General features: G+C 42.0%; 1 protein-coding gene across 1 annotated transcript; it reads left to right on the top strand.

Annotated features, from left to right (window-relative positions):
* The first annotated feature begins 23,454 nt into the window (after positions 1-23,454).
* Positions 23,455-65,066, top strand: kcnk17 (potassium channel, subfamily K, member 17). The gene is made up of 5 exons (XM_046348284.1): positions 23,455-23,670; positions 30,066-30,180; positions 30,682-30,848; positions 47,627-47,795; positions 64,855-65,066. The coding sequence occupies exons 1-5, from the start codon at positions 23,455-23,457 to the stop codon at positions 65,064-65,066; spliced, it is 879 nt and encodes a 292-aa protein (XP_046204240.1).
* Positions 65,067-72,089: the final 7,023 nt, after the last annotated feature.

The raw sequence follows: 72,089 nt of genomic DNA, 5'->3' as shown, positions 1-72,089 counted from the left end.
CATGGTGGCAAAGTAAATACAATATAGCAAGTAAAACACAGCAAGAGCGACATCATTGATGTATACAGAGAAGAGAGTCGGTCCAAGAATTGAACCCTGTGGCACCCCCATAGAGACTGCCAGAGGTCCGGACAGCAGACCCTCCATTTTGACCCACTGAACTCTATCAGAGAAGTAGTTGGTGAACCAGGTGAGGCAATCATTTGAGAAACCAAGGCTGTCGAGTCTGCCGATGAGGATGTGATGATTGACAGAGTCGAAAGCCTTGGCCAGATTAATGAATACGACTGCACAGTAATGTTTCTTATCGATGGTGGTTAAGATATCGTTTAGGACCTTGAGCGTGGCTGAGGTGCACCCATGACCAGCTCTGAAACCAGATTGCATAGCAGAGAAGGTATGGTGAGATTCGAAATGGTCGGTAATCTGTTTGTTGACTTGTCTTTCGAAGACCTTAGAAAGGCAGGGTAGGATAGATATAGGTCTGTAGCAGTTTGGGTCAAGAGTGTTCCCCCCTTTGAAGAGGGGATTTACTGCAGCTGCTTTGCAATCTTTGTGAATCTCAGACGACACAAAAGAGAGGTTGAACAGGCTAGTAAATAGGGGTGGCAACAATTTCGTTAGATCATTTTAGAAAGAAAGGGTCCAGATTGTCTAGCCTGGCTGATTTGTAGGGGTCCTGTGTTAGGGATGGCTGTTTAACTGTCTGAGACCTTGAGATAGATGCTGTTTTTCAGTCTCTTGGTCCCAGCTTTGATGCACCTGTACTGACCTCGCCTTCTGGATGGTAGCGGGGTGAACATGCAGTGGCTCAGGTGGTTGTTGTCCTTGATTATCTTTTTGGCCATCCTGTGACATCGGGTGCTGTATGTGTCCTGGAGGGCAGGTAGTTTGTCCCCGGTGATGCGTTGTGCAGACCGCACCACCCTCTGGAGATCCTTGTGGTTGTGGGCGGTTCAGTTGCCATACCAGGCTGTTATACAGCCCGACAGGATGCTCTCAATTGTGTACCTGTAAAAGTTTGTGAGGGTTTTAGGTGACAAGCCAAATTTCTTCAGCATCCTGAGTTGAAGAGGCTCTGTTGCACCTTCTTCACCACACTGTCTGTGTGGGTGAACCATTTTAGTTTTTCCATGATGTGTACGCAGAAGAACATAAAACTTTACACCTTCTCCACTGCTGTCCCATCTATGTGGATAGGGGGGGTGCTCCCTCTGCTGTTTCCTGTAGTCCACGATCATCTCCTTTGTTTTGTTGACATTGAGTAGAGGTTGTTTCCTAACACCACACTCCGAGTGCCCTCACCTCTTCCCAGTGTGCTGCCTTGTTGTTGTTGGTAATCAGGCCCACTACTGTTGTGTCGTCTACAAACTTGATGATTGAGTTGGAGGCGTGCATGGCCACACAGTCATGGGTGAACAGGGAGTACAGGAGGGGGCTGAGCACGCACCCTTGTGGGGCTCCAGTGTTGAGGATCAGTGAAGTGGAGATGTTGTTTCCTACCTTCACCACCTGGGGGCGGCCCACAGACACATGGCATGTGATGATGCCTAACCACCCTAAACACCTTTCAGCTGTCCTCAAAGTAGGGTTGCAAAGGGAGGGTATATATTACTGGAAATGTACCAGTAAACTACCAGAATGTTGGTATCGTTTAAAAATTTTATGTAATCTATGACAAGACATATTTTGGGTACTTCAGATTATCACTATTGTCTGTAATGATCTCTGGTCCTCTGTGCTGAACAGTGAATGCTCACCTCAAACTGGAAGAAGCTTTTTCATTTAATGAGTCCAATGCGAATGATATACTGCTTCCTTGGGAACAGACCCAAATCCCCATTATTTGCATGAAGAAAAAGATAGAGAAAAAGGTGGCAGAGGTTGGGTTGCCTTCTGAGGATTTGTGGGCGAGCCAGTAAATCTCCACTGCCATCCGTTCTATTGGCCAAAGTGCAATAGTTGGAAAATAAAATCCATGACCTACGATAAAGATTATCCTACCAACGGGACATTAAAAACTGTAATATCTTATGATTCACCAAATCGTGGTTGACAACATCATCCCCACATTGATCGTACGAACATATCCCAACCAGAAGCTGTGGATTACAGGCAACGTCCGCATCGAGCTAAAAGCTAGAGCTGCCACTTTCAAGGAGAAACATCAAACAAGCAAAGTGTCAATACAGGACTAAGATTGAATCATACTACACCGGCGCTCGTCGGATGTTGCAGGGCTTGAAAATTATTATGGACTACAAAGAGAAACCCAGACGTGAGCTGCCCAGTACAGGAAAAGACGGCCCGAACAGGCTCTCATTAACATCGACAGGGTTGTAGTGGAGCGGGGCGAGAGTTTCAAATTCCTTAGGTTGTTGGTGATGTGGACACCATCATGGTCCAAACACACCAAGACAGTTGTGAAGAGGGTACAACAACACCTTTTCCCCCTCAGGAGACTGAAAAGTTTTGGCATGGGTCCCCAGATCCTCAAAAAGTTATATAGCTGCACCATCAAGAACATCCTGACCGGTTGCATCACTGCCTGGCATGGCAACTGCTCGGCATCTGACCGTAAGGCATTACTGAGGGCAGTGTGTATGGCCCAGTACAGTTCAAGCTTCCTGCCATCCAGAACCTATATACTAGGCGGTGTCAGAGGAACGACCAAAAAATTGTCAAAGACTCCAGTCACCCAGGTCATAGACTGTTTTCTCTACTACCACACGGCAAGCGGTATCAAAGTGCCAAGTCTAGGACCATAAGGCTCCTTAACAGCTACTACCCCCAAGCTACTACCCCCCCCACCATTTGTTTTGTACACTGCTGCTACTCACTGTTTATTATCTATGCATAGTCACTTCACCCCTACCTACATGTACAAATTACCTACATGTACAAATTACCTCGACTAACCTGTACTAACCTGCACATTGACTCGATACCGGTACCCCCTGTATATAGCCTCGTTATTGTTATTTTATTGTTTTACTTTTGATATTTTCTTACTTTTGTTTATTTCCTAAACATTTTTTAAACTCTTTCTTGAACTGCACTGTTGGTTATGTGTTTATAAGTAAGCATTTCACAGTAACGCTTACACTTATTGTATTCGGCGCATGTGACAAATAAAGTTTGATTTGATTTATACTCTAAGAGTTTTATACTCTTAGTCTTTCAAAATACTTTTCACAAACTCCAGGTGTCCTGTCATGTGCCTTTTTATCAGGAGTTGCTTCCGCCTGGCCACTCTCCCATAAAGCCCAGATTGGTGAAGTGCTGTAGAGACTGTTGTCCTTCTGGCAGGTTCTCCCATCTCAGCCAAGGAACTCTGTAGTTCTGCCAGAGGGGTCATTGGATTCTTGGTCGCCTCCCTGACCAAGGTCCTTCTTGCCCATTGCTCAGTTTGGTTGGACAGTGAGCACTATTCAGAGTCTGGATAATTCCATATTTTTTCAATATCCAAATGATGGAGAACACTGTGCTCTTTGAAACTTTTAACACTTTCAATCATTTTATACCCTTCCCCAGATATATTCCTCATCTCAATTATCTTGATCTACGGACAGTTCCTTGGACTTCATGGTATAGTTTCTGCCCTGACATGCACTGTCAGCTGTGGAATGTTAAATATACAGGTGCGTTTCTTTCTAAATCCGAAAACATTTTGACACCTACTCATTCATGGTGTTTTCTTTATTTTTACTATTTTCTATACGGTAGAATAATATTGAAGACATCAAAACTATGAAATAACACATATGGATTCATGTAGTAACCAAAAAAGTGTATATTTTAGATTCTTCAAAGTAGCTACCCTTTGCAATGATGACAGCTTTGCACACTCTTGGCATTCTCTCAACTAGCTTCATGAGGTAGTCACCTGGAAGGATTTTCCAACAGTCTTGAAGGAGTTCCCATATGCTTAGCACTTGTTGACTGCTTTTCTTTCACTCTGCGGTCCAATTCATCCCAAACCATCTCAATTAGGTTTGATGTTGGGTTATTGTGGAGGGCAGGTCATCTGAATTCAGGCTGTAACACAACAAAATGTGGAATAAGTCAAGGGGTATGAACACTATCTGAAGGCACGGTATATGCATACATGTTTTAAAAGTTATTCAAGTATAAATGACCAAAGTTACGATAGATTGCCTTAGATTTTTCCATTAGTTACCAAAATTACTGAATATTCCAGTAACTTTTGTAAATTACCGGTAGCTTTGCAACTCTACCTCAGACATCTCGTTGGTGGCAAAGCAGCCTTTTTGCATGGCTCCGTGCAGATTTGTTTGAAAGATTACTCTGAGGACTGAGATTTACATTCTGTCTTGGAGAAAGAATGAACTTTGCCCATGTCACCATCTCTCCCTGTCACATCTTCCCTTGCATAGTCATACCGATTGAATTACCACCTCCATTGTGAGTGCCCCTGAATTCTGACCTGTACTGCTATGCTTATTTATCTACAGAGTGTCTTCTATAAGCGACAATCAGCAGTAGAAACAATAAAAAAGAAGCCTCCCCATCCCTGGTTCAGTAAAAAGCTGAGGGATGGGGCTGGATAAATGTAATCACACTCAAATTCATAGACCACGCTATAGATGCAAGGATTGACCATCAAAATTATAGTTTTAACCATTTTGAGGCATGTGTGTTTATATTTTCCTAGTTAACAAACATTGGAGAAAAACAAGCTTACGTTTTGGGTTCTGATAGGATATGACAGTTTAAGCTCATGAGGCATTTATAAGATCTAACAATCAATAGGTACGTATCATTAATTTATGAGTCCAAAAATAGACGTAGCAACTTCTAATTGCCCCTTTCAATCTCATAATAATAATTATTTTACCTGAATTAATGGGTAAGCTTATTGTACTAAATGTCGAAGACTATGGAAAACGCTGACATGATGAAAAGTGCTTAAAGAACGACTGCCCCTTTAAACCAACTAATCCCTTTGAAAACGACCTATGAGTCAGAAACATTTATTCTAGTGTTAAAATTGACTACAAAGTGGAAATAGGTACATTTTGCTCATAAAGTCCGTCTCGTCTAAAAGGAAGTGTGGGACCTGATTGCGTCACAACGAGTAAATGATGGTTGAGTTTGGATTGCAATTATGTCAATAATTCATGCTGATCTGAATTCTAATCAAGCCTGCCTTTCTGCGAACGATTGGAATCATGATTCAGGTATGCTCGTTATGTTTGCCTGCTCACCCCGGATTTGCCTTGTTTGCAGCGCATTCATTTGCACTCTGTCCAACGGCAAACTCCGGACACGGCACAGGCGGAGACGTGAAACGAACTTCCTCAGCCGAGAGGAACACTGTCAAGTGGCAGAGAAATGCCGCTGACAGTGGCCTTGCGAGATGAAGGACATAAGACAGTCCTTCGACTCCTGCTAATCTTAGCCTAAAAACAGACTTTCAGAGAATGACTCTATAACTGGTAAATCAATAGTCGCTGATATTTCAGTCAGATGGCTATCTGGGGCTCTGGCTGCCGCCAGATAGCCATTACACATTTCAATAAAAACATTTCCACATCCTGTGTTACTTTTTTAGTGACTAGTCCAAATGAACTATTTTAGGAGGGTGACCGGATATGCATTTTATAAAATGTTGACCTACACAAAATTAATAGGCTTTCTCTATAGACATGCATGAAAATGCAATCAAACAATACATTATAATAATGTAATACGTTTGGTTTATATCGGTGGTTGTTTGTGTTATCTCGATCACCCACTGGAGTTATAGTTTACCCACTTTTCTTATCACTACATCACTGCCCCCAACACGTTCAAAGGATTACGGTCATTTGAGACTGAATTCCCTATATGGATTGACCATGCTTCTGGCTCTGGTTCAACAATGCATGCTTCCAGCAGGATGCACGCTTCCAGCAGGATGCACAGCCAACTATGGTTTGCATGTCCTGCTGAAGGACCGTACCTAGCAGAATAGGTGGTTGGAGTTCATTGGTTCCCAATGGGGGTGAGGTTACCGGTACCTAGTAAAGAACAAGAAGGTCCGCACACTGTTAAAGCTCCAAATTCACCGTTTTATTGAAAACGCTTGGATCCGAAACTGATCTTCGTCAGGTCAGACAAACAAGGTCACTAATGTATATGAGCAGTAGATGAGAATGTTGTATCAGTAGACAAAACATGAACCTGAACTAATAAGTTACTGTTCTCTCTTTTCAGCTATGTGACAGCCTCAAAAATTATACTCCTGTGTAAGGTTCTGCAGCGAATCACAGCCAGCCACCAGAGAGAAGCAGATGTAACCACAGGACATGTGACAGAGTTGATGGACACCCTACGTTCATCATTGTACAGAAAGTTCCACAGAATGGAATATAATTACGTGCTAACAGAAACCGCTGCACTCGACCCCAGGTTTAAGAAGTTAGCCTTCAGTGATGCCAGAGCGATGGATGAGGCTCTTCATGAAGGAATCGAAGGAATCCCTCAGCAGATGCCATAATGGAGGTCTGATCCAATTTGGAGGAGCCCCTCCATAAATCTGCAGATCCTCTGAGCTAGTGGAAGAACAGGGCCTCTGTCTACCCACGGCTTAAAGTCATGACAAGGAGACTCTGCATAGTGGCCACATCCGTGCCATCTGAGAGGGTCTTCTCGAAAATGAGACAAATAATTTCTGAGAGAAGAAACCACATCAGCCTCTCGAAAGTGAGTCAGCTTGCATTTCTGAATGCAAATCTCTCATAAAGGCAAAAGATGGTCAGTATTGCTGTGTGCTGCTGGTTATAACATGGCAATAAAGGAGAGAGAAAAGAGTGACCAATTGTAATGTGTTAAGTGGGATGCTGCAGTTCTGCACATTGTTATTTATTTTTCTTTGATATAGTGCAATATTCTATTATGTTGTTCAGATTGTATTCATTTTGAATTGTTACATTTATATGGACTTTGTTTATATACAGTCTTCGCCAAAAGTTTTGAGAATGACACAAATATAATTTTTCACAATGTCTGCTGCCTCAAGTTTGTATGATGGCAATTTGCATATACTCCAGAATGTTATGAAGAGTGATATGATGAATTGCAATTAATTGCAAAGTCCCTCTTTGCCATGCAGATGAACAGAATCCCCCCAAAAAACATGTCCACTGCATTTCAGCCCTGCTACAAAAGCACCAGCTGACATCATGTCAGTGATTCTCACGTTAACAAAGGTGTGTTAGAGTGTTGACGAGGACAAGGCTGGAGATCACTCTGTCATGCTGATTGAGTTCGAATAACAGACTGGAAGTTTCAAAATGAGGGTGGTGCTTGAAATCATGGTTCTTCCTCTGTCAGCCATGGTTACCTGCAAGGAAACATGTGCCTTCATCATTGCTTTGCACAAAAAGGGTTTCACAGGCAAGGATATTGCTGCCAGTAAGATTGCGCCTAAATGAACCATTTATCGGATCATCAAGAACTTCAAGGAGAGCGGTTCAATTGTTGTGAAGAAGGCTTCAGGGCGCCCAAGAAAGCCCAGCAAGCGCCAGGACCGTCTCCTAAAGTTGATTCAGCTGCGGGATCGGGGCACCAACACTACAGAGCTTGCTTAGGAATGGCAGCAGGCAAGTGTGAGTACATCTGCACGCACAGTGAGGTGCAGCCTTTTGGAGGATGACCTGGTGTCAAGAAGGGCAGCAAAGAAGCCACTTCTCTCCAGGAAAAACCTCAGGGACAGACTGATATTCTGAAAAAGGTACTGGGGTAAAGTCATTTTCTCTGATGAATCTCCTTTCCGATTATTTGGGTGATCCGGAAAAAAGCTTGTCCAGAGAAGACAAGGTGAGTGCTACCATCAGTCCTGTGTCATGCCAACAGTAAAGCATCCTGAGACCATTCATGTGTGGGGTTGCTTCTCAGCCAAGGGAGTGGGCTCACCCACAATTTTGCCTAAGAACACAGCCATGAATAAAGAATGGTACCAACATATCCTCCGAGAGCAACTTCTCCCAACCATCCGGCAACAGTTTGGTGACGAACAATGCCTTTTCCAGCATGATGGAGCACCTTGCCATAAGGCAAAAGTGAATAACTAATTGGCTCGGGATCAAAACATCAATATTTTGGGTCCATGACCTGGAAACTCCCCAGACTTTAATCCCATTGATAATTTGTGGTCAATCCTCAAGGGTGGACAAACAAAAACTCACAAATTCTGACAAAGTCTTTGACATTTATGAAATGTTTTAAATACTTCAATATTTCATAGTAACATCTGACAAACATATCGAAAGACACTGAAGCAGCAAACTTTACAATCCTTTTTTACATTTATTTCAATTTGTGGGATGCTGCAGTTTTGCAATTATATTTATTTTATTTTATGGTGCAATATTCCAATATTATATTATGCTGTTGAGATTGTATTTGTTTTGAATGGTTCGATTTATATGCACTTTGTTTATATACATTCAAAAGTTATACTTTAAATGCAAATGTTTAATAGCATTCTTTTTTTTATAACAAACCAATGCATTTTTTAATACATTGTGGTTAAGGTAGAGTATTATTTCATGTAATAGTTTAATTAGAATTGTTTTAACACCAATCAGTCAAATTATCGCAAATTGTTTCACTTTAAAAAACAACGTATTTTTAAAGGATTTCCTCCTCTTCTTCCGAAGAGGAGAGGCGAAAAGGATCAGAGGATCAATATGCGGCGTGGTAAGTGTCCATGGTTCTTTTAATGCGAAAATGGACACATGAACAACTGAATACAAAAACAATAAACGTGGAATGAACGAAACCCAAAACAGTACCGTGTGGTGAAAAACACAGACACGGAAACAAACACCCACAGACACACAGTGAAACCCAGGCTACCTAAGTATGATTCTCAATCAGAGACAACTAATGACACCTGCCTCTGATTGAGAACCATTCTAGGCCGAAACATAGAAATACCCAAATCATAGAAAAACAAACATAGACTGCCCAGCCCAACTCACGCCCTGACCATACTAAATAATGACAAAACAAAGGAAATAAAGGTCAGAAAGTGACAGTATTGGTAGCCAAAAGAGCCTGCTCTTTTTGGTGAGCTGAGCCTGAATGCCCATCACTAGTATGTAATGTGTTGTCATAAAGAGTTTAATTTTAAAGATATATTCACTTGGACATTCACTTGATGAAGACAACAGGACTGATAGCCATTGAATACAAAACCATGTTTCTGTTGCTAACAAATACAATAATTGGTGGTACAACTACAATTCACTAGAAAGGCCCAATAGGAAATATGCAAATAAGGAATAATAAATTCTCAAATTGAATTATATGTTCCCTCAACCTAAAATTCAAAGTTGAGTGAACATACAATTCAACTAGGTAATGTATGTTGGGTCAGTTATATGCCTCTTTTGGTTCCAAAACCCTCCTTTGGACCAATACCCATTATCCCCAACTCAAACTCCCTATCCAGTGACATGAGGCTACCAGATGAGCTAAATAACTTCTATGCTCACTTCGAGGCAAGTAACACTGAAACATGCATGAGAGCATCAACTATTCCGGACGACAGTGTGATCACGCTCTCTGCAGCCAATGTGAGCAAGACCTTTAAACAGGTCTACATTCACAAGGCCGCAGGGCAAACGGATTACCAGGACGTGTACTTTGAGCATACGCTGACCAACTGGCAAGTCATCAAGTCTTCCAACTGTCTTCACTCACATTTTCAACCTCTCCCTGTCTGAGTCTGTAATAACAACATGTTTCAAACAGACCACCATATTACCTGTGTCCAAGAACACTAAGGTAACCTGCCTAAATGACTACCGACTCATGGCTACAGCACTCACATCTGTAGCCATGAAATGCTTTGAAAAGCTGGTCATGGCTCACATCAACCCCATTATCTCAGAAACACAAGACCGACTCAAATTTGCATATTGCACCATCAGATCCACAGATGATGCAAGGTCTATTGCACTTCATACTTCCCTTTCACACCTGGACAAAAGGAACACCTAATGTTGAAGTCGGAAGTTTACATACACCTTAGCCAAATACATTTATCCCAGGAAAGATTACCTGTTTTAGGTCAGTTAGGATCACCACTTTATTTTAAGAATGTGATATGTCAGAATAACAGTAGAGAGAATTATTTATTTCAGCTTTTATTTCTGTCATCACATTTACAGTGGGTCAGAAGTTTACATACACTCAATTAGTATTTGATAGCATTGCCTTTGAATTGTTTAACCTGGGTCAAACGTTTCAGGTAGCCTTCCACAAGCATCCCACAATAAGTTGGGTGAATTTTGGCCCATTCCTCCTGACAGAGCTGATGTTTGTAGGTTTGTAGGCCTCCTTGCTCGCACATGCTTTTTCAGTTCTGCCCACATATTTTCTATAAGATTAAGGTCAGTGCTTTGTGATGGCCACTCCATTACCTTGACTTTGTTGTCCTTAAGCCATTTTGCCACAACTTTAGTCGTATGCTTGGGGTCATTGTCCATTTGGAAGACCCATTTGCGACCAAGCTTTAACTTCCTGACTGATGTCTTGAGATGTTGCTTCAATATATCCATATAGTTTTCTTTCCTCATGATGCCATCTATTTTGTGAAGTGCACCAGTCTCTCCTGCTGCAAAGCACCCCCCACAACATGATGCTGACACCCCCGTGCTTCACGGTTGGGATGGTGTTCTTCGGATTGCAAGCCTCCCTCTTTTTCCTCCAAACATAACAATGGTCATTATGGCCAAACAGTTATATTTTTGTTTCAGCAGACCAGTGGACATTTCTCCAAAAAGTACAATCTTTGTCCCCATGTGCAGTTGCAAACTGTAGTCTGGCTTTTTATGGCGGTTTTGGAGCAGTGGCTTCCTCCTAGCTGAGCGGCCTTTCAGGTTATGTCGATATAGGACTCATTTTTACTGTGGATATTGTCACGCCCTGGCCTTAGTATTCTGTGTTTTCGGTATTATTTTGGTTAGGTCAGGGTATGACATGGGGATTTATGTGGTTTGTTTTGTCTGGGGTTGTTTGTTATGGGATTGTGGTTAGAGTAGTACTCTAGGTATGGTTGCCTAGAGTGGTTCTCAATCAGAGGCAGGTGTTTATCGTTGTCTCTGATTGGGAACCATATTTAGGCAGCCATATTCTTTAGGTCTCTTGTGGGTGATTGTTCCTGTCTTTGTGGCACCAGATAGGACTGTTTCGGTTTTTCACGTTTCTTGTTTTGTAGATTGTTGTATTTTCATCTTTGTACAAAACTAACCACGCTGCATTTTGGTCCGCTTCTCTTTCATCAGAAGAAAACCGTTACAGATATGGATACCTTTGTACCTGTTTCCTCCAGCATCTCCACAAGTTCCTTTGCTGTTGTTCTGGGATTGATTTGCACTTTTCGCACCACGGTATGTTCATCTCTAGGAGACAACGTGTCTCCTTCCTGAGCAGTATGACGGCTACGTGGTCCCATGGTGTTTATACTTGCGTACTATTGTTTGTACAAATGAACGTGGTACCTTCAGGTGTTTTGAAATTGCTCCCAAGGATGAACCAGACTTGTGGAGGTCTACAATATTTTTCTGAGGTCATGGCTGATTTAAAAAAAATCCCATGATGTCAAGCAAAGAGGCATTGAATTTGAAGGTAGACCTTGAAATACATCCACAGGTACACCTCCAACTGACTGAAATTATGTCAATTAGCCTATCAGAACCTGCAAAAACCATGACAGCATTTTCTGGAATTTACAAATGGTCTAAAGACACAGTCAATTTAGTGTATGTTAACTTCTGACCCACTGGAATTGTGATACAGTGAGTTATATGTGAAATAATCTGTCTGTAAAGAATTGTTGGAAAAATGACTTGTGTCATGCACAAAGCAGATGTCCTAACTGACTTGCCAAAACTATAGTTTTTTAATAAGAAAATTGTGGAGTGATTGAAAAACAAGTTTTAATGACTCCAACCGTAGTGTGTGTAAACTTCTGACTTCAACTATGTGAGAAGGCTGTTCATTCACTACAGCTCAGCTTTCAACACCATTGTGCCCTCAAAGCTCATCACTAAGCTACTGACCCTGGGACGGACTAAACACCTCCCTCTGCAGCTGGATCCTGGACTTCCTGACGGGACGCCCCCAGGTGGTAAGGGTAGGTAACAACACATCCGCCATGCTTATCCTCAACACGGGGACCCCTCAGGGGTGTGAGCTCAGTCCCCTCCTGTACTCCCTGTTCACTCATGACTGGACGGCCAGGCACGTCTCCAATACCATAATGATACAACAGTGTCTGATCACTGACAACGATGATAAAGACTATAAGGAGGAGGTCAGAGACCTGTCCGTGTGGTGCAAGGACAACAACCTCTCCCTCAATGTGATCAAGACAAAGGAGATGATTGTGGACTACAGGGAAAAAAAGACAGAGCACCCCCCCATTCTCATTGACAGGGCGGTAGTGTAGCAGGTTGAGAGCTTCAAGTTCCTTGGTGTCCACATCACCAACAAACTAACATGGTCCAAGCACACCAAGACAGTTGTGAAGAGGCCACGACGAATCCTGTTCCCCCTCAGGATACTGAAAAGATTTGGCATGGGTCCTCAGATCCTCAAAAGGTTTTACAACTGCACCATTGAGAGCATCCTGTCTGGTATGGCAACTGCTCGGCCTCTGACCGCAAGGCACTACAAAGGGTAGTGCATACAGCCCAATACATCACTGTGGCCAAGCTTCCTGCCATCAAGGACCTCTGTACCAGGCGGTGTCAAAGGAAATCCCTAATATTTGTCAAAGACTCCAGTTTACCTAGTCATAGCCTGTTCTCTTTGCTACCACACGGCAAGCGGTACCGGAGCATTAAGTCTAGGTCCAAGAGGCTTCTAAACAGTTTCTACCCCCAAGCAATAACACTCCTGAACAGCTATTCAAATGACTACCCAGACTACTTGCATTGCCCCTCCCCTTCTACACTGCCTCCACTCTCTGTTATTATCTATAGATAGACACTTTAATCTCTACCTACATGTACATATTACTTCCATTACCTCGACACCGATGCCCCCCGCACGTAGCCCCGCTATTCATATTTACTGCTGCTCTTTAATTATTTGTTATTCTTATCTCTTACTGTTTTTGTATTTTCTTAAAACTGCATTGTTTAATGGCTTGTAAGTAAGTTCACTGTAACACTGTACGTGTTGTATTCGGTGCATGTGACAGATAAAACTTGATATCTGTCCAGCCAACCTTGGGTGTTCATGGTGAGGTTCCAGGTGACCCGGGTGAAGGTGAGTTGGGTGGCACTCCTGGTTCTGGCCCACTTCATATACCAGATGGTGGGAGCCACCATTTTCCAGATGATGGAGAAAGAAGCAGATGGCTTCAACCACAACCACTTCCAGCTAGAGAAGCTGCACTTCCTGGAAAACTGCACCTGTTTGGATGGACTGCACATGGAGAGATTTGTGCAGGTCTCAATCAGATGAAAACATTTATAATTGTGTTCTCCTTGACTATCTCCACTCTGACCTAACATAATCATATGCTGTGCTTTCTCTGTAAATCATTTTTGAAATCAGACACCATGGATAGATTACCAAGATGTTTATCTTTCATTTTCTGTATTGGACTTGTTAATGTGTGAAAATAACATATTTCTAAAAAATATTTTTGAATTTCGCACGCTGCCTTTTCAGCGGAATGTTGAGTTGGGGTTCCGCTAGCAGAACGCTTGGCCTAGACAGGTTAACCACTGATTCCTCGTCTGGTCTCTTCTCTGCACCTGGGTCCAACTTTACCACGTCACAGCAAGCTTCTGTCTCAATATGGACCCAGCAGAGATCACCCAGATCCAGAATGCTATAACCCAACAAGGAGCACTGCTGGGCTGCAGCAAGAAACACCCTCCCAAATATCAGAGACCCTCCAGGTACTTACAGATTCCCTCCAACCATGGCCCAACCCTAAACGCAGGAGGAGCCAATGCCAAAGTCTTGTCACCCAGTGATACAGGCATCGCCATAGTTCCTCCAGGGAACCTGCACCGGCAACCCAAGATCCCAGCCCCCGTAAGACAGCCACCCTGCAGGATGCAAGGGGTTCCTCACTCAGTGCTCTCTGGTGTTTGAGCTACAATCCTCCTTGTTCCATGCGATTGGGCCATGATTGCTTACATCATCTCTCTACTCTTGGGGAAGGCCCTGGCGTAGGCTACGGCGGTGTGGGAACAGCCACCACCATCCGCACCCTCGCCACCAAGAATGGGTGGAATACTGAGGCACTGGTCACCACTTTCCACCAGGGTCTACCTCCATCAAGGATGAACTGACCACTCGGAAACTGGGAGAGGACCTTGAGTCCCTGATAACGCTGGCCATCAGGATTGACAACCACATCCAGTCGAATGGGCAAACGGAGCGGGACAACCAGTCCCTTCTCTCCCCCCACACCTGCCTGTCCTCCCCCTCGAATTGTTGATGGTTGCCCAGCCTACGCCATCCGGCGTCTGTTGGAGGCTCGTCGGGTCCGAGGCACCCTGCAGTACCTAGTGGACTGGGTGGGTTATGGCCTCGAGGAGCGGGCATGGGTACCTGCCCGGGACATCCTGGATCCGGGACCTGTTCGGGACTTCAACCAACTACGTGGTGGTCGCCCTGGCTCCGTGGCTGAGGCCGCTCCAAGAAGGATGGGGTACTGCCATGATTCCACCTGTCACTAGAGGGCAGTAGAGACTGTCCTAGAGACATGAATGGCACTCGGGTGTGTCCTATTTACTCATTTTGATTTCCCTGTTAAGAGGTGTGTTTTTTGTTGTCCTTTGCAGTAGCTTACATTGTTTACTGTGTGCGTTCATTTCCTGAGTGAGTTGTTGAGATTTAGTGTGTAAGGACAGATGCTGAAAGACGAGAAGCAAGTATAGGGAGTAAATATTTAATAAATAACCTGTAACGGGAGTCGTCGTCTGAAGAAGAGGAATCGGACCAAAGCACAGCGTGGTAAGTGTTCATGACTTTTTATTGTAACTGAACACCATAACAAAATAACAAAGAGAAATAAAAGAAACCCGAAACAGTCCTGTCAGGTGTAAAACACTAAACAGAAAACAACTACCCACAAAAACCATGTTGGAAAAGCTACCTAAGTATGGTCCCTGACAGCTGTCCCTGACCAAACCAAAATAGAAACATAAAAAGCTCTAAGGTCAGGGTGTGACATAACCATCATGAAACAAAAGAAGGACAGCGTCTGGACAGGGGAAACAAAACATTAATAGACAGAGGGGAAGCGGGAGTAGGCGTGACATAGTGTTTCTTGTTTTTTCAAGTGCTACCGTTTCTCAGTAAAGCATTATGTTTATCCTTAACCACTGATTCCTCGTCTGGTCTCTTCTCTGCACCTGGGTCCAATCTTACCACGTCACACGTAGAAAAAAAGGTGCTAAGTAGAAGCATACGGGGTTCTTTGGTTTGTCCCCATAGGTGCACCCTTTTTGGTGCTGTGTAGAACCCTTTGCAGAGTGTTCGATCTAGAACCATCTATGTAGGGTTTTCCAAAGAACCTCCTGTATATGGTTTTACCAATAACCATTTTTTCATCTAAAGGTTCTTCATAGAACGATCTGTGAAGAGTTCTACCAAGAACCCTTTTATCTTTGGAACCCTCTATAAACAATTCCACCAGCTTTATTAGCCTTTAAAATAAATGGTATTATTCATTACAATACAAATCATAAGGTCTTTATTTGAGGGCCTTATACCATTATACCATAACACAGTGGTGTTAGGAATTTCCTGGTTTACAAGCCACATCAGGCCTACAAGTCACATTATGCTGGCTTGCAAAGTGATGGGTAATTTCTATTGGAACTCAACCAGAGTTAGGATATCCAACAAGTGGAATTGTTTATCGCCTGCAACCTGCATTCAGAATAAATGCCAGTGTAGGAAAGATTGAATACTAGACTACCTCAAGCATATAAACTGGAACAACCGTCTCAGTAGCGGTTGCAATAAATCCAATTACTAACAGATTGGATTAGTTTAGAAGACGTATCAACCAAGCAATGTTCATGCAAAAACACATATATTACAATAAAACAAACAATTCTGAAAATCGCCCTGCAACAGAGCATGCTGGGAAATATTATATATGGTTCAATGTAGAACACCTTGACTTCCAATGAATACTTCTTGCCTTCCAAAGAATCCTCAAAGAAACATTTCTTCAAAAACTATTCTTAGGATGATAAAGGTTCTAGGTAGAACCCTTTGCCTTACAAAGAACCCTTGTCTTCCAGAAAAGGTTATTCTGATCAAAACAGTTCTTGGTAGAACCCTATCCCCCAAAAATAACCCTTTTTGGAACCCTTAGTTCTAAGCTTGTGCTGGTGATGCTCTGCTAATCATCAGATGGGAGAGGAGAAGTTAGGGGGCACACGTAGGTAAAAGTGGGGCCCTGCCTTGATTGGGTAACTGATAATTTAATTAAATGCATAATAAATAAGTGACTGGTCTGATCAATTGTGTGATTCATATTCCCAAGAACAGAAAAAAAGGTGATCTTGCATGGAGACCAAGACTGAGGGTGATTAACCGTCATCTTGAACTTCTTCCATTTTCTGATAATTGTGCCAACAGTTGTTGCCTTCTTACCAAGCTGCTTGCCTATTGTCCTGTAGCCCATCCCAGCCTTGTGCAGGTCTACAATTTTATCACTGATGTCCTTACACAGCTCTCTGGTCTTGGCCAATGTGGAGAGGTTGGAGTCTGTTTGAGTGTGTGGACAGTTGTCTTTTATACAGGTAACACTTTCAAACAGGTGCAGTTAATACAGGTAATGAGTGGAGAACAGTAGGGCTTCTTAAAGAAAAACTAACAGGTCTGTGAGGGGCAGAATTCTTACTGGTTGGTAGGTGATCAAATACTTATGTCATGCAATAAAATGCTAATTAATTACTTTAAAATAATAAAATGTGATTTTCTGGATTTTTTACAGACCTTTACATGCTTTGTAAGTAGGAAAACCTGCAAAATCGCCAGTGTATCAAATACCTGCTCTCCCCACTGTATGTGTATTGTGTAACATGAAGTCCTATGAGTGTCATCTGATGAAGATCATCAAAGGTTAGTGATTCGTTTTTTATTTTTGTGACTCCTCTCTTTGGCTGGAAAAATGGCTGTTTTTCTTTGAGTTGGTGGTGACCTAACATAATCGTTTGTGGTCCTTTCGCTGTAAAGCCTATTTGAAATCGGACACTGTGGTGGGATTAACACGTGCAACTACTAAAGGACACCAATAATAATAAGAGAGTTACTTTGGCCAAGAACGAGGAATGGACATTAGACGGTGGAAATCTGTCCTTTGGTCTGATGAGTACAAATTTGATATTTTTGATTCCAACCTCCATGTCTTTGTGAGATGCAGAGAAGGTGAACGGATGATCTCCGCTTCCATCTGCATCATGGATCCCACCGTGATGCATGAAGGAAGGCACACTTAACAAACCAACCCATCTGGTTTGTGCTTAGTGGGTCTACCATTTGTTTTTCAACAGGACAATGACTCATCACACCTCCAGGCTTCCCACACCTGTTCCCGATCCTTTTCCCTGATTAGAGTCCCTATTTCTCTCCTTGTTTTCCGTTCCTGCCCCGTCGGATCCTTATCTATAATTCACCGTGCTGTGTCTATGTTTTGCCCTGTCGTGTCGTGTTTCCCTCAGATGCTGCGTGGTGAGCAGGTGTCTGAGTCTGCTAGGTTCAAGTGCCTTCCCGAGGCAACCTGCAGTTCTCGATCAAGTCTCCAGTCTGTTCTTACGAGTAGTATTATGCTTTTTGTTTTGTAAAGTTTCTTACTGGATTAAAAACTCTGTTTTCGCCAAGTCGCTTTTGGGTCCTCATTCACCTGCATAACAGAAGGATCCGACCAAGGAATGGACCCAGCGACTACAGAGGCTCGTAACACTGCCGTCAAGATCCAAGGAGCCATGCTCGGCAGACACGAGCAGGAATTGTCTGCTGCTCGCCATGCCGTGGAGAACCTGGCCGCTCAGGTTTCCGACCTCTCTGGACAGTTCCAGAGTCTTCGTCTCGTGCCACCTGTTACTTCCTGGCCTGCCGAGCCTCCGGAACCTAGGGTTAATAACCCACCTTGCTACTCCGGGCAGCCCACGGAGTGCCGCTCCTTTCTCACCCAGTGTGATATTGTGTTCTCTCTCCAACCCAACACATACTCTAGTGAGAGAGCTCGGGTTGCTTACGTCATTTCACTCCTTACTGGCCGGGCCCGAGAGTGGGGCACAGCTATCTGGGAGGCAAGGGCTGATTGTTCTAACAATTACCAGAACTTTAAAGAGGAGATGATTCGGGTTTTTGACCGTTCAGTTTTTGGTGGGGAGGCTTCTAGGGCCCTGGCTTCCCTATGCCAAGGTGATCGATCCATAACGGATTACTCTATAGAGTTTCGTACTCTTGCTGCCTCTAGTGACTGGAACGAGCCGGCGCTGCTCGCTCGTTTTCTGGAGGGACTCCACACAGTGGTCAAGGATGAGATTCTCTCTCGGGAGGTTCCTTCCAGTGTGGACTCTTTGATTGCTCTCGCCATCCGCATAGAACGACGGGTAGATCTTCGTCACCAGGCTCGTGGAAGAGAGCTCGCATCAACGGTGTTTCCCTGCTCCGCATCGCAACCATCTCCCTCCTCTGGCTCTGAGACTGAGCCCATGCAGCTGGGAGGGATTCGCATCTCGACTAAGGAGAGGGAACGGAGGATCACCAACCGCCTGTGCCTCTATTGCGGATTTGATGGACATTTTGTTAATTCATGTCCAGTAAGAGGCCAGAGCCCATCAGTAAGCGGAGGGCTACTGGTGAGCGCTACTACTCAGGTCTCTTCATCTAGATCCTGTACTACTATGTCGGTCCATCTACGCTGGACCGGTTCGGGTGCTACATGCAGTGCCTTGATTGACTCTGGGGCTGAGGGTTGTTTCATGGACGAAGCATGGGTTCGGAAACATAACATTCCTTTCAGACAGTTAGACAAGCCTACGCCCATGTTTGCCTTAGATGGTAGTCATCTTCCCAGTATCAGATTTGAGACACTACCTTTAACTCTCACAGTATCTGGTAACCACAGTGAGACTATTTCTTTTTTGATTTTTCGTTCACCTTTTACACCTGTTGTTTTGGGTCATCCCTGGCTAGTATGTCATAATCCTTCTATTAATTGGTCTTGTAATTCTATCCTATCCTGGAACGTATCTTGTCATGTGAAGTGCTTAATGTCTGCCATCCCTCCCATTTCTTCTGTCCCCACTTCTCAGGAGGAACCTGGCGATTTGACAGGAGTGCCGGAGGAATATCATGATCTGCGCACGGTCTTCAGTCGGTCCCGAGCCAACTCCCTTCCTCCTCACCGGTCGTATGATTGTAGTATTGATCTCCTTCCGGGGACCACTCCTCCTCGGGGTAGACTATACTCTCTGTCGGCTCCCGAACGTAAGGCTCTCGAGGATTATTTATCTGTGTCTCTTGACGCCGGTACCATAGTGCCTTCTTCCTCTCCGGCCGGGGCGGGGTTCTTTTTTGTTAAGAAGAAGGACGGTACTCTGCTCCCCTGCGTGGATTATCGAGGGCTGAATGACATAACGGTTAAGAATCGTTATCCGCTTCCCCTTATGTCATCAGCCTTCGAGATTCTGCAGGGAGCCAGGTGCTTTACTAAGTTGGACCTTCGTAACGCTTACCATCTCGTGCGCATCAGAGAGGGGGACGAGTGGAAAACGGCGTTTAACACTCCGTTAGGGCATTTTGAGTACCGGGTTCTGCCGTTTTGTCTCGCCAATGCGCCAGCTGTTTTTCAGGCATTAGTTAATGATGTTCTGAGAGACATGCTGAACATCTTTGTTTTTGTCTATCTTGACGATATCCTGATTTTTTCACCATCACTCGAGATTCATGTTCAGCACGTTCGACGTGTTCTACAGCGCCTTTTAGAGAATTGTCTCTACGTAAAGGCTGAGAAGTGCTCTTTTCATGTCTCCTCCGTTACTTTTCTCGGTTCCGTTATTTCCGCTGAAGGCATTCAGATGGATTCCGCTAAGGTCCAAGCTGTCAGTGATTGGCCCGTTCCAAGGTCACGTGTCGAGTTGCAGCGCTTTTTAGGTTTCGCTAATTTCTATCGGCGTTTCATTCGTAATTTCGGTCAAGTTGCTGCCCCTCTCACAGCTCTTACTTCTGTCAAGACGTGTTTTAAGTGGTCCGGTTCCGCCCAGGGAGCTTTTGATCTTCTAAAAGAACGTTTTACGTCCGCTCCTATCCTCGTTACTCCTGACGTCACTAGACAATTCATTGTCGAGGTTGACGCTTCAGAGGTAGGCGTGGGAGCCATTCTATCCCAGCGCTTCCAGTCTGACGATAAGGTTCATCCTTGCGCTTATTTTTCTCATCGCCTGTCGCCATCTGAGCGCAACTATGATGTGGGTAACCGTGAACTGCTCGCCATCCGCTTAGCCCTAGGCGAATGGCGACAGTGGTTGGAGGGGGCGACCGTTCCTTTTGTCGTTTGGACAGACCATAAGAACCTTGAGTACATCCGTTCTGCCAAACGACTTAATGCCCGTCAAGCTCGTTGGGCGTTGTTTTTCGCTCGTTTCGAGTTTGTGATTTCTTACCGTCCGGGTAGCAAGAACACCAAGCCTGATGCCTTATCCCGTCTGTTTAGTTCTTCTGTGGCTTCTACTGATCCCGGGGGGATTCTTCCTTATGGGCGTGTTGTCGGGTTGACAGTCTGGGAATTGAAAGACAGGTTAAGCAAGCACTCACGCACACTGCGTCGCCGCGCTTGTCCTAGTAACCTCCTTTTCGTTCCTGTTTCCACTCGTCTGGCTGTTCTTCAGTGGGCTCACTCTGCCAAGTTAGCTGGTCATCCCGGTGTTCGAGGCACTCTTGCGTCTATTCGCCAGCGCTTTTGGTGGCCGACTCAGGAGCGTGACACGCGCCGTTTCGTGGCTGCTTGTTCGGACTGCGCGCAGACTAAGTCGGGTAACTCTCCTCCTGCCGGGTGTCTCAGACCGCTCCCCATTCCTTCTCGACCATGGTCTCACATCGCCCTAGACTTCATTACCGGTCTGCCTTTGTCTGCGGGGAAGACTGTGATTCTTACGGTTGTCGATAGGTTCTCTAAGGCGGCACATTTCATTCCCCTCGCTAAACTTCCTTCCGCTAAGGAGACGGCACAAATCATTATCGAGAATGTGTTCAGAATTCATGGCCTCCCGTTAGACGCCGTTTCAGACAGAGGCCCGCAATTCACGTCACAGTTTTGGAGGGAGTTCTGTCGTTTGATTGGTGCGTCCGTCAGTCTCTCTTCCGGGTTTCATCCCCAGTCTAACGGTCAAGCAGAGAGGGCCAATCAGACGATTGGTCGCATACTACGCAGCCTTTCTTTCAGAAACCCTGCGTCTTGGGCAGAACAGCTCCCCTGGGCAGAATACGCTCACAACTCGCTTCCTTCGTCTGCTACCGGGTTATCTCCGTTTCAGAGTAGTCTGGGTTACCAGCCTCCTCTGTTCTCATCCCAGCTTGCCGAGTCCAGCGTTCCCTCCGCTCAAGCGTTTGTCCAACGTTGTGAGCGCACCTGGAGGAGGGTGAGGTCTGCACTTTGCCGCTACAGGGCACAGACTGTGAGAGCCGCCAATAAACGCAGGATTAAGAGTCCAAGGTATTGTTGCGGCCAGAGAGTGTGGCTTTCCACTCGCAACCTTCCTCTTACGACAGCTTCTCGTAAGTTGACTCCGCGGTTCATTGGTCCGTTCCGTGTCTCCCAGGTCGTCAATCCTGTCGCTGTGCGACTGCTTCTTCCGCGACATCTTCGTCGCGTCCATCCTGTCTTCCATGTCTCCTGTGTCAAGCCCTTTCTTCGCACCCCCGTTCGTCTTCCCTCCCCCTCCCGTCCTTGTCGAGAGCGCACCTATTTACAAGGTACGTAAGATCATGGACATGCGTTCTCGGGGACGGGGTCACCAATACTTAGTGGATTGGGAGGGTTACGGTCCTGAGGAGAGGAGTTGGGTTCCGTCTCGGGACGTGCTGGACCGTTCGCTTATTGATGATTTCCTCCGTTGCCGCCAGGGTTCCTGCTCGAGTGCGCCAGGAGGCGCTCGGTGAGTGGGGGGTACTGTCATGTTTTGTCATTAATTATCATGTCTTGTCCCTGTGCTTCCCCTTCTATTCGTTTCCCTCTGCTGGTCTTATTAGGTTCTTTCCCTCTTTCTATCCCTCTCTCTCCCCTCCCTCTCTCACTCTCTCGCTCTCTCTTCTCTCTATCGTTCCGTTCCTGCTCCCAGCTGTTCCTATTCCCCTAATCAATCATTTAGTCTTCCCACACCTGTTCCCGATCCTTTTCCCTGATTAGAGTCCCTATTTCTCTCCTTGTTTTCCGTTCCTGCCCCGTCGGATCCTTATCTATAATTCACCGTGCTGTGTCTATGTTTTGCCCTGTCGTGTCGTGTTTCCCTCAGATGCTGCGTGGTGAGCAGGTGTCTGAGTCTGCTAGGTTCAAGTGCCTTCCCGAGGCAACCTGCAGTTCTCGATCAAGTCTCCAGTCTGTTCTTACGAGTAGTATTATGCTTTTTGTTTTGTAAAGTTTCTTACTGGATTAAAAACTCTGTTTTCGCCAAGTCGCTTTTGGGTCCTCATTCACCTGCATAACAGATGGAGGGCTGCATCAGATGACCTGGCCTCCACAATCACCTGACCTCAACCTAATTGAGATGATTTGGGATGGGATGGACCGTAAAGTGAAGGAAAAGCAGCCAACAAGTGCTCAGCATATGTGGGAACTCCTTCAAGACTGTTGGAAAAACATTCCAGTTGAAGCTGGTTGGCTACTTTGAAGAATCTCAAATATAAAATATATTTTAGTTACTACATGATTACATATGTTTTATTTTTATTTCATTATTATTCTACAATGTAGATAATACAAATAAAGAAATACCCTTGAATAAGTAGGTGTTTTAAACAAAAATGTGAGAATCACACAACAGAACACTTCAACTGGAACGACACTCAGTAATGGTTGCACAAAAATAACTGTGTGCCAACCACATGGGGCCAATAGGGTAATTTTTCTGGGATCAGTGCCTTGACCTTTTTACTATTGAGCCTCCTTTCCCCTAACCTGCAACACAGGCCCCCGTATATCCCTACATCTCTTCTCTCTCTATTTCCCTCACTCTGTGTCAGTCTACCTTGTCAGATTTGCATGCTAAACCTTGGAAGGTTGAAACAGGAGTGGGTGCGGGTGGGGATTCATTTGCCTGCAACGCATTGAAGGGGAAGGGAGAGCCAGGCTGGCTTGATTCTCACCACATGTCTACTTAGTTTGTTCGCTGAGGTAGAATAACCCTGTCAGAAGTCTTTAGGCAGCCCCAAGCCCTTGGTGTCAACATGGCTTGTCTCAGTGGGTTCAGCCTGTCTCGCATCCCCTCTATCCTGATGTTGGCGGTACTGTACGTGGCCTATGTGTTGATCGGAGGACTGATCTTCTGGAAGCTGGAAGGAGGTCTGGTGCGGCAGGAAAAAGCCCGTATACTTGAGGAGAAGAGATCACTACTAGACACATACCCCTGTCTGAACCAAGAGGCCCTGGATGCTATAGCTCAGGTGAGTCAGTGTGAGAGCGAGATGGTGCAAACATGTGTCCTTTGTCCTGATCTTCTCTGCATTCTGATTGTGCACAAGTTTTTAGACAGTTAAAAAACACATTGTGATCTGATTGAGATTGAGGCCATTTAAAACATAATTATCTTGACCTCGAAAATCATTGACAGGGGGCAAATTTGATGTATGGCATCAATATGTCTTAAAATAATTAAATAAATACATATTAATTTGAAAGAATATCTGTCAAGAAATTTGAATACAAGAAGGGACCAGAAACTCTGGTCACAACTGTTGTCTACGAAGTATGTGACAAATACAATATCATTTGACAGAGTGGAAGGATAAGAGAGATATTTTAATACCATGTGCAAATGTGACAAAACTTGATCACACAGTTATTGGATCACATTGATCAGATCACAAAAACCATATGTTAGCATAAGGTGTAAACATGACTTGAGTTAATGGCAGATGTGTTTGGGAGAATATTCAATATTCAACCTCCAATTAAGATTTTTGATGTAGCCTTTTTCCATATTGCATTTCTTTTTAAATGATTCATTTTCTTAATATTATTTATATATTTATATTTATTTAAGACAGACTAGGCACATATGAGAGGCAGTTAATAAATTACTAATGAAAGCAGAGTAGAGTTCTGGCAGTGTTACCCACTCAGCCACAATAAGACAATGTATTTACATTTCTACATACTGCCAAATGTCGACAAAACAAATTACGATAGACAAGATGGGATCTTTTTGTATCTGTAAAATTAATTATGTGAGAAATGTCGGTGGAAATTAAAATATTGATATAATAACCATCATATTGAACTTGGTGTTTATTAGGCTACACATTAAATAACTTATGATGAACTTCACAGTGTGCTGAAAGTGAAATGTGATCAGCTTGATGCTCCTGTCCAATAAATATCAAAGGTTTTATTCTGGTGACATGATGATCGATGCTTGGCTGCGTTTGACAAATAAAAATAATCTTGCTCTTTTGTCCATCGTAATCTCATAATATTGGCTATCCTATCCGCACTGTATCTGCTAATTGTTGACTGGAGCATACTTGCTAATGCCAGAGTGGGCACACTCGCTATACAGTATATCACAACTTTTTTTTGTGAGAAAACCATCAATAGAGTTCAAAGGTATTTTTTATGTGCACTACATCACGCACAGCCTTGCATCTGCAACAAGTCAAATTTAATCTGAATCTCTGGTGGGAAAATACGCATACTGTTTTTATGCAGATTTTAGAATATTCAATATTCACATGAGAATCTGTTGCCGATTGGATGGAAACCTAGTTACTGGCCCATTTACAAGTTAAATTGAGGATAATACAAGTTTGTCAAGAGGTGCTGACTCACTGCTGGATTGTTGACTGATGTTCAAAAGGCAAGGAGGCAATCCTTTCCCATGCAAATTGGGCTACTTTTAACAATGCACTGCTTTGCCTGAGTGTCAACCCTTGACCTACATGGTCCATGTTAAGATCGCCTGGGTGTTCCCAAGTAATCCATTTTGTGATGGAAGAACTCTCTTAAACTTTATAAAAGGTTACAAAATGTTCTTGAATTATCATTTTTTATTCAACTTTAAAAGCTTTAGCTGTGCATTTATGTAAAGTGGTGGGTAGTTTTAAGGGGATTGATGTTGGGCATCTGTGGACAGGTAGGTCTGCAGCGGGTTCAAGCAGTGGCAGATATGTGTGCAGTAGCGTTGCGTAGGTAAAATCAGTAGGGAAGCCATATTACAACCTGTGTTGTGATAATTGCATTGTTTATTCTATAACCTGTACATATGCCAGATATACAGTGCCTTCGGGAAGTATTCAGACCCCTTAACTTTTTCAACATTTTGTTAGGTTACAGACTTAATCTAAATTATATTTTAAATTTCCTCATCAATCTATCCACAATACCCCATAATGATAAAGCAAAAACAGGTTCTTAGACATTTTGCTAAATTAATAAAAAATCAAAAACTGATATTAAATTTACATAAGTATTCAGACCCTTTACTCAGTATTTTGTTGAAGCACCTTTGGTAGCGATTATAGCCTACATTCTTTTTGGGTAGGACGCTACAAGCTGGCATACCTGTATTCAGGCCAAAGAGTTCAATCTTGTTTTCATCACACCAGAGAATCTTGTTTTTCATGGTCTGAGATTCTTTTACTGGGGAGTGGATTCTGTCTGGCCACCCTACTATAAAGGCCTGATTGGTGGAGTGCTGCAGAGATGGTTGTCTTTCTGGAAGGTTCTCCCATCTCCTCAGAGGAACTCTAGAACCATCGGGTTCTTAGTCACCTCCTTGACCAAGGCCCTTCTCCCCCGATTGCTCAGTCTGACCAGGCGGCCAGCTCTAGGAAGAGTCTTGGTGGTTCCAAACTTCTTCCACTTAAAAATGATGGAGGCCACTGTGTTTTTGGGGACCTTCAATGCTGCAGACATTTTTGGTACCCTCCTCCAGATCTGCCCCTCGACACAATCCTGTCTCAGCGCTCTACGGACAATTCTTTCGACCTCATGGCTTGGTTTTTGCTCTAACATTTTTTTATTTAATCTATTTTAGAATAAGGCTGTAACGTAACGAAATGTGTAAAAAAAGTTAAGGTCTGAATACTTTCCGAAGGCAGAATAAAACGTTTGTTTCATCACAAAACAGGAGAGCATCATCTGTCCAGTAATATCCACAAAGCATATTGTATTTAACAAACTGTTACATAACCTACAGCATGGTCAAACAAGTTCTTGTTTCCGAAATGTTCAGACTACTAAACAACTGTTGATTTAGAACCATGAAGAGTTTATCGCAAGTCTCAAAGAAAACAGGAGCTGCCTCCACTATTCCAGCACTATTTCAACTTTAACATCATCAAATCACCTACGTTTACTCTAATACCAAAAACAATTTTGTCCAATCAACGTAAGATAAATATGTGAGTGTGTGTGCGTGTGCGTGCATGCAGGTAGAAAAAAAACATGTTGACTCACCCTACATGTGACCAAAACGGTCTATGACCGTCATACGGTATACGCTCTTAGTTTTGTTGTCCTGGGCTACCTGGCTAAAATACTTGCTCGCTAGCCTAACTTCCTTTCATGGGCAACGATGTGCCGGGTAGTTAACATTAGCCTACTATATCTAGGTACATATTGAACATCCATCCTCTCAGGCCAGGGGCACAATGTATGAATTTATGGTTGGATCAGAATCACCGTTATAATCATTGGCCAGTATGGAGAATTTAGTAAAACCACAAGTCCGAATCCCTATCTCCATCCAGGGCTATTTTAGTGAATGGACAATTTTAGCTACCTAGCTTGTCACAAGAGGACAACACTTCGAGATGCAACAATTTTAAGTTTTTCCTGTCAATGATGTTTTGCTTTTAATGTGAAGACAAATCCAAACTGGCTTCTCTTGACACTTTATTTTTATGCGTCAGGACCATTCACAGTTGATCTCACTCAGTTTAGCTCAAAGCTGATTGGCTATTATTTTATTGCTTTTATTATCAAGTGAGGCTAAATGTTCCCTGGCTTCCCTTACTATTGAATTCAATGCTACAGGCAGCAATAATGTCATACATTCAGCTTCTTGCAAATGGAAGGAAAAATATTTTCTTCTTGGTAACATCTTTGGGCCTCCATGTGTATGGTATATGTGGAGTAACTGTCAAATGTGTGATGCTCCCTGCGAAGACATTTATGTAATAGGCTGTGTCAACATCTTCATTCTGACACAGCTCCGAGACATACCTCACTACAAGGGATTTTCAGGTCTAATGTACATCATCTTCTTGACAACTGTGGTCCATTGACCTAAAAGTCCAGAATGAGCACAAGTGACCGTAAAGATATGAAACGGTGGTCACAGTCTGTCCACCAAGTAAGCAAACTGTTATATAACCTTGACTTATGACAGAGTTAGCGTTGCTGTCTCGAGTAGGGGCCTTGAAAGTTGACCACTAGATTGCAGGGTTAGATTCTAGCTTTTCTTATCTAAGCAGAATGTGTTTGCTCTGTAAAGGGGAGACTGTTTACTCTGTAAAGGGGAGACTGTTGACACTAGTTGACCTCATGCCTTAGAGTTTGGTTAGTAGACAAAATAGCTAGCTGAGCAGCAAGAAGTGGACCGGAATTAAATCAAACCTCTGAGGGAAACCTGCCCCACAGAAAAAATACAAGTTAATCTACGGTTGAGTAGACCTAAATAAATGTTTTTATGTCCCAATGTTATTCCTCCTTAAAAGTAAATAAATGTGCCAGGGGCTGGTTAAGTGGAAGTCCTGCTGCCTCCATTTGTCCCTGGAGGCATAGAACTTGAACATATCTGAAATATATACAGTACCAGTCAAAATTTTGGACACACCTACTAATTCAGGGATTTTTCTTTATTTTTACTATTTTCTACAATGTGGAATAATAGTGAGGACATCACAACTATGAAATACCACATATGGAATCATCTAGGAACCAAAAAAGTTTAAACAAATTCAATGATATTTTATACTTGAGATTCTTGAAAGTAGCCACCATTTGGGGTGGCAGGGTAGCCTAGTGGTTAGAGCGTTGGACTAGCAACCGGAAGGTTGCGAGTTCAAACCCCCGAGCTGACAAGGTACAAATCTGTCGTTCTGCCCCCTGAACAAGGCAGTTAACCCACTGTTCCTAGGCCGTCATTGAAAATGAGAATTTCTTCTGACTTGCCTGGTTAAATAAAGGTTAAAAACATTTTTTTTTGCCTTGATGACAGCTTTGTACACTCTTGGCATTCTCTCAACCAGCTTCATGAGGTAGTCACCTGGAATGCATTTCAATTAACAGGTATGCTTTGTTAAAAGTTATTTGGTAAAAGACCAAGTCCAAGAACAGTTCAAATAAGCAAAGAGAAACAACAGTCCATCATTACTTTAAGACACAAAGGTCTTTGAAAGTTTCTTCAAGTGCAATTGCAAAACCCAAGAAGCGCTATTTACATTTACATTTAAGTCATTTAGCAGACGCTCTATGATGATAATGGTTCACATGAAGCGCTATGATGATAATGGTTCACACATAGCACCCGTTGACTGTACGTTTGTTTATTCCATGTGTAATTCTGTTGTTGTTTGTGTCGCACTGCTTTGCTTTATCTTGGCCAGGTCGCAGATGTAAATGAGAACTTGTTCTCAACTGGCTAAATAAAGGTGAAATAAAAATAAATAAAAACTAAAATAAAAAAATAAATAAAAAACAGACATTTGCACATCAACTGTTCAGAGGAGACTACTTGAATCAGGCCTTCATGGTCAAATTGCTGTGAAAACAACTACTAAAGGACAGAAATAATAAGTAGAGACTTGCTTGGGCCAAGAAACATGAGCAATGGACATTAGACTGGTGGAAATCTGTCCTTTGGTCCGATGAGTCCAAATGTGAGATTTTTGGTTCCAACCGCTGTCTCTTTGTGAGACGCAGAGTCGGTGAACGGATAATCTCCGTATATGTGGTTCCCATTGTGAAGCATGGAGGAGGAGGTGTGATGGTGTGGGGGTGCTTTCTGGTGACACAGTCAGGGATTTATTTAGAATTCAAGGCACACTTAACCAGCATGGCTACCAACGCATTCTGCAGCGCATTCTGCAGCGCATTCTGCAGCGATACGCCATCCCATCTGGTTTGTGCTTAGTGGGACTATCATTTGTTTTTCAACAGGACAATGACCCAACACACATCAAGACTGTGTAAGGGATATTTGACCAAGAAGGAGAGTTATGGAGTGCTGCATCAGATGATCTGGCCTCCACAATCACCCGACCTCAACCCAATTGAGATGGTTTTGGATGAGTTGGACCGCAGAGTGAAGGAAAAGCAGCCAACAAGTGCTCAGCATATGTGAGAACTATTTCAAGACTGTTGGAAAAGCCTTCCTGGTTGGGAGAATGCCAAGATTTTGCAAAGCTGTCATCAAGGCAATGTCAGGCTACTTTGAAGAACCTAAAACATAAAATATATTTTGATTTGTTTTACACTTTTTTGGTTACTGAGTGATTCCATGTGTTATTTCATAATTTTAATGTCTTCACTATTATTCTACAATGTAAAAACTAGTACAAATAAAGAAAAACCCTTGAATGGGTGTGTCCAAACTTTTGACTGGTACTGTTTATATAGGCCGGGATTCAATCCGATCCTCGTTCGAATCACATTAAAAAAGGTGATTTCCGATTGAGCTCTACAGATTTGACAGAGAATGCAATCTCAACAAACGTCAGGGATGATGCCTTTATTAAAAGTCACGTTGTCAGCTGTCCAGTGAGCTGCACTAGGAATTAAATCCCGCCCATAATGGTTATGAAATTCTCTCGTATGTCCATATGTATTGTTCTAGGTATTTCGAGATTCTTCCAAGGTTGGGCTTAGTCTGAAAGGGAACCAGACCATGGACAGCTTCTGGAAGTTCACTAGCTCTTCTGTGTTTGCTGCCACTGTGGTCACCACTATAGGTGAGTTTTAATGGGACAGTTCACCCAAATTAAAAATGTATCTGGCATCTTAAATGGATAGTTCATCAAATGACTAATGTACCTCATCTTAAATGATAAATTATTGATTTAATTTATTAGATAATTAAAAGTAGTAGGCTGCTCTACCCGGAGACAACATCACATATATTTTAAAGGGAAAGTTCACCCAAAGTTCGAACAAATTACAAATCTACCTAATTTTAAAGGAGTAGTTCACCCCAGTTAGAAATGTACCTAATATTAGAAAAATAGTTCACCCCAAATTACAAATGTACCTCATCATGTAGTGTTGACAAATTCTTAATGCCCTGTCTTTATTTATGCCTCACATTCATCATAGCCAGGATATTCCTGTGCTATTTGCTTCTGCCTGTATTATAATTTAATACTACAATTGTTGTTCGTATTGTGTGTTCATCATAGAAACACATAGACCAAATAATTCCCAATTGTTGAGCGCATTTGTTCTCCCTGTTCTAGGCTATGGCAACATGAGCCCCAGTACAACGGCAGGTCAGATCTTCTGTGTGTTCTTTGCTCTGTTTGGGATCCCTCTGAACATGGTGGTGCTGAACAGAGTAGGCAAGTACATGCTGGCCATAGAGAGGAACGCCTCCGATTTCATCCAGGGAAAGACCAACCACAGGGTAAGTGCTCTACCTATAGACTCTGAGATGGTAACTCTTTATTTTACAGCCTGGTATTTACCAGCTGTGTTGTATTCTTTGGAGGTAAGTACCAGGAATTATCAATTGTTACCACATAGTTACTTCGGGCTAGATTCTATCAGATGTACACTAGCCGACACCCGCAAAGCTATTGTTGTTTCGGCGGTGTCGGAAGTGGAACTGCGTAAGAACTATGAAATCCACAAGCGGCTCCTTGTGTTAGCTTATCGCGAACATGCCATTGGATGCAACAAAACCACCTGATTTTATTATCCAACAAATTCCATCCAGTTGCGTCAGAAGTTCATGCAGCCACGTTACAAGTTCAAACACTGAAATGTGTGATGTTCTATCGTCGCAACACCTCAATTAGACTGATAGGCAGTAAACATGCATTAGCATAAACTTTCTATCGCTGTTTGAGCTTCTAACACTGTACGGATTATAAGGAAGAGAGTGATTTGTGACACACAAAATCCGCCGCTCACCTATTTGTCAGTGCATACCGCAGTTACACTTCCAACAATGCCAGAATATTCGCTATGAAGATGTCTACCAATGTTGTTTAAAGCTCGATATGATTGAATTGAGGCCTTAGTTAATACCATCTAAATATCAGGTAAGGTCAGCTTTAACCAGACTGTATTATAAAGCATTACCCATCAGAGTTCTGGATTTAAATTGCAAAGTAAACTCAGTTTAAGTAACGTTCACAAAAATGATGAACATTTGTGTGTGATAGCCACAGACCGAAAATAAGTGTGTTCCCTTTACCATTTTGGGTATAAGAGAACACAGAAAATTGTTAACTACCAAAATATGCACACTAAAAGGGTCATCCAATGGGAAAGTAATTATGCTTTGAAAGTTGATAAACTGGCCCTTGAATGTTTGGGTACCTACTGAAGAGCTCTTCTTTGTCTAGACCCATTCAGAATTGTTCACAACCTCTTAAGCTTTAGCCCCACCCATCTCTTTAAGGGTTGATCTGAGCGTTCTGACCTAACAACAGAAGTCAAGCACCCAAGCTAACTGGGTAACGTTGGCCAGCTTGCTAGCTACTTCAAGACACAAATGAGAGAACAGCTCATTCTGACCATTTTACTCACCTTAGCAGAGCTGGTTAGGCTGTTTACATGTTATTCAGAGCGTTGGTGACTGCAACTGTGATGCTGGCAACAATTTACGCTTTTTCATAATCCCAACTCATGACGTTACTACCCTGCATGAGTTTTCAGGTAGCTATCTAACCAGGTTCAATGTTAGCCTCTCTGGCGCAGGCGTGCCGCTATCGACCCACCTTGACAACATCTGGTGAAATTGCAGAGCGCCATGTTCAAAATACAGAAATAGTCATAATAAACATTCATAAAAATTGTCATAAAAAGTGTTATACATAGGCTTATAGACAAACTTCTTGTTAATCCAGCCGCTTTGTCAGATTTCAAAAAGGCTTTACGGCGAAAGCATACCATGCAGTTATCTGAGGACAGCACCCGCGGAAAAAAAGCATACAAACATTTACCAACCAAGTAGAGGAGTCACGAAAGTCAGAAATAGTGATAAAATGAATCACTTACCTTTGAAGATCTTCATTTGGTTGCAGTCACAAGAGGCCCAGCTACACAATAAATGTTTGTTTTGTTCGACAAAGTCCCTCTTTATATCCCAAAAACTTGGTGCGTTGGTGCGTTTTGTTCAGTAATCCACTGGCTCAAAGGCGGTCAAAGCATGCAGACGAATACATCCTTATAGTACCAGTAAACTTTGTCGAAACATGTCAAACTATGTTTATAATTAATCCTCAGGTTGTCTATTGTCTGAATAATCGATAATATTTCAACCGGACAATAGCGTATTCAATAGAAAGGAAAAAACAACGAAGGACGCAAATCAGCACTGCATGCTTCTCCTATTCCCCTGACAGAAAGGTCTCATTCTACTTCATTTTTCAGAAATCAAGCCTGAAACAATGTCTAAAGACTCCACAGCCTTCCACATCTAGTGGAAGCCATTGGAACTGCAATCTGGGTCCTAACCAATTAGATACTCAATAGTCATTCAAAAACATTCCCACTTCCTGGATGGATTTTCTTCAGGTTTTCGCCTGTTTTCGTTCTGTTATACTCTGTTATATTTTAACAGTTTTGGAAACTTTCAAGTATTCTATCCAAATCTACCAATTATATGCATATCCTAGCTTCTGGGCCTGAGTAACAGGCAGTTTACTTTGGGCACGATTGTCATCCAGACGTCAAAATACGGCCCCCTAGCCCAAATAATTTAGCTATCTAACATTAGGCTATAACTAGCAAAGCAAATGGCTCTGAGATACAAATAATATTTCCACACAGATCTTACACGTCATGTTAGCTAGCTGACCTAACAACAGCAGTCAAGCACCAAAGCTAACTGGCTAACGTTGGCTAGCTTGCTAGCCACTTCCAGACACAAATGAGAGAAGAGCTCACTGATAATTTTCCTCACCCTAGCATAGCTGGTTAGGCTGGTTTTATGTTATCCAGAGCATTGGTGACTGCAACTGTGCTGCTGTCCACAATTTATGCTTTTTTGTCAACGTTTACTGACAACGGCCATATTCAAATGGGTGTTGAGCTTTCGTAAATTTGTCAGTTATTCTGCGCTCTTTTTACCAGCTACGTCTATCAACAGCTGTCGCAGTGACATCATGAACATATTATTGAAATTAATACTTGCATAGTAGAGTATTTTGACATGTAGCTAGCTAAACAATGAACCATAATACCAACTCATGATGTTACTACCCTGTATGAATCTGCAGGTAGCTAACCCACCAGGTTTAATGTTAGCTAGCTAACATTAGGCTATAACTAGCAAAGCAAATGGCTCTGAGATATGAATAATATTACTACACAGATCATAAACATACGTAATGTTATCTAGCGAGCTAGCTAACAGTACACTTGAACTTGAAATGACGACTTTCTGACAAAATTAGAAATGTTTAATATCTGAAAATGTAGTTAGCTAGACACCCTTACCTGTATACATGGATCTACGCTTCCCCCTCTCTGTCACGGATGGTTGTCACGGATAGTTGCCCTTAGTTTAAAGATGTAATCCGGAGACAGGTGTTTTCTCCATCTTCTTAGCTATCATACTCTAATTCCACTGATTTCTGAAGTAAGCCGTCCAGAAAGTGAAGAGCAACACTTATGCAGTTCTACTATATATATATATGTTTTAAACCTTGTTAAGACAAGTTTACCTACACATGCTGACCAGCTCAAATAGACAGAAGCGTGCAAAGTGGCAGACCAATTCAAACTGGCTGCAAAAAGGCTGCTGGTTTATTCTGTGGCTAAACCAACTAGGCTCGTAATTTAACAATTGTATTTGTATTTACAGATAGAATACAAGTTTGTTATTAACCTCTTGTTCCTACCCGACACGCAGGCGTCCCATCTAGACATCTGGAAATGCAAATGCGCTACGCTAAATGCTAATAGCACTCGTTAAAACTCAAACGTTCATTAAAATACACATGCAGGGTACTGAATTAAAGCTACACTCGTTGTGAATCCAGGTAACAAGTCAGATTTTTTAAAATGCTTTTCGGCGAAAGCATGAGAAGCTATTATCTGATAGCATGTAACACCCCAAAAGACCCGCAGGGGACATAAACAAAATAATTAGCATAGTCGGCGCTACACAAAACGCACAAATAAAATATAAAACATTCATTACCTATGACCATCTTCTTTGTTAGCACTCCTAGATGTCCCATAAACATCCATATTGGGTCTTTTTTTCGATTAAATCGGTCCATATATAGACTAGATATCGATCTATGAAGACTGTGTGATCAAGGAAACAAATAGCGTTTTATAACGTAATGTCATTTTTTTAAATTAAAAAAGTTGACGATAAACTTTCACAAAACACTTCGAAATACTTTTGTAATGCAACTAGGTATTAGTAAACGTTAATAAGCGATCAAATTGATCACGAGGCGATGTATATTCTATAGCTGTACGTCTGGAAATAATGTCCGGTTAAATCTCAACTAAAATATCCGGTCGGAGACCGGAAGAAAGGCGCTACCTTGTGTCCGTTTGACCAAGAAACAAATCGTAGGCAAATGACAAGACTGTTGACATTGTGTGGAAGCTGTAGGTAATTGCAACCTCGGCCCCATTTAATGTGGATCACATTCAACAATGGGTTCTAGTGGCGCATGGATATATTTTCCCATTTTCAGTGATCAGATTTTCCTGCGCTTTTCGATGAAACGCACGTTCTGTTATAGTCACAGCTGTGATTTAACCAGTTTTATAAACGTCTGAGTGTTTTCTATCCACACATACTAATCATATGCATATACTAAATTGCTGGCATGAGTCGCAGGGCGCTGAAATGTTGCGCGATTTTTAACATAATTTTCGAAAAAGTAAGGGGTAGGAGTAACAGGTTAAGTCACATGAAAATTCTAATGTTCCAGAAAGCTTTTCTGGCATGAAACATATTTAGATTTTTTTTGTTGTTACGTTTACGTTTAAATGGCTCTCCTGTGAGTAGTGACGCACAACATACGCCTAGTTCCCTGACAGGAGTCACATATGTCAATCATAAATAGTCCCAATTGTTATAAAATAGAATGTTTGCTGTCTCGCCCGCCTGTGGGAAAAACAATTGGTGCGCTGCCCGAGTAGTTCTTGTTTAAACTGCAGATCAATGTGCTCATCTGTGGGGACGCAACTGCGTGCACAGGAATACTACCTGATATAACAAGCACACGAGGGGACAGCTTTATTACAGGCCATAGTGTTTCTAACTGTCTTAATCTCTCCTTAGAAACAACAGTGACAGCACCATCAACAAAAATGGAAGGGATCTTTTGCAGCTCTGTAGAAGCCTTGGTCTGTACTTTGTCAATGGTAGGTTACAGGGGGACTCTGGGGAGATTCACCTACTGCTCACCTCTTGGCCACAGTACAGTAGACTATATGATCACAGTGTCATGCAGGTGAAAGAGGACCCAAAAGCGACTTGGCGAAAACAGAGTCTTTAATCCAGTAAAGTAAATACAATCAAAAAACACAACTTTCACTCGAAATGACGAGGACAAACTGGAGACTCGATCTTGAACAGCAGGTGAACAGCAGGTTGCCTCGGGAAGGCACTTGAACCAAACAGACTCAGACACCTGCTCACCACGCAGCATCTGAGGAAAACACGACACGACAGGGCGATACACAAACACAGCACGGTGAATTCTAGACAAGGAACCGACAGGGCAGAAACGAATAACAAGGAGAGAAATAGGGACTCTAATCAGGGAAAAGGATCGGGAACAGGTGTGGGAAGACTAAATGATTGATTAGGGGAATAGGAACAGCTGGGAGCAGGAACGGAACGATAGAGAGAAGAGAGAGCGGGAGAGTGAGAGAGGGAGGGGAGAGAGAGGGATAGAAAGAGGGAAAGAACCTAATAAGACCAGCAGAGGGAAACGAATAGAAGGAGAAGAACAGGGACAAAGCATGATAATCAATGACAAAACATGACAGTACCCCCCACTCACCGAGCGCCTCCTGGCGCACTCGAGGAGGAATCCTGGCGGCAACGGAGGAAATCATCAATGAGTGAACGGTCCAGCACGTCCCGAGACGGAACCCAACTCCTCTCCTCAGGACCGTAACCCTCCCAATCCACTAAGTATTGGTGACCCCGTCCCCGAGAACGCATGTCCATGATCTTATGTACCTTGTAAATAGGTGCGCTCTCGACAAGGACGGGAGGGGGAGGGAAGACGAACGGGAGTGCGAAGAAAGGGCTTGACACAGGAGACATGGAAGACAGGATGGACGCGACGAAGATGTCGCGGAAGAAGCAGTCGCACAGCGACAGGATTGACGACCTGGGAGACACGGAACGGACCAATGAACCGCGGAGTCAACTTACGAGAAGCTGTCGTAAGAGGAAGGTTGCGAGTGGAAAGCCACACTCTCTGGCCGCAACAATACCTTGGACTCTTAATCCTGCGTTTATTGGCGGCTCTCACAGTCTGTGCCCTGTAACGGCAAAGTGCAGACCTCACCCTCCTCCAGGTGCGCTCACAACGTTGGACAAACGCTTGAGCGGAGGGAACGCTGGACTCGGCAAGCTGGGATGAGAACAGAGGAGGCTGGTAACCCAGACTACTCTGAAACGGAGATAACCCGGTAGCAGACGAAGGAAGCGAATTGTGAGCGTATTCTGCCCAGGGGAGCTGTTCTGCCCAAGACGCAGGGTTTCTGAAAGAAAGGCTGCGTAGTATGCGACCAATCGTCTGATTGGCCCTCTCTGCTTGACCGTTAGACTGGGGATGAAACCCGGAAGAGAGACTGACGGACGCACCAATCAAACGACAGAACTCCCTCCAAAACTGTGACGTGAATTGCGGGCCTCTGTCTGAAACGGCGTCTAACGGGAGGCCATGAATTCTGAATACATTCTCGATAATGATTTGTGCCGTCTCCTTAGCGGAAGGAAGTTTAGCGAGGGGAATGAAATGTGCCGCCTTAGAGAACCTATCGACAACCGTAAGAATCACAGTCTTCCCCGCAGACAAAGGCAGACCGGTAATGAAGTCTAGGGCGATGTGAGACCATGGTCGAGAAGGAATGGGGAGCGGTCTGAGACGACCGGCAGGAGGAGAGTTACCCGACTTAGTCTGCGCGCAGTCCGAACAAGCAGCCACGAAACGGCGCGTGTCACGCTCCTGAGTCGGCCACCAAAAGCGCTGGCGAATAGACGCAAGAGTGCCTCGAACACCGGGATGACCAGCTAACTTGGCAGAGTGAGCCCACTGAAGAACAGCCAGACGAGTGGAAACAGGAACGAAAAGGAGGTTACTAGGACAAGCGCGCGGCGGCGCAGTGTGCGTGAGTGCTTGCTTAACCTGTCTTTCAATTCCCCAGACTGTTAACCCGACAACACGCCCATAAGGAAGAATCCCCTCGGGATCAGTAGAAGCCACAGAAGAACTAAACAGACGGGATAAGGCATCAGGCTTGGTGTTCTTGCTACCCGGACGGTAAGAAATCACAAACTCGAAACGAGCGAAAAACAACGCCCAACGAGCTTGACGGGCATTAAGTCGTTTGGCAGAACGGATGTACTCAAGGTTCTTATGGTCTGTCCAAACGACAAAAGGAACGGTCGCCCCCTCCAACCACTGTCGCCATTCGCCTAGGGCTAAGCGGATGGCGAGCAGTTCACGGTTACCCACATCATAGTTGCGCTCAGATGGCGACAGGCGATGAGAAAAATAAGCGCAAGGATGAACCTTATCGTCAGACTGGAAGCGCTGGGATAGAATGGCTCCCACGCCTACCTCTGAAGCGTCAACCTCGACAATGAATTGTCTAGTGACGTCAGGAGTAACGAGGATAGGAGCGGACGTAAATGTTCTTTTAGAAGATCAAAAGCTCCCTGGGCGGAACCGGACCACTTAAAACACGTCTTGACAGAAGTAAGAGCTGTGAGAGGGGCAGCAACTTGACCGAAATTACGAATGAAACGCCGATAGAAATTAGCGAAACCTAAAAAGCGCTGCAACTCGACACGTGACCTTGGAACGGGCCAATCACTGACAGCTTGGACCTTAGCGGAATGCATCTGAATGCCTTCAGCGGAAATAACGGAACCGAGAAAAGTAACGGAGGAGACATGAAAAGAGCACTTCTCAGCCTTTACGTAGAGACAATTCTCTAAAAGGCGCTGTAGAACACGTCGAACGTGCTGAACATGAATCTCGAGTGACAGAGAAAAAATCAGGATATCGTCAAGATAGACAAAAACAAAGATGTTCAGCATGTCTCTCAGAACATCATTAACTAATGCCTGAAAAACAGCTGGCGCATTGGCGAGACCAAACGGCAGAACCCGGTACTCAAAATGCCCTAACGGAGTGTTAAACGCCGTTTTCCACTCGTCCCCCTCTCTGATGCGCACGAGATGGTAAGCGTTACGAAGGTCCAACTTAGTAAAGCACCTGGCTCCCTGCAGAATCTCGAAGGCTGATGACATAAGGGGAAGCGGATAACGATTCTTAACCGTTATGTCATTCAGCCCTCGATAATCACGCAGGGGCGCAGAGTACCGTCCTTCTTCTTAACAAAAAGAACCCCGCCCCGGCCGGAGAGGAAGAAGGCACTATGGTACCGGCGTCAAGAGACACAGACAAATAATCCTCGAGAGCCTTACGTTCGGGAGCCGACAGAGAGTATAGTCTACCCCGAGGAGGAGTGGTCCCCGGAAGGAGATCAATACTACAATCATACGACCGGTGAGGAGGAAGGGAGTTGGCTCGGGACCGACTGAAGACCGTGCGCAGATCATGATATTCCTCCGGCACTCCTGTCAAATCGCCAGGTTCCTCCTGAGAAGTAGGGACAGAAGAAACGGGAGGGATGGCAGACATTAAACACTTCACATGACAAGAAACGTTCCAGGATAGGATAGAATTACTAGACCAATTAATAGAAGGATTATGACATACTAGCCAGGGATGACCCAAAACAACAGGTGTAAACGGTGAACGAAAAATCAAAAAAGAAATAGTCTCACTGTGGTTACCAGATACTGTGAGGGTTAAAGGTAGTGTCTCAAATCTGATACTGGGAAGATGACTACCATCTAAGGCGAACATGGGCGTAGGCTTCTCTAACTCTCTGAAAGGAATGTCATGTTTCCGAACCCATGCTTCGTCCATGAAACAACCCTCAGCCCCAGAGTCTATCAAGGCACTACATGTAGCACCCGAACCGGTCCAGCGTAGATGGACCGACAAAGTAGTACAGGATTTTGATGGAGAGACTTGAGTAGTTGCGCTCACCTGTAGCCCTCCGCTTACAGATGAGCTCTGGCTTTTACTGGACATGAATTAACAAAATGTCCAGCAACTCCGCAATAGAGGCACAGGCGGTTGGTGATCCTCCGTTCCCTCTCCTTAGTCGAGATGCGAATCCCTCCCAGCTGCATGGGCTCAGTCTCTGAGCCAGAGGAGGGAGATGGTTGCGATGCGGAGCAGGGAAACACCGTTGATGCGAGCTCTCTTCCACGAGCCCGGTGACGAAGATCTACCCGTCGTTCTATGCGGATGGCGAGAGCAATCAAAGAGTCCACATCTGAAGGAACCTCCCGGGAGAGAATCTCATCCTTAACCACTGCGTGGAGTCCCTCCAGAAAAAACGAGCGAGCAGCGCCGTCTCGTTCCACTCACTAGAGGCAGCAAGAGTGCGAAACTCAATAGAATAATCCGTTATGGACCGTTCACCTTGGCATAGGGAAGCCAGGGCCCTAGAAGCCTCCCTACCAAAAACTGAACGGTCAAAAACCCGAATCATCTCCTCTTTAAAGTTCTGGTACTTGTTAGAGCAATCAGCCCTTGCCTCCCAGATAGCTGTGCCCCATTCTCGAGCCCGGCCAGTAAGGAGTGAAATGACGTAAGCAACCCGAGCTCTCTCTCTAGAGTATGTGTTGGGTTGGAGAGAGAACACAATCTCACACTGCGTGAGAAAGGAGCGGCACTCAGTGGGCTGCCCGGAGTAGCAAGGTGGGTTATTAACCCTAGGTTCTGGAGGCTCGGCAGGCCAGGAAGTAACAGGTGGCACGAGACGAAGACTCTGGAACTGTCCAGAGAGGTCGGAAACCTGAGCGGCCAGGTTCTCCACGGCATGGCGAGCAGCAGACAATTCCTGCTCGTGTCTGCCGAGCATGGCTCCTTGGATCTCGACGGCAGTGTAACGAGCGTCTGAAGTCGCTGGGTCCATTCCTTGGTCGGTTCCTTCTGTCATGCAGGTGAAAGAGGACCCAAAAGCGACTTGGCGAAAACAGAGTCTTTAATCCAGTAAAGTAAATACAATCAAAAAACACAACTTTCACTCGAAATGACGAGGACAAACTGGAGACTCGATCTTGAACAGCAGGTGAACAGCAGGTTGCCTCGGGAAGGCACTTGAACCAAACAGACTCAGACACCTGCTCACCACGCAGCATCTGAGGAAAACACGACACGACAGGGCGATACACAAACACAGCACGGTGAATTCTAGACAAGGAACCGACAGGGCAGAAACGAATAACAAGGAGAGAAATAGGGACTCTAATCAGGGAAAAGGATCGGGAACAGGTGTGGGAAGACTAAATGATTGATTAGGGGAATAGGAACAGCTGGGAGCAGGAACGGAACGATAGAGAGAAGAGAGAGCGGGAGAGTGAGAGAGGGAGGGGGAGAGAGAGGGATAGAAAGAGGGAAAGAACCTAATAAGACCAGCAGAGGGAAACGAATAGAAGGAGAAGAACAGGGACAAAGCATGATAATCAATGACAAAACATGACACACAGACATTGACCCATTCTCTCTCAGCTCATTCACTGTAAAGCCACGAACACCTGTGTGATCAAAGCCAAATTGCGTTGTTTCTCAAAAGAACAGACATGGAAACAACTGAACATTCACAGCCCAGTAAGCTGTACAACATCAGAAATTCATACAGATGGGCCCAAAACAGCACAGAAGAATACCAGAAAGCAACCTGGAAGCAGAATATCCAAACACTCTTAGATAACTTTCTGGATACCACATTCACTCACAGTAAAGGCATCTATATATATATATATATATATATATATATATATATATATATATATATATATATATATATATATTCAGGAAAACGGCAAAAGAAGCACAATAGAAATTGATTAAAAAACTAAACAAAAGAGATCACAGGTGACAACTGGTTTGATGTAGATTGTAAAATTATAAGGAAAAAACTTAGACTATCTAACCAAAATATCTTGTTTAACCTCATAGTCCGCCCCATCCCGCATGCGGTCGCGTTACTACAGCCTCAAGCTCATTACCATAATGCAACGTTAGCGATTTCTAAAAATCGCAAATGAAATGAAATAAATATGCCTGCTCTCAAGCTTATCCTTTTCTTAACAATCCTGTCGTCTCAGATTTTCAAAATATGCTTTAGAACCAGAGAAAATCAATAATTTGTGTAAGAGTGGTGATAGCTAGCTTAGCATTTAGCTTTAGCATTTAGCACGCAACATATTCACAAAATCCAGCAAAGGGATCAAATAAAATAATTTACCTTTGAAGAACTTCAGATGTTTCAATGAGGAGACTCTCAGTTACATAGCAGATGTCCAGTTTTTCCTGAAAGATTATTGTGTAGGACACAACGTTCCGTTTTGTTACTATGCATTTGGCTACCGAAACTAATCGAAAATTCAGTCACCTACACGTCGAACTTTTTTTCCGAATTAACTACATAATATCGACTGAAACATGGAAAACGTTGTTTGAATCAATCCTCAAGGTGTTTTGTCATATATCTCTTCATTGAAATGCCGTCCCTGGAAGCCTGCATTCTTCTCTGATTCGGATAGAAAAATACTGGTAGCTGACTTTTGCGCACCACTTTCCACACAGACACCGTACGGGACACTTGGCAATTGTAGTGCGGGACACTTGGCAATTGTTGGCAATGATATGCCTACAAATACGTCACAATGCTGCAGACACCTTGGGGAAACGATAGAAAGTGTCTGTTCATTCCTGTCGCATTCACAGCCATATAAGGCGATCATGGAAAACGTAGCTTCAGAAATCCTGTTCATTTTCTGGGAGCTCAAACATCTTGGTTTTGCCTGAAGCTTTTGTTCAACGGCACTCACAGTGAAAATCTTTGCAGTTCTGGAAACGTCAGTGTCTTCTTTCCAAAACTATCAATTCCAAGCATAGTCGAGCATCTTTTCGTGACAAAATATTGCGCTTAAAACGGGCACGTCTTTTTATCCAAAAATGAAATAATGCCCCTAGAGGACTAACAGGTTAAAACGGGAACATTTTTCATCCAAAAATTAAAAGAGCGCCCCCTATATCCAACAAGATATTTTGTCACGAAAAGATGCTCGACTATGCATATAATTGACAGCTTTGGAAAGAAAACACTCCGACGTTTCCAAAATGGCAAAGATATTGTCTGTGAGTGGCACAGAACTGATGTTACAGGCGAAACCCAGATAAAAATCCAATCAGGAAATGCCGCATTTTTTGAAACCGCCTCATGCCAATGACTCCTTATATGGCTGTGGAGGAGCTAGGAGCTAGGAGTCAGGAAAAGTTGTGTTATGGTAATGCACTTGAGGCTATGATTACGCTCCCAGATACGGGATTGCTCGTCGCTAGAGGTTAACGGGATGTTACGACAACAGCCAGTGAAAGTGCAGGGCGCCAAATTCAAAACAACAGAAACAGAAATCTCAACATTAACATTCCTCAAGCATACCTCAAACATACATGTATTTTATATCCCGTTTTAAAGGTAATCTTGTTGTTAATCCCACCATAGTGTCCCATTTCAAATAGGCTTTACAGAGAAAGCATCACAAACGATTGTTAGGTGACTACCAACTCACAGAAAAACCCTGCCATTTTTCCAGCCAAAGAGAGGAGTCACAAAAAGCACAAATAGAGATAAAATTCATCACTAACCTTTGATGATCTTCATCAGATGACACTCATAGGACTTCATGTTACACAATACATGTATGTTTTGTTTGATAAAGTTCATATTTATATAAAATAATCTGAGTATACATTGGTGTGTTATGTTCATTAGTTCCAAAAACTTCCAGTGATTTTGCATAGCCACATCAATTCAACAGAAATACTCATCATAAATGTAGATGTGAATACAAGTTATACACATGGAATTATAGATATACCTCTCCTTAATGCAACCGCTGTGTCAGATTTAAAAAAAACTTTACGGAAAAAGCAAACCATGCAATAATCTGAGACGGTTCTCAGAAAATAAATACAATTATCCGCCATGTTGTTTAGTCATCAAGAATTAACATTATAAATATTCCCTTACCTGATGATCTTCATCAGAATGCACTCCCAGGAATCCTAGTTACACAATAAATGATTGATTTGTTCGATAATGTCCATTATTTATGTCCAAGTAGCTACTTTTGTTAGCGCGTTTAGTACACAAATCCAAACGCTCGTGCAGGTCCATCCGAACGTCGGGCGAAAACTTGTATATAAAATGTATATTATTAGGTTGAAGAAACTTGTCAAACTAAGTATAGAATCAATCTTTAGGGTGTTGTTATCATAAATCTTCAATAAAGTTCCAACCGGAGAATTCCTTTTTGTGTAGAGAAGCCATGGAACGCAGGTCACCATATCATGTGAATTGCGTGTGACCAGCCCTTGGCTCTCTGCCAGACACCTGGCTCATTCAGCTCCCATTCAGCCCCACCACACAGTAGAAGCCTCATTCAAGTTTCTAAAGACGGTTGACATCTAGTGGAAGCCCTAGGGAAGTGCAACTTCATCCATATCCCACTGTGAATTCAATAGGGGCTGGGTTGAAAATCGACCAACCTCAGATTTCTCACTTCCTGTTTGGATTTCTTCTCAGGTTTTTGCCTGCCATATGAGTTCTGTTATACTCACAGACATCATTCAAACAGTTTTAGAAACTTCAGAGTGTTTTCCATCCAATACTAATAATACTGTGCATATATTAGCAACTGGGACTGAGGAGCAGGCCGTTGACTCTGGGCACCTTTCATCCAAGCTACTCAATACTGCCCCTGCAGCCATAAGAAGTTAATGCAACCGCTGTGTCAGATTTCAAAAAAGCTTTACCGATAAAGCACACCATGCTATAATCTGAGTACAGCGCTCAAAGACCAAAACAACCCTCAAAACAGATATATGCCATGTTGTGTAGTCAACAGGAGTCAGAAATAGCATTATAAATATTAACTTACCTTTGATGATCTTCATCAGAATGCACTCCCAGGACTCACGGTTCCAAAATAAATGTTGTTTTTTCGATAATGTCCATCATTTATGACCAAATACCTCCTTTTTGTTAGTGCGTTTAGCCCAGTAATCCAAATTCATGACACGCAATCACTAGGTCCAGATGAAAAGTCAAAAAGTTCCATTACAGTCCGTAGAAACATGTCAAACGATGTATAGAATCATTCTTGATGATGTTTATAACTTAACTCTCCAATAACGTTCCAATCAGAGAATTCCTTTGTCTGTAGAACTTAAGCTAACTATTACGTGAATGCACGTAGTCAGCTCATGCCTCTCTGGCAGACCTCTGACTCATTCCCCTCTCATTCTCCCCTCCTTCACAGTAGAAAAATCAAACAAGGTTCTAAAGACTGTTGACATCTAGTGGAAGCCTTAGGAAGTGCAATTTGACCCCATAGACACTGTATTCGATAGGCAAAGAGTTGAAAAACTACAAACCTCAGATTTTCCACTTCCTGGTTGGATTTTTTCTCAGGTTTTTGCCTGACATATGAGTTCTGTTATACTCACAGACATCATTCAAACAGTTTTAGAAACTTCATTGGTAAATCCAAATCTACTAATAATATGCATATATTAGCAACTGGGCCTGAGTAGCAGACAGTTTACTCTGGCCACCTTATTCATCCAAGCTACTCATCCATAACAAGTTAATAAGCACAACTAGACACAAAGATGAAATGAAAACTCAGGACTGCGCTCGTTATTCGTTCTCGTTGACAACCTTGAAATAGGTTTTTACCTACCCTTTTTTTGCAAGTACAAGTAAAGGCCAAATTGGATTTATACCAAAACATCGTACAACTGATCATACTTCCAACCTACACACCCTGATAGATAAACATGTCCACCAAAATAATACCAAAATATACGCTTGCTTTATCAACTTCCAAAAAGCATTTGATTCTACTTGGCATACAGGACTGTTCTACAAAGTTATTGAAAGTGATGTAGGAGGTAAAACATATGACAATTAAATCAATGTATACTGGCAATACATGCAGCATTAAACTTGACAAGAAAATAACAGAATTCTTTAACCAGGGGCGGGGCCTTCGTCAGGGTTGCAATCTGAGCCCTGCAATCTGAGCCCTGCACTCTTCAATATTTGCATCAACAAATTGACCACTATTCAAGAAAAATCCTCAGCCCCTGGTGTTAGTCTCCACAATTCAGAATTTAAATGCCTACTCTTCACAGATGACCTATGCCTGCTGTCAGCCACAGCACATGGCCTACAACAGAGCCTGGACCTGCTAGAGCAGTACTGCCAGACCTGCAGGCCTGGGCCCTGGCAGTAAACCCCAAAAATACAAAAATAATGATTTTCCAGAGAAGATCCAGATCTCAGGGAATTAGACCAACGTTTTCAATTGGTACAAAATATATAGAGTACTGCACAAACTACAATTACTTAGGTTTAAAAACAAGCTCAACTGGACACCTTAATGGGGCAGTGAGTGGACTGAGAAAGAAAGCACGCAGGGCATTCTACGCCATTAAAAAGCTAATTCAAATTGAAATACCTATTAAAATTTGTTTAAAACTAATTGAATATGTCATTGGACCAATTGCACTTCATGGCTGCGAGGTGTGGGGTCCACTTGCAAAACAAGATTTCATCAAATGGGGCAAACACCCCATTGAAAACCTGCATGCAGAGGTCTGTAAGATTCTCCTACATGTCCAGAAGAAAACTACAAACAATGCATGCAGGGCAGAATTAGGCCAATATCCACTAATAATAAAAACTCAAAAAAGAGCAATTAAGTTTTGGAAACATCTAAAATACAGTAACTCCATCTCATATCATTACCAAGCCTGCAATGCAAAGAGCAGTGCAAAGAAAATAGTCCCCTCATCCAGCGGGTCCTGGGGCTGAGTTCACAAACCTGTTCTACTAACACACTGAAACCTCAGGACCAGAACATCCAATCAATCAGAATAAACCAAATTACAACACAGTCAAAACAAATCTACATTGCTTATTGGGAAAACCCAAAGCAAAATGCAGTGCTATCTGGCCCTAAATCGACAGTACACCGTGGCTAACTATTTGACCATGGCTACTGATCAAAACCTTAGAAGAACCTTGACAAAGTACAGGCTCAGTGAGTACAGCCTTGCCATTGAGAAGGATATAGAGGAAAACCTGGCTCCCTGTAGAGGAAAGGCTGTGCAACCACTGCACAACAGCAGAACCTGAGATGGAGCTGCAAAATCTGCAAAATCTAAAACAATTAGTGTCATTTCCCCAAATTTGAAACCCTTATTAAAAGGTTTCAAAGACCTCTCTGGTGGGAGTAGGCTACCCGTCCTGTTGAGGGAGAACGCAGAGAGCTGTGGGTTGGCAGCGCTCTACATTGCTGCCTGCTTTAAGTTGAGGGACAGTGTCTGACAGACCAATCAACCTGCACATGTAGTCAACAGTATGCTTATTGTTAATGTATGGTTATTTTGACCCTTGGTTATTGTTGTTACTGTTGTCCCGTTGACAATTTTGATTCTCATTTTCTTCATACTGTAGATATCCAAAATAAGCTTTGGCAATATGTACATTGTTACGTCATGCCAATAAAGCAAATTTAATTGATTACTTTTTTTGGGAGGGGGGGGGGCAGAATATAATGGATTTCATCATCTTTTAACTCTGTCTGTATGCAGTATTCATAAATCAGTTAGCAAGTACCAGTGACCGTCCAACTTGTCATTTGTTACCTGTTTGTCCTAAAATGTGTGTGAATCTAAAATAGCACCCAATTCCCCTACATTGCACTACATTTACCAAAATGAGTGCCTTACAGTATATAGGGAATGGGCCATTTGAGATATTGACTCTGTCTTCCCTTCTTTCTGTCTCCATTAGAAGTTAACCAGGTTCATGATCCACCTTTTGTCCTACATCTCTGGAACAGCACTCTTCTTTGTGATGCCCATGGTGGTGTTCAAACAGCAAGAGGGCTGGAGCTACTCACAGGCGATCTACTATTGCTTCATTTCACTCAGCACCATTGGCTTTGGAGACTACGTCGCAGGTACACGACTCAATATGTAGGAACATGGAAGCTCCAGAAAAAGACTGGCCGTACGGGCAGTTCCGGGGTAACCCTTCATTTTACAGCCGTCAATTACTATGTAAATACATAGCAAAAAAATCTACATTTGTAGTAAAAATGTCTTCTTAAATGTACCAAGCAAGTAAGTACTACATACTTAATTAGTAAATACAACGTATTTTTTATTATATAGGTAAGTAAGATGGTAAATACAGCTAAGTATCAGCGAATAACTATGTAAATACCTAATCACGTCACTATTTTACTATAACATAAAGTCACAAATTTTAATCATGAAGTAATAAATGTTTGTCCCAAAAGTGAGTAAAAAGTAAGAAACAGCTTATTGCTATATACAGTGGGGCAAAAAAGTATTTAGTCAGCCACCAATTGTGCAAGTTCTCCCACTTAAAAAGATGAGAGGCCTGTAATTTTCATCATAGGTACACTTAAAAAATGACAGACAAAATTAAAGAAGAAAAAGTCAAGAAAATCGCATTGTAGGATTTTTAATGAATTTATTTGCAAATTATGGTGGAAAATAAGTATTTGGTCAATACCAAAAGTTTATCTCAATACTTTATTATATACCCTTTGTTGGCAATGACAGAGGTCAAATGTTTTCTGTAAGTCTTCACAAGGTTTTCACACACTGTTGCCGGTATTTTGGCCCATTCCTCCATGCAGATCTCCTCTAGAGCAGTGATGTTTTGGGGCTGTTGCTGGGCAACACGGACTTTCAACTCCCTCCAAAGATTTTCTATGGGCTTGAGATCTGGAGACTGGCTAGGCCACTCCAGGACCTTGAAATGCTTCTTACGAAGCCACTCCTTCGTTGCCCGGGCGGTGTGTTTGGGATCATTGTCATGCGGAAAGACCAAGCAACGTTTCATCGTTTCATCCTCAATGCCCTTGCTGATGGAAGGAGGTTTTCACTCAAAATCTCATGATACATGGCCCCATTTATTCTTTCCTTTACACGGATCAGTCGTCCTGGTCCCTTTGCAGAAAAACAGCCCCGAAGCATGATGTTTCCACCCCCATGCTTCACAGTAAGTATGGTGTTCTTTGGATGCAACTCAGCATTCTTTGTCCTCCTAACATGACGAGTTGAGTTTTTACCAAAAAGTTATATTTTGGTTTCTTCTGACCATATGACATTCTCCCAATTTTCTTCTGGATCATCAAATGCTCTCTAGCAAACTTCAGACGGGCCTGGACATGTACTGGCTTAAGCAGGGGAACACGGCAGGATTTGAGCCCCTGGCGCCATAGTGTGTTACTGGTGGTAGGCTTTGTTACTTTGGTCACAGTTCTCTGCAGGTCATTCACTAGGTCCCCCCGTGTGGTTCTGGGATTTTTGCTCACCGTTCTTGTGATCATTTTGACCCCACCGGGTGAGATCTTGCGTGGAGCCCCAGATCGAGGGAGGTTATTAGTGGTCTTGTATGTCTTCCATTTCCTAATAATTGCTCCCACAGTTGATTTCTTCAAACCAAGCTGCTTATCTTTTGCAAATTCAGTCCTCTCAGCCTGGTGCAGGTCTACAATTTTGTTTCTGGTGTCCTTTGACAGCTCTTTGGTCTTGGCCATAGTGGAGTTTGGAGTGTGACTGTTTGAGGTTGTGGACAGGTGTCTTTTATACTGATAACAAGTCCAAACAGGTGCCATTAATACAGGTAACGAGTGGAGGACAGAGGAGCCTCTTAAATAAGTTACAGGTCTGTGAGAGACAGAAAACTTGCTTGTTTGTAGGTGACCAAATACTTATTTTCCACCATAATTTGCAAATAAATTCATAAAAAAATCCTACAGTGAGATTTTCTACATATTTTTTCTTCTCATTTTGTCTGTCATAGTTGAAGTGGACCTATGATGAAAATTACAGGCCTTTCTCATCTTTTTAAGTGGGAGAACTTGCACAATTGGTGGCTGACTAAATACTTTTTTCCCCCACTGTAAATACATAGTGATACCAGTCTCTGTCAAATTAGTACCTAAGGAACACCAATGAACATAGGCTAAATTATAATTTATTTATCATGGATTTTCAGTCCTTGCATCCATAACTCTGTCTATGATTGAGAGTGATTACATTTCTCCAGACTCATCCCTCAGCTTTTTACGGACACGGTTGGGGAAAACGCTTAGTCTCTACTGCTGAATTCAGCTTTAAAAGGATTGATTTTGGAGTTTTGATAGAACGGTATTTCCTTGCATTTGAAAAGCCTATTGAACATGGGGTTTTTATTGTATTGAACTGAGAAGGGAAATGACAACAAAGTCATTGAAACATTATTGCTCTAAACCATTTCTTATTTCTATTGCAGAATAAATTCAACAATAGTTTCATTTAACTTTTGGTTAATGTATGAATACTTACTTGTGTAAGGTTTAATGAGAGAGGGGTCACTAGGTCGTTTTTTAAAATCACACTTTAGATTGTGACCATTATTGATTAATACCGGTAAACGGGATCCCGGGACTGTCCTAGGATCACTCTTCACATTTTCCGAAAAACATTGATGACAAGAACTGTGAAATTAAAACATTTTCCTACAATGTAGGGCTAATGGAATTTCACAAAATACACAATATGCGCAGGAGCAGATTGGATAATGTGCAATAAAAATAAATCCTAACAGGATAAATACACCTTTTTTTACAGCGTATTTACTCAAAGTCACCATAAATTCAAAGCACACACATAATTGACGCTGCCAGATTGCAATTTAGAGTTCTCATCAAAACTGAAAATTTGAACCCCGTCCGACCCCTGTGAGCTGAAGCCCGAGCCCAGGCCTGGTCCGACATCATAGAAATTAAATGAGCCCTAACCTGAAAAAATATACAGATGTATCGAAAACAGTTGATTTAAACTAGTGTTGAGAACCACACAGCGGAGGCAGAAGCCAGAGTGAGGTGACAAGGAAACAGCCATTGGGCCTAGAAAAAGGAAAAAAAAGGAAAACTCATCTTTGTTATGATCAACTGAATGATGAACATACAGTTGAAGTTGGAAGTTTATATACACTTAGGTTGGAGTCATTAAAACCAGTTTTTCAACCACTCCACACATTTCTTGTTAACAAACTACAGTTTTGGCAAGTCTGTTAGGACATCTATTTTGTGCATGACAAGTAATTTCTACAACAATTGTTTCCAGACAGATTATTTCACTGTATCACAATTCCAGTGGGTCAGAAGACCCGTAATAATAAGTGCACACTAACACGAAAGCCGATACAACAGAGCGCAGGTACTCACAGGACCAATGGACATGGAACAATAATCAACAAGGACAATGGGGAACAGAGGGCACATATATACACATACTAATCAGGGGGAATGGGAACTAGGTGTGTGTAATGAGACAAGACAGTCCGGGGTTGGTGGTAATGATCCAGTACAGTGATGCCTAGTAGGCCGGTGAGTAGACCTCCGGAGCTGGTGAACAGAATGAGCAGCAGTACCTGGGGAATCCATGACATCATCTTTATTCTAGTTTGCTAATATAATAGCCTTTAGCTGGTATCGATGTACATTTTTGTCCTACTTTTTTATTTTTCATCCCAGCCTTCACCGCAGGAGGCCTTTTGTGTCACGACTAGTCAAGGTGGGTGGAATCAGGCGCAGAGAGCAAATAATGAATAGAGGTTTATTCTCCGGTGAACAACAATAAACACGGACAACCCAAAATACAAACAGGGTGAAAAATATCCAAAACAGGAATTAACAGACAAACCGGAGAAATAAAACACAAAAACACCGACAGCCGAAACGAAATGACAAAAACAAACAATCCCGCACATAACAAGGGCGGGACAACCTACATTATATACAGATACTAATTAACTAACACACAGGTGAAAACAATCAGACAAAACCAACAGATAACCGAAAAGGGATCGGTAGTGGCTAATAGGACGGTGACGACGACCGCCGAGCACAGCCCGAACGGGCAGGAGAGCCAACCTCGGCAGAAGTCGTGACATTTTGCCTCTTGGTAGGCCATCGTAAATAAGAATTTGTTCTTAACCTCTTCAACCTATGGGGGCGCTATGTCATTATTGGATTAAAAAAACGTGCCCGTTTTAAGCGCAATATTTTGTCACGAAAAGATGCTTGACTATGCATATAATTGGCAGCTTTGGAAAGAAAACACTCTACCGTTTCCAAAACTGCAAAGATATTTTCTGTGAGTGCCCCAGAACTGATGCTACAGGCGAAACGCAGATGAAACTTCAAACAGGAAATGAGCAGGATTTTTGACGCTCTGATTTTCATTGTCTCCTTATATGGCTGTGAAAGCGCCACAAATTAGCCTGCCCTTTCTATCGTTTCTCCAAGTTGTCTGCAGCATTGTGACGTATTTGTAGGCATATCATTGGAAGATTGGCCATAAGAGACTACATTTACCAGGGGTCCGCCCGGTGTCCTTTGTTGAAATTGTTGCGTAATCTCCAAGCTGCTCGCATTCATCCATGTGATTGAGACAGAGAGGAGACTTCCAGAAATGATATATCATGAAGAGATATGTGAAAAACACTTTGAGGATTGATTCTAAACAACGTTTACCATGTTTCAGTCGATATTATGGAGTTAATGTGGAAGAAAGTTTGGCGTTTGGATGAATGAATTTTCGTTTTTTTTTGGTAGCCAAGCATGACGCAGAAAACGGACCGATTTCTCCTGCACAAATAATCTTTCAGGAAAAACTGAACATTTGCTATCTAACTGAGTGTATTCACGATCCCGGATCCGGGATGGCTCGACGCAAGAAGTTAACTGACTTGCCTAGTTAAATAAAGGTTAAACAAATAAAATATCAGAACATTTTGGTAGCATGTTATACAAGTGGATTTTTCTCATCACTCAGGTAGTAAGTAGCCTGTCCTACTTCCGACCAAAAACCTGTGACTTGTCTGATAATCAATCAATGTGATTTTGATTCACTGATCTGTCTGTATATTTGGTTAATTGATACCTGACTGGACAAGTGGAAGTGTTAGCTCATTTTTTTGTTTGCTCATCTATCACTGATCAGAAACATTTACCATGAAATAATGTAGCCTAAATCAAGTGTATTATTTCTCTATTGTCTCACTTAGTAGCCTAACCTTATATACAGTAACCTTAAATAGAGCCTAGGATATTTTCCCATCGTCCCAATCCCACTGTAAACGAAAATCCCGACTCCTGTCTCGCGTGACAATTCCTAACTTTACTCTGTAATCCACAGGTTGTATTATCAATGCACGTCTCGCCTATGCATGTCACAATACTGCTATAACATTTCCCCATATGCTGTCTCGTATTGCTGCCCATGTTTTGGTACTACTATTGGAGAGCCCTTCTTTGTCTACACCCAGCCTCTTAAACCTTAGCCCCACCCGTCTCTTTATGGGTTGATCCGTGCGTTCTGTACTTGCCAGACATGAGAGGAGAGAGAACAACTCACTGAACATTACTCGCCCGGTGGTTTCGCGTTCAGAGCGCACACTGGACACTAAGTAGGGTTGTTCTGTAAACTCTGACCTCACAACTACAGTCAAGCACCCAACCTAACATTGGCTAGCTACTTCATGTTATCCAGAGTGTTGGTGACTAACTGTGCTGTTGGCAACAATTTAATTTCGCTTTATTGCTGACACCAGACATATTCAACACGTGTTGAGCGTTCAAAAATGCATTAGTTATTCTGCGCTCTGGCACACTAAGAAAATAGTATTTTGTTAAGAAACGTAACGTTAGCTCGATAGCTAGCTAGGTAAACAATGAATCCCAAGGCATGACGTGACGTTAGTTAGCGAGCCAGCCAGCTAACGTTAGCTAGCTAACAGTACACATTAATTTGCAATTAAAATACTTTGTATAAATTAGAGTGGAGTCTTTTAAGACATGTAGCTAGCTAGCTATACATTGGACCATAATCACAACGTCACTACCCTGCATGAATCTACAGGTAGCTAACCAACCAGGTTCTATGGCTATAACTAGTCAAGCAAATGTGTCTGAGATATGAAGAATAAGATCATACACATAACGTTAGCTAGCGACCCAGCCAGTTTACGTTAGCTAGCTAACTTGAAATGAAACCACTGTGTCAAAATTAGAAACGTGTAATATCTGTAAATCTTACCAATATACATCATAATTGGATGTGTCTCCTGTCCTGTCTGATGCCATGCATGTTTGACGATGTAATCCAGACAAGCAAGAGTGGGGACTGTAAATACACATTATTCTCCACATAATTTTTGAAATATTTAAGTACCCAGAAACTTCTGGTGATTGGTGTGTGCGCATATACACTATATATACAAACGTATGTGGACAACTCTTCAAATTGTTGGATTCTGCTATTTCAGCCACACCCGTTGCTGACAGGTGTCTAAAATCGAGCACACAGCCATGCAATCTCCATAGGAAAACAACAGCAGTAAAATGGCCTTACTGTAGAGCTCAGTAACTTTCAACGTGTCAAATTTCTGCCCTGATAGAACTGCCCGAGTCAAGTTTAATGGAATGGATCTCTAAGGCCAACAGCCACACACAAGCCAAAGATCACCATTTGCAATGGCAATCATTGGATGGAGTCATGAATCACACTTTACCCCCTGGAATTCTGATGGATGAATCTGGGTTTGGCGGATGCCAGGAGAATGCTACATGCCCCAATGCATAGTGCCAACTTTTTCATGGTTTGGTCTAGGCCCCTTTAGTTCCAGTGAAGGGAAATCTTAACGTTACAGCATACAATGACATTCTAGACAATTCTGTACATCCAATTTTGTGGCAACAGTTTGGGTAAGGCCCTTTCCTGTTTCAACAATGCCCCTGTGCACAAAGTGAGGTCCATATAGAAATGGTTTGTCGAGATCGGTATGGTAGAACTTGACTGGCCTGCACAGAGCCCTGACCTCAACCCCTTCGAACACCTTTGGGATGAATTGGAACGCGAGTCAGTCCTAATTGCCCAACATCAGTACCCAACCTCACTAATGCTCTTGTGGCTGAATGGAGGCAAGTCCTTGCAGTATGGTTCTAACATCTAGTAGAAAGCCTCCCCAGAATAGTGAATGCTGTTATGGCACCAAAGGGGAAACCAACTCCATATTAATGCCCATGATTTTGGAATGAGATACTCGATGAGCAGGTGACCACATACTTTTGGTCATGTAGTGTAGCTAACGTTAGCAAACAAAATTGTCCAGCAGCTCACGTTAATGTTAGCTAACATTAGATACTTTGGGTAACTTTATCTGCAATCAGAGGCTAGCTAGCTAGTTGGCAAGGTGGAAAAAGCATACAGAGCCTTCAGAAAGTATTCACACCCCTTGACCTTTTCCACATTTTGCTGTGTTAAAGCCTGAATTTAAAATAGATTAAATAGAGATTTGTTGTCACTGGCCTACAGACAATACCCCATCATGTCAAAATTATGTTTTTCATAATGTTTAAAAATTTAATTAGAAATTAAAGGCTGAAATTTCTTGTGTCAATAACTATTCAACCGTAAACAATTGCATAATAAGTTGCATGGACATGATTTCTGAATGACTACCTCATCTTTGAATCCCACACATACATGTCGCCGAAGAGGATGGCTTACATTTTACATGCTGCTAAGCAACTGTGCTATTTTGTTAGTTTTTTGTGTTTGTAACTTATTATTTGACTTATTTTGTTCATAATTTTGTCGCTACCGTCTCTTATGACCAAAAATAACTTCTGGACATCAGAACAGCGATTACTCACCTCGAACTGGAAGAAGCATTTTCCTTTAAAGACTCTAATGAGAAGGATATACTGCTTTCCCGGGAACAGGCCCAAAGACGGAGAAAAATGGGGCTGAGGTCGGGCTGCCTTCTGAGAATTTGTAGACGAGCGAGTAAACTCCCACTGCCATCCGTTCTATTGGCTAACGTGCAATCATTGGAAAACATAATTGATGTCCTACGATCAAGATTATCCTACCAACAGTACATTTAAAACTGTAATATCTTATGATTCACCGAGTTGTGGCTGAACGACGACATGGATAATATAGAGCTGGTGGGATTTTCCATGCACAGGCAGAACAGAGAAGCTGCATCTGGCAAGACGAGAGGTGGGGTGTCTGTCTATTTTTCAATAGTTGGTGCGCGATGTCTAATATTAAAGAAGTCTCGTGGTATTGCTTGCCTGAGGTAGAGTACCTTATGATAAGCTGAAGACCACAGTATCGACCAAAATAGTTCTCATCTATGTTATTCGTAGCCGTCTATTTACCACCACAGACCGATGCTGGCACTAAGACCGCGCTCAACTGCAAACAAGAAAATGCTCATCCAGAAGCGGTGCTCCTCGTGGCCGAGGACTTTAAATGTCACCTACGGTAGACCTACAGTATATCGGAAAAATATGACGTGAATCTCAGCCAGTAATTACATATCGAAGATTGGAGGATTCTAAATTATAACCAAAAGCCGCCTCATGGGTCTCCCGGTGGCAGCCGGCATGGGTATCTGTTGTTGCAAAGCATTTAGCAAAGCATTTTGCATTGTGATGTGGTGACTTAGACAGCTGCGCCACTGGGGAGAACCCATCCACAAATAGTCAAAATACAGAGAGATGTTGATAAAGGTATATTGTCCTGCTAATAGCCCATAATGTTCTATTATAATACTGTACATGGTGTCCAAGTCAGGATAACCAAAACATTTATTTATTAAAGACTATCAGAAAGAATGCTGGTACTTATTTATTTTGATCCAAAGCCATGAAGGAGCGAGTCACTCAGCTCTATGTAGGTGCCGGCTATATGATAGTGCGATCAACTTGATAATATATAACGATATTTTGGAGGTTATTTTATTTTCAAAAAAACAAATGTGAGAGATAGTAATCTGAATAAAGGCCAAAATAATATTTGTAAAGGCCAAAACATTTATTTCTGTTTTTAGAGGGAGAGAAACTCTGGGCCAATTGTGTGCCACCCTATGGGACTCCCAATCGTGGTTGGATGTGATACGTAAAAATAATAATACTTAACTTAGAACCTAACTTAGAAATACATTTTATGATAGAATTCTCCCCCTACCCTCCATTTAGGCAAGTCTATTGTCCAGCTACTTGCTAAAACAGCAGGAATGTTACCTTAGTCAGCGCCATTATTAGTGCAATGCCCCTTAAGAACAAGTTCTTATTTACAAGGGCAGCCTACTCCTTCCTCCCCATCGGGGAATTGAACCCCAGTGTGCCCGCGCACAACACAGGGATTATTTTGTGAAATAGCTAAATAGCCCAGCACTGTAGCCTACTCCCGACCATCACGTTGTACGAGTAGGTATTTTCCATTCCATCCTAATGGAAACCCAGAGGGTTTTTCTTGGAGTAGAAACAACATAATATTAAGCAAATTAATTAAGCAAGCAACAGTCAAAAGTTTGGACACACCTACTCATTCCAGGGATTATCTTTATTTTTTACCTATTTTCTACAATGTAGAGAATAATAGTGAATACATCACAACTATGAAATTACACATATGGAATCAGTTAAGAACAAATTCTTATTTACAAGGACAACCTACTCCGTCCTCCCCATCGGGGAATTGAACCCCAGTCTCCTACGTGCCCACACGACACAGGGACTCATTTGCTAAATAGCCCAGCACTGTAGCCTACTCCTGACCATCACGTTGTAGAGCGCCATATTTTCATCGTAAAGGAAACCCAGAAGGTTTTTTGTTTATCTTGAATAGAAACACCATAATATTAATCAAATTAATTAAGCAACATTTCTTAAAATCATTTCTATATGCTAGGTTCTTACAAAAAAGCTTTTACATTCTCTAGTACAGCCGCTATTGAAGGCTGTCAAATGCTTCTCAAAGATGCTCTCTGGTGGTCAAACTAGCACTAACTAGCATTAATGGTACCAGTGGTTGGCACTTAAAAAGAATCCTAGAGTGTCAGCTAAAGATTTACAGAAATCTCTGGAACATGCTGACATCTCTGTTGAGTAGTCTACGATATGTAAAACACTAAACAAGAATAGTGTTCAGAAGCCACTGCTGTCCAAAAAAACGTTGCTGCACATCTGATGTTCACAAAAGAGCACCTGGATGTTTCACAGTGCTATTGGCAAAATGTTCTGTGGACAGATGAAACTAAAGTTGTGTTGTTTGGAAGGAACACACAACATTATGTGCAGAGAAAAAAAGACACAGCACACCAACATCAAAACCTCATCTCAACTGTAAACTATGGTGGAGGGACTATCATGGTTTGGGGCTGCTTTGCTGCCTCAGGGCCTGGACAGCTTGCTATCATTGACGGAAAAATGAATTCCCAGGTTTATCAAGACATTTTTGCAGGAGAATGTGAGGCTGTCTGCCAATTGAAGCTGAACAGGACATCCCCCAGAAGTTGGGTGATGCAACAGGACCATGACCCAAAACACAGAAGTAAATCAACAACAGAATGGCTTCAACAGAAGAAAATACGCCTTCTGGAGTGGCACAGTCAGAGTCCTCACCTCAACCCGATTGAGATGCTGTTCCATGACCTCGAGCAGTTCACACCATACATCCCAAGAATATTGCTGAACTGAAACAGTTTTGTAAAGGGGAATGGTCCAAAATTCCTCCTGACTGTTGTGCAGGTCTGATCCGCAACTACAGAAAACATTTTGTTAAGGTTATTGCTGTGAAAGGAGTGTCAGCCAGTTATTAAATCCAAGGGTTCACATACTTTTTCCACCCTGCACTGTGAATGTTTACACAGTGTTCAATAAAGACATGAAAATGTATAAATGTTTGTGTGTTATTAGTTTAAGCAGAAAGTATTTGTCTATTGTTATGACTTAGATGAAGATCCGATCAAATTGTATGACCAATTTATGCAAAAATCCAGGTAATTCCAAAGGGTTCACATACCTTTTGTTGCCACTGTACATACATACTGTATACACTCACCGGCCAGTTTATTTGGTTCACAAAAATGGACTGTTCCTACAGACAGTGAGTCAGGTGACTGTGGCTTGCTATATAAAGCAGGCAGACAGGCATCAGGCATTCAGTTACTGTTCAATTCAACATTAAATGGGCAAAATGAGTGACAAACCCAATTGAAATGGTTTGGGATGAGTTGGACCGCAGAGTGAAAGAAAAGCAACCAAGTGCTCAGCATATGTGGGAACTCCTTCAAGACGGTTGAAAAAGCTTTCCAGGTGAAGCTGGTTGAGAGAATTCAAAGAGTGTCCAAAACTGTCATCAAGGTAAAGGTTGGCTACTTAATCTCAAATACAAAATAGATATTGATTTGTTTAACTCTTTTTTTTTCAACATTATACACGTCAGCTACTACAACGAGTAAAATCACTGCAACACTTAACAATGACCTGTAGTCAGTTTCAGAATGAGTGGCAAGAAATAAGTCAGTCCTAAATATTTCAAAAACTAAAAGCATTTTATTTGGGACAAATCATTCTCTAAACCCTAAACCCCAACTAAATCTTGTAATTAATAATGTGGAAATCGAGCAATTGTTATGCTCAGACATATTGATGCAACAGTAGCTAAGATGGGGAGAGGTTTGTCCATAATAAAGCGTTGCTCTTCATTCTTAACATCAATGTCATCAAGGCAGGTCCTAGTTTTGTCGCATCTGGACTAATGCCAAGTCGCGTGGTCAGGTGCCACAAAAAATTACAAAATAAATTACAAGCATAGCTGTCCCTTAAATATACAGGTAGAGTTAGCATTAATAATATACATGTCAATCACTCATGGCTTAAAGTAGAGGACAGATTGACTGCATCACTACTTCTTTTTGTAAGAAGTATTAACATGTTGAACGCACCTAGCTGTATATTTAAAATACTAGCACACACCCATACCCAACAAGACTTGCCACAGGTGGTCTCTTCAATCTCCCAAATTCCAGAACAGACTATGGGATGCACAGAGTACTACACAGAGACATGGCTACATGGAACTCTATTGTACATCAAGTAACTCACACAAGCAGTAAAATCTGATTTTTAAAAAACTGATAAAAATACACCTTATGGAACAGTTAGAACTGTGAAGTGTCACACACACAGGTGCAAACACACCTATGCAAATTATACACACGTACACCTGATTGTGTGTTGTAGTATTGGCCAGAGGGCACACCACTTACTGTATCGTGAAATCTGTATTGTGATTTTTTTTTTACATTTAAATTGTATTATAATATGTGACAAACTGGCTCAAATCAGTAATTTTTTAAAATTGTGTTTTTTATATTAGATAAAAGACTCAGAGCTTAAAATGCTATTTTTGTTTTTTACCTTTTATTTAACTGGGCAAGTCAGTTAAGAACAAATTCTTATTTTCAATGACGGCCTAGGAACAGTGGGTTAACTGCCTGTTCAGGGGCAGAACGACAGATTAGTACCTTGTTAGCTCGGGGGTTTGAACTTTCAACCTTCCAGTTGTTAGTTCAACACTCTAACCACTAGGCTACCCTGCCGCCCCACTATATCATACATTACAGCTGAGAAACAATGGGAAAGTAATTATTAAAAGTAAAATTGATAAACTTGAAATGAGAAAATGACCTTTGAATGTTTTGGTACCTATTGGAGAGCTCTTCTTTGTCTACACCCATTCAGCATTGTTCAACACCCTCTTAAGCTTTAGCACCACCCATCTCCTTAAGGGTTGATCTGAGTGTTCTGAACTAACAACAGCAGTCAAGCACCCAAGCTAACTTGCCAGCTTCAGTGGGGAGAACAAGTATTTGATACACTGATGATTTTGCAGGCTTTCCTACTTACAAAGCATGTAGAGGTCTGTCATGTTTTATCATAGGTACACTTCAACTGTGAGAGACAGAATCTAAAACAAATATCCATGAAAACAGCCTATGAAATCAGCTGCCAGATTTAAAAAGCAGGGATCCAAAAGATCAGGACCTGCAGGCTTTCTCTGATCTAAGGATTTCAGGGCTTTATGTACCACCTGCACTGAGAATGGCAAAAAGCTAAAAGTTCGACGAGCTCTCACTGGTTCGTCCACACAGGGTTGTACAGAGACAGAGGACACTAAATCAAACAGCCTACCAGATGATAGAGTGCTCATTGAAACAATTCAACATTTTAGTTTTGTCATATACAGCAACAGAGTCATTCAAAACACATGACGGTAATTCATTAACATTACTGTTACCAGACATAGACTTACAAAACTTTCTAGAGTCATTCAGGTTATGAGTGGTAACAGACATGAAATATTCAGACTTGGCCTTCCTGAGAAGAAAATAACACTTGTTTTGTAACTGCCTAAAAATAAGCCAATCAGCATCAGAACATGATGAACATTCAAAGCAAGAAACTCTAAATGTTTACAAATAGTTTCAGACTTTGCCACACTTACAGGGAATTGTTTTTACATATATTGCCACACCCCCACCTTTCTTAACTCGATCAGTGTGTTAAACATTGTAACCACTTGTACAAATATCCTACAAAAACAGACTTGCTGAGCCAGGTTTCAGAAAACACAATTACATCAGCATCAGTTGATTTTGCCCAAATCCTAACCCCATCAATTTTTGACAACAGGCTGCGTACATTTAAATGAAAAATACCAAAACCAGATCTTGATTTAAAATCAGAGGGGCTTTGGAGACATTGCATATCAGGGCCAGGGTTAGGTTGAACGTTACCTGATATCAACAAAAAAAAAATAACTAGGCACCTCTATTTAATAACCTTGCACGGCTTCTCTTTTTTAAGAGACCTACCGCAGGCGAATTCTACAAGTGAGTTTCCAGACAATACAAAACAGTCATTTAAAACCATTAGACTTTGGTAGTGACACAAATTTGTACTGTTCACATCATGCCACAAATACATCTGCACTTGGATGAGTGGACCGAGTGAACGAGAGCACATTGTCAGATGTGCTCACCCAGCGACTGTTCAGTAAAGTCAGTGCACAACGCAATACCACGACAAATGTAAAAAATAGAGGCCAACGAAGGTACGGGGAGAGAGGGACAGCGTGTATGTGTGAGTCTGAATGTGAGTATTTGCACGTGAATAGATTGGGTGTTGAGAGAACAGGTTGGGGATTGTGGAGCTGCCACTGACAGCCAGGCAAAGAGCAAAAAGGAGCAGCTTGGACGAGACACTCCGCGGATGAAGAAGGAACTCAGGCCAGCCAGAGATAGGGTTACTTTGGTAAACTTCAAGTAATGAAGTGCCGAGTTGAGAGAGACCCGTGATCTTTACACCAGCAAAAACAAAATAGTTTGCACCACACAACAATGAAGTTACTCAACTATAAATACATAGGTTATTAGTAGGTTAAAATGTAAGACTTGACATGCTACCATCTTGGATTTGGATCATACCAGCACTAGCAGAGCTGGTTAGGCTATTTTCATGTTATCCAGAGTGTTGGTGACTGTAACTGTGCTGTGGAATAACTGGTGAATTTACGAATGCTCAACACCCGTTGAATATGGCCGGTGTCAGTAAATGTCTGAAAAAAAAGCGTAATTAAATTGACGAATGTGCTCTGAAATTGGAGTAGATGGCCTGACTGAATTTATGAATGCACCCGAAGTGGTTACTTGCATTGTGGAGTCTTTTGTTAAGACATGTAGCTAGCTAGCTAGGTAAACCATAATCCCAACTCATGATGTTACTACCTTGCATGAATCTGCAGGTAGCTAACCAACCTGGTTCAATGTTAGCTTGCTAATGTTAGGCTATAGCTAACCAAATAAATGGCTCTGAGATACGAATAATAAGATCATGCACGTAACATTAGTTAGCAAGCCAGCCAGCTAACGTTTGCTAGCTAGCTAGGTAAACAATATAATCCCAACTCATGACATCACTACCCTGCATAAATCTGCAGGTAGCTATCCAACCAGGTTCAATGTTAGCTAGCTAAAACGAGTCTATAGCTAGCCAATCAAATGGCTCTGAGATACGCATAATATGATCATACCTGTAAAAAAAAGAAGAAAAAAAAGATCATACATGTAATGTTAGCTAGCGAGCCAGTCAGCTAACATTAGCTAACTAGGTAAACAATGAACCATAATCCCAACTCATGACGTTACTACCCTGCATGAATCAGCAGGTAGCTAACCAACCAGGTCCAATATTAGCTTGCTAAAATTAGGCTATAGCTAGCTAAGCAAATGGCTCTGAGATATGAATAATAAGATCATACACGTAACTTTAGCTAGCGAGCCAGCCTGCTAACGTCAGTTAGCTAGCTAGCTAACAGTACACTTGAAATGAAACCACTTTCTGTCAAAATTAGAAACGTGTAATATCTGAAAATGTAACTAGCTAGACACTCTTACATCATTCATGGAAGGACACGTCTCCTGTCAGATGCCATGGTTTCCCTTAGTTTGAAGATGTAATCCGGAGAAAGGTTTTTTCTCCATCTCCTTAGCTATCATACTCGAATTCCACTGATTTCGCTTTCCACTAGATGTTGGAACATTGCTGAAGGGACTCGCTTCCATTCAGTGACAAGACCATTAGTGAGGTCGGTACTGATGTTGGGCGACTAGGCCTGGCTCGCAGTCGGCATTCCAATTCTTCCCAAAAGTGTTCGATGGGGTCGATGTCAAGGCTAGTCGAGTTTTTTCACATCGATCTCAACAAACCGTTCCTGTATGGATCTCGCTTTGTGCATGTGGGATTTGTCATGCTGAAACAGAAAAGGGCCTTCCTCAAACTGGTGCTACAAAGTTGGAAACACAGAATTGTCTAGAATGTCAATGTATGCTGTAACATTAAGTATGATTCATCACTCCAGAGAACGCATTTCCACTGCTCCAGAGTCCAATTGCGGTATGCTTTACACCACTCCAGCTGATGCTTGGCATTCCGCATGGTGATCTTAGGCTTGTGTGCGGCTGCTCAGCCATTGGAAACCCATTTCTTGAAGCTCCAGACGAACAGTTATTGTGCTGAAGTTGCTTCCAGAGGCTGTTTGGAACTCATTAGTGTTGCAACTTAGGGCAGACGATTTTTATGCGATTACGCACTTCAGCACTCGCTGGAGCTTGTGTGGCCTACCACTTTGTGGCTGAGCCGTTGTTGCTCCTAGATGTTTCCACTTCAGAATAACAGCATTTACAGTTGACCGGGGCAGCTCTACCAGGGCAGAAATTAGACAAACTGACTCGTTGGAAAGGTGGCATCATATGATGGTGCCATGTTGAAAGTCACTGAGCTCTTCAGTAAGGCCATTCTACAGCCAATGATTATCCATAGAAATTGCATGGCTGTGTGGTCAATTTTATACACCTGTCAGCAACGGGTGTGGCTGTAATAGCCAAAACCACAAATTTGTCCACATACTTTTGTATATAGAGTTTCTATTACTGTCTTCATGTTTTGCTGCACCCCAGGACGAGTGAAGGGGTTCATAATACATAGAATACAAATATCATGCTGTTAAATCAGCTTCTTGATGTGCCACACCTGTCAGGTGGATGGATTAACTTGGCAAAGAAGGAATGTGCGTATTAAATGTGTCCATGTGAGAGATGTTCTTCACGTGTTTGATGTTTTTTTGACATGCATGTGTGGGCTTACTTGTCTGTTTTATGAGCTAGCGCTAGCACACACATGTTTACTCAAATGCTTGTTTCAAAGAATCCTAAAGAAATTTAAAGACATACATGTGGTATTTATTATTTAACTAGCATTTTATTATGTAATTCCTAAATACATTTTGGCAAAAAAATGTTTAATTTACCTTGCTTTTAATCACATGAGAGAAACTATCTGATAATGACTTCAGTAGAGTTGTTATCAAATACCACACAAATGAGGTTACGATGCCATCTTATCACATTGGTCAGGCCATATTTGTGCTGTTTCTCCCCTAATACCCTGGTGAAGGCTATAGGCTGAAACACTTTGGTTTTAATAATAAACCCAAAGTGTCTGCCAAGTCAATCTATATTGTCTTCCAAGAGTTGCTGAATATTTTGTCCATATTTTCTGCTCGGTTCTATAGACAGTAATCCCGACCATTACTATCCAGAGTGGTACAGTGTCCTCATGGCGTCCTGGATCTTCTTCGGCCTGGCCTGGTTGGCCCTAGTCATCAACCACACCAGTGACATCCTGGAGCGGCTCAACACCCACCTCAAACACTGGTGGAGCCCTGAGGAACCTAGCAACGCAGGACCGGTGGATGAGGTCAAGGAGCCCCCGGTGGACGGTTAAAAGAAATAAAGAGAAAATAAAAACTGTTGGTGATGTCATCCAGACAAAGAAAGAGGTGGTTGAATCTAGACGCTAGTCTTAGGGTCAGTTTTCCTTTTTCCTCATTAATGGTAAGGATTGGGGTTAGGATTGAGGGAGGGGAAGAAGATTCTAGATCTGCATCTAGGGGAAACTAGCAGTGGGTCAGACCTGGGATTGAACATGAAGCAAGCACGGGATCATGATGAGCAGCAATGGGTTGGCAGTTCTTCTGGTAGTGCTAAATGCTAATGCAAACATACTGGGACCATGTCTATGTTCCCTCAGCCCCATGTTCCATCAGCCCAATGTTCCTCTCAGTCCTATGTCCCCTCAGCTCTATGTTACCTCAGTTCTATGTTCCCTCAGTTGTATCTTCTAAACGAGGGATCAGCAACCCAAATGAGAGGAAGAAACTTTTTTGAAATTCTTTCAATATGGAGTATTTTTGGGTCTGTGCAGAATGTAATCTTGCTTAACCCATAACTAAAGTATTGCATACTTTGTCAGATGCTCGATTAAGTTCTGGGTTCATATGTGTTAAGAGAATAGATAGAAAAAGGATCCGAACCAGAATGAAGAGCTCAACCCACTCTCTTTGAAAGTAACGGGCAAGTCTACAGGCCAAAATTCCCTCCCTTACGAAATTCAAAAGATGCTATCATCTGCAAAATAGTGATTTGTCCAAAGCTCCGGAACTAATGCTACACATTTTCATTATCTCGCGCATCCCATTGTATCATGACAGATCTACTGTATCATTTATGTTTAGGTAGTCCACAAGAGATTACACAGAATGCACACCTGTTTAAGAGGGGGGGGGGGTGGTGAAATGGAAGAGAGGGCCATTATAGACAAAAACTTGATGTTATGTGATAAGAAATATTTCACATAGCATATATTGTTCACACCCATGATGTACACAGGTATTTTGCCCTTAACAAAAAAACAGGCATCTGGCAAACCTTTGGCCAATTCGCTGCAAATTTGTGGCAAGCTCATACATGCAAATTAGTTTTGTGGCAAACTGTTGAGGCTAGTTCGGGCAAACAATTCTGTGAAACTTGTGGTGAACATTCTACTGTTTGCTGCAAAGTTTGAATATGCAAATTAGATCTGCTTTTTTGGTTACTTTGGGTTAACAACATTTAAATGTTGTATCTACATAAACCAAAGGACATATAACTTTAAATTAACTTGCGTCTCACAAATAAAACTAAACTAAACATAATAAATGTACTAAATATAATAAATAGTCATCTGTTACAAAGTTGCCTTGATGTTGCTATGCTTCTCACGGAAACTGACATTCTATATATTTCTCATGAAGGAAACAATGTTTCTGCCATGTATAAATGCTATATAAACAAACAATGTAGCTATCATAAGCTGGGACTTAGCCCTACTAAATCTACCTTTGCATGTGTGGACAACTGTTCCTAGAGAGCCACATTATACAAGATGTTTCTCCAGCCAAGCCTCAGCACAATTGATTCAAACTAATCAACTAATTATGATATTAAATCTAGACTGGGGACTGCATCATTAGAGACGGATGTCTAGTAGTTGTCTCTTTTTCCTGACGCAGGTGTGTAAGGCTTGGGTGTAGGAAAAGCAACATCAAATTGAGTTATCCAAAATTAATTATTGTTAATTTACATCTCAAAGCTATATATGCAAGATCCTTTACCAGATGAGCACATATTTCTCTGTCCTCAGATTGATTGAAGGCCTCAATCTGTCTTTTTGCCTTGTAACTGATTGCTTCTAGGAGGAGAGAAGGAACTGTACATGATCAAGATGAGCTAGATACTAGTTTAAAGCAATAAAATATCTAATCATTACAAAGAAAGATTCTATGGGCTACATTTATGAGAATAATACATGTATCTTATCAAGCTTCAAGATGATACACTCATTTGTCACTCAAGAAAGGGGTTATGAGTTATTGCACCACAAACATCTTTCCAAAGTGTTGATGCATCCTCCTTCCAATACAGCCTCTTCCAACACCACGGGTAGGGGAAGGGTATTCATCTGCAAAAGTGAAGTTTTGGTTTGATGTCAAGTCAGCTTATATTATTGCAACTTTAGCTGTTGTGCTAGCTAACATGCTACTAAACAGTGACACTAGAATATTTACATGCACATTGATATTAATAGACAGCAACACACTGTATTCACCTAAATAGTTTTTTGGCAAACCATTAGTTAGCTAGCTAGCTATCACATGAATTGTAAAAAATATGATAGCTAAAGTTAGCTAGCAAAGCGGTAACCAGTCAATGATGTTGACAGATTGAAACTGGTATCAACAAAATGTATTTCACTCAAACAAGGCTCATAAAACATGACATTGGTAACTAAGCTTCAATTAGCTAACATTGTTATTTTAGGAAGCTTAATAAATAAATTAGACACTCACCGGGCAACTTTGGTAGCTATATAGATTGGTTTCCATTTTTCAACAAAAAAATGTAATCCCATGATTGGTTGTCAATGGTTACTGGTCTTGGAACTCATGTGTTTACCAGAAACGGCTTCTGGTAAACTGTTTGCCACTAGTGGCAATACATGTTATTATTGCCAAAGATTTGCCACAGATTCCCCACTAGTGGCAAACATTTGCAAACTTCTGGCAACATTTTGTGGCAAATTTGCGGGAAGTTTGCAGCAACAAATACATTTTTGTAAGGGTGGTGAGTTGATCAACTGTTGCATGATTTAAAAAAAAAATACCATCAATAACAGATGCATGTTTATTGTAACACATCATATTTCAAAAAGCGTGATGGTCAGGCCAGGTCATTACCTGAAATATACATTTCATTTTGACCTTCTGCCAAGGACATTATTCTTTTGAAATTCTTTGTCGGTCCAATGGCCTTGCTTATTTATGCCAAATTGGATCGAAGATAAATTACTCTAAATGTGTTTACTGTCACCAATGGTTCAATATTTCATTGGGTCATAGGCCATATCATTTTACATACATTTAAGCCAATCATTATAAAAATTACTTGAGTTGTTGCTGAGATAAAACATCTCAGAAAATGCAATTCGGGCTGCTGAAATATTGGCAAAAGGTCAAGGTGATAGTGATTGAACATGTGCAGTAGGTCCCATATGTACCGTTACATATGTAGGAGCTAAAATAATCAGCATTTTGTAACCTTATAACAACAAGCATTTGTGCTCATTTTGATAGAAATTGGTTTAGTGGGTACTGATGCCAAAACTATAGTTTGTTAACAAGTAATGTGTGGAGTGGTTTAAAAATGACTGAGTTTTAATGACTCCAAGGGCTGAGGGAACATAGGTTTAGGGAACATAGAGCTGAGGGAACATAGTGTGGACCACAAAATACGGGCATTTGCTTATGTTAGATTTTCTGGGGTTTACTGCACTCTGAGTACTCAGAGTAATTTGAAAAATGAATCCAAACTTTCCTTAGTACTTCTACATCTCAAAAGAACATACAAATATACCTTCGCTGAAGAGCATTAGTGTGAACACGTTTTAGATTCATTGATATCCAATTTTCCAACATTTGACATTGGAACAAATTCTAGGGAGGCTTTTTGAAACTAATTCAGTTCAGCTTGTAACTTGTAACGTTGTGGCATTATCCTTCATGTTTATCAAAATGATTGACTTGGCCAGGAGAGCTTTGGGACTAAAGTACATTAAGAATATTGGGTCAAACCTTATTAAATGCCCACAAGTCCAGTAGTGTCTTCTGTGAAAAATGTTGTGGGTCAACCTGACTTTTTGTTTCTCGCTCTTTTGCCCTTTTTAGTCATAGTTCTTCCCTCACCCCCCTGACCACACAGAGTAACATACAGTTGAAGTCGGAAGTTTACATACACCTTAGCCAAATACATTTCAACTCAGCTATTCACAATTCCTGACATTTAATCCTTGTAAAATTCCCTGTCTTAGATCATTTAGGATCACCAATTTATTTTAAGAATGTGCAATGTCAGAATAATATTAGAGAGAATGATTTATTTAAACTTTTCTTTCTTTCATCACATTCCCAGTGGGTCAGAAGTTTATATACGCTCAATTAATATTTGCAGCATTGCCTTTAATTTGTTTTTTGAGGTCAGGGCATTGTGATGGCAACTCCAATACCTTTACTTTGTTGTATTTAAGCCTTTTTGCCACAACTTTTAAAGTTTGCTTGAGGTCATTGCCCATTTGGAAGACCCATTTGCGACCAAGCTTTAACTTCCTGACTGATGTCTTGATATATTGCTTCAATATATCCACATAATTGTCCTCTCTCATGAAGCCATCTATTTTTTGAAGTGCACCAGTCCCTCCTGCAGCAAAGCACCCCCACAACATGATGCTGCCACCACTGTGTTTCATGGTTGAGATGGTGTTCTTCAGCTTGCAAGCTTCCCCCTTTTTCCTCCAAATATAGCGATGGTCGTTATGGCCAAACAGTTCTATTTTTGTTTCATCAGACCAGAGGACATTTCTCCAAAAATGATTATCTTTGGCCCCATGTGCAGTTGCAAACCGTTGTCTGTTTTTTTATGGTGGTTTTGAAGCAGTGGCTCCTTCCTTGCTGAGTGGCCTTTCAGATTATGTCGATTATAGGACTTGTTTTACTGTGGATATAGATACTTTTGTACTTGTTTCCTCCAGCATCTTCACAAGGCCCTTTGTTGTTGTTCTGGGATTGATTTGCAATATTCGCACCAAAGTATGTTTATCTCTAGGAGACAGAGCACACCTCCTTCCTGAGCGGTATGATGGCTGTGTGGTCCCATGGTGTTTATACATGCATAATATTGATTGTACAGATGGACGTGGTACCTTTCAGGCATTTGGAAATTGCTCCCAATGATGAACCAGACTTAAGGAGGTCTACAATTTTTTTTCTGAGGTCTTGGCTGATTTCTTTGGATTTTTCCATGATGTCAAGCAAAGAGGCAATGAGTTTGACGGTAGGCCTTGAAATACGTCCACGGGTACTCCTCCATTTGACTTAAATGATGTCAATTAGTCTAACAGAAGATTCTAAAGCCATGACATTTTCTGGAATTTTCCAAGCTGTTTAAAGGCACAGTCAACTTTGTGTATGTAAACCTCTGACCCACTGGAATTGTGATACAGTGAATTATAAGTGAAATAATCTGCCTGTAAACAATTGTTGGAAATATTACTTGTGTCATGCACAAAGTAGATGTCCTAACCAACTTGCCAAAACTATAGTTTGTTAACAAGTAATGTGTGGAGTGGTTTAAAATGAGTTTTAATGACTCCAAGCTAAGTGTATGTAAACTTCCGACTTCCACTCGGTAGTACAATATGGACCTCAGAGATACATTCATTTTGGGAATGGAAGTTGTTCAAACACTTTGAAAGTCACTAAACAACGGCATCAAATATTTATATACATATTGATAGGGTATTTTGATGTTTTTTAATAAGGATTCCTTTAAATATTGGGTTTGTTTTTAGAACACGTAAGCAACCTTTACGCTTGCCGGTAGCCTACAGAAGTTTTTGTGTCCAACTTTTTTGTTGTTGTTGCATTATTCATGTCACGGCCCATTTGGTTGCCCATTTGGTTGACCGGTCAGTCCTCAACTCTGAGGGTCTACTTATTGTTTACTGACTAACCTGTCCAACAGTTAAACACGTGCTTTGAATTGATGTGGAAAGATGCTGATGAATGATATGAATGAATTACATATGACTTATTTTACTACGACACATTTTCAAGTAAAGTCATCTATGTTACAGTAAATTACTAGCCCCTGGCTGATTGTATTTTCCAAATTATACAGATTATTATTATTATTATCATGATCATCATCAAATTCATATCTTTCCATGATTTCTAGTACATTTTTCACATGCTTCAAACGTGTATCTTCACAATTGATACATGCATTAAATGTACAACATATGAAGATATAAATATCAGCAATATTTTAATACTTTATTTTTTATATTTAAAACAGTCAACTGTATGCCAACCGTTTACCGTGAGGCCTTTTTGACAGCGACAGCCTCTTGATATGAAGTGGAATGCTAGAATGCTCAGTTAATTTTGTGCTGCAGTCAGTGGTATAAAATACTTAAGTAAAAATACTTTAAAGTACTACTTAAGTAGTTTTTGGGGGTATTTGTACTTTACTTTACTATTTATACTTTTACTGCACTACATTCCTGAAGAAAATAATGTACTTTTTACTCCATACATTTTCCCTGACACCTAAAAGTACTCATTACATTTCAAATGCTTAGCAGGACAGGACAATGTCAAATTCACACACATCAAGAGAACATCCCTGGTCATCCCTGTTGCTTCTGATCTGGCAGACTCACTAAGCATAAATGCTTCATTTGTAAATTGTGTGCCCCTGGCTATCCGTAAAAAATAAAGAAAATTGTTCCGTCTGGTTTGCTTACTAAACTCAGCAAAAAAATAAACGTCCTCTCATTGTCAACTGCGTTTACTTTCACCAAAATTAACATGTGTAAATATTTGTATGGACATAACAAGACTCAACAACTGAGATAAACTGAACAAGTTCCACAGACATGTGACTAACAGAAATTGAATAATGTGTCCCTGAACAAATGGAGAGGGGGTAAAATCAAAAGTAACAGTCAGTATCTGGTGTGGCCACCAGCTGCATTTAGTACGGCAGTGCATCTCCTCCTCATGGACTGCACCAGATTTGCCAGTTCTTGCTGTGAGATGTTACCCGACTCTTCCGCCAAGGCACCTGCAAGTTCCCGGACATTTCTGGGGGGAATGGCTCTAGCCCTCACCCTCCAATCCAACAGGTTCCAGATGTGCCCAATTGGATTGGCTGGTGGCATTGTCATGTTGGAGGGCCATGTCAAGATGAGCCTGCAGGAAGGGTACTACATGAAGGAGGAGGATGTCTTCCCTGTAGCGCACAGCGTTGAGATTGCCTGCAATGACAACAAGCTCAGTCCGATGATGCTGTGACACACCTCCCCAGGCCATGA

Source organism: Oncorhynchus gorbuscha, linkage group LG05, assembly GCF_021184085.1.
Source record: "Oncorhynchus gorbuscha isolate QuinsamMale2020 ecotype Even-year linkage group LG05, OgorEven_v1.0, whole genome shotgun sequence".
Taxonomy (NCBI): domain Eukaryota; kingdom Metazoa; phylum Chordata; class Actinopteri; order Salmoniformes; family Salmonidae; genus Oncorhynchus; species Oncorhynchus gorbuscha.
The sequence above is the reverse complement of the archived record's forward strand: the minus strand, read 5'-3'. Positions and strand labels throughout refer to the sequence as shown.

Excerpts from the sequence above, each read along its gene's own strand:
- kcnk17 (XM_046348284.1), top strand. The coding sequence starts at position 23,455 with ATGGCTTGTCTCAGTGGGTTCAGCCTGTCTCGCATCCCCTCTATCCTG. Across the intron at positions 30,181-30,681 it reads CACTGTGGTCACCACTATAG|GCTATGGCAACATGAGCCCC; the intron begins GTGAGTTTTAAT and ends TCCCTGTTCTAG. Across the intron at positions 30,849-47,626 it reads AGGGAAAGACCAACCACAGG|AAGTTAACCAGGTTCATGAT; the intron begins GTAAGTGCTCTA and ends TGTCTCCATTAG.